Here is a 72,089-nt window from a genome sequence, read left to right as displayed (position 1 = left end):
TCCCCAGTCCACTGCCGGTTCCAGCGCAGAATACTGCTGTGACCCACAACACAGGAGTACTCAGAGTCAACCCTACAATGAGAAACACAGCTCAGAGTGGTACCATCTATTATTACACACACGCGCACACACACACACACACACACACACACACAAAGCAGTTAACCTTTTGCAAATCAGGCAACACACAGCAAAATCAAACCTCACTGTTGGCTTAGGTCTTTGATACTGAAACAGTCCAGTTTCTTCTTTTTTCATTTCTAGAGCGGCCGATAGAGTGGACAGAATGAGTCATTTCTATAGTTGTCTATAATCTATAGACAAATTTGAAATATTCTTTTTAAAAAGCACTGATATGATCCCAGGATCCTGGAAGCTTGAAAGAACAGCTAATTCAATCTCGTAAGTAGCTGCAGAAACAGCTGAGGGAAGCAGAGCTGGGCATCTGCCTGCTCCGAGGCTCGGGCCCTGTGTCCCAGCTCTCATGCTTACGCTTCTGGAGTTAACATTTAAAATATTTTCCTTTTTCTTGGATTTTCTCTCAACACTGTTTCCCATAAATCTGTGGGCAGATTTTATTTGGTTTCCAGTGAAAAATGAGAACTGCCAGGGTGAGTGCTAATGGGTACGTCTGATCTAGTCCCTCTGCTACCGTCAGGGAATCCAATTTGTAATCCTCCCCGGCAAGAGCAGAACCCCTGCTGCTTACAAGGGTGCCAGAGAAGGGCGTTTACAGCTTCCTTACACCCATCCAGGGTCTAACCACTCTGACCGCAGCACAGGATTCCTCCTGCTGACTGAATCCACCGACCTCGAGTGCTACATGTCTACCTCACTTGTCCCCCTCTCCGTGGAGAGCAAATGGCCCCCTTTTTTTTGTACACTAATCTTCATGTGTTTGAAGATTATTACCAATCCTCTCCTTGACTATTTCTCCCCAAAGTGAACTCATCCCAGTTTTTCCATCTTCATGCAAAAATAACATTTGTCAATCTATTCATCATCTTCACGGCTCACCTCTGAGTTCCCATGTTGTGTTTTCCTATTACTGTTAAGTTGCTGAGTCCAGCACAGAGCACAGAATTTCAAGAGTGTGTGCAGTCGGTGAAAAATTGCCCAACATCCCTGCTTCCTTGGAAGGCCCAAAGCTCCCAGAGCATGCCAGGTTCTCCTGGACTGCCCAAGCCCGAGCAAATCTGCTCTGAGGCCCTTGGAGCCCTGAACAAGCCTTTGATGCTTCAAGTTCCACCTGCACCATATGTTATGTCAGAGGTGGTAGAGGAAGGACCTCAGAGACATAGCCTCTAACTTCCTAAGTGGCAAGTCCCATTTAGTACCAGGCTCCCATGGAGGTCTAGAGGACTACTAAAAGCTTAGCCAGGTCCTGAAGCCCCAGAGAGGACCAAATTAATTATTAGGGGAAATCAGATACACAGCTCGTACTGGGACTGCTCCAGCTCTTACCAAAGTAGTCCAATTATCTGAGGCTGCTGTGTGGAATGACTTTAGGGACACTGAGAAATCACAGAGAGATGCCCCTCTGCCCAGCACCACAGAAGAAATTTTACATTGTGCCCTAAAATTTCAATTTACATAACACATCTGAGCTTCATTTAGCATTCTACGTGAGATTCCTGCATTGCCTAACTTGCAGTGGCGTGAGGATGAGTAACATAAGGTGACATTCTTTGAAAACTGGCAAGGCAGGGGGAGGACAGGGAAAGGGGGGGGTACAGGGTCCTAGAGCAAGTTTTTACACAGTGCTGTCTCTAATGTAGTTTCAAGACCGCCCCAGCCCTGGACTGTCACCAAGGCCAGTCACAATCTGAAAGTCCCAGCTGGGTTCAAAGAGTCAGATTCCCTCCGGGGCTGACAGTGAGGGTTTGTCAAATGTCTGCATATTGGACAATCTACGCAAATGTCAGGAAAATTATTCCCTCAGCAGAGTTGTATGATGATTGCTGGAAGCCAGTGATTCTAGAGTTCTCCCCTCATATGTGGGGAAACTGAGGCCCACAGTGGGTGGACAGACAAGTAGTGGCAGAACCAGAACTAAACCTGGCTTCTCTTTCCTTGGCCATTTTGGCCCCCCTTTGAAAATTCTAGCACATCAAACCACTAAGCAGAATTCCAGACAGTCCTCCATCGCTTGATCTGACATTGGTGACAGATGAGGGCATGTCAGTGGCTGTTTTCTGGTTCGGCTCAGATGGCGAGTGGGGCTTGGGTAAGTGGGAGGCAGGGTTGAACAGCGTGTGTGTATATTTCACTTCTTTCTTTGCATTTTAGTTACATTTAACAACGTGTTACCTCTTCACAGAGTAGTTTATATCATTTGCACGATGCCAAGAATGACATCAACATCTATTAAAACCTAACATTTCACATTCTCCACTGTAAACATTAACATTGCTTGGTTTCCAGATATAAACTCAAAGTCATTCTCAAGTTGGATGGTTTCTTTCCAAGAAAGTTGGTGTTACTGTAATGAAATTTACCTAATTAATCTCCTTAAGGAGAGAAGGAATCCAATGATGACTGTTCATAAAGACCTCAACGTTCGTCTTGTAATCAGAGCAAGGCAATCTGTGGATTGGTTTTGGAGAGACCATAACTTTCCAAATAAATCCTAGTAAAGCTTTGCAGACAGGGCACTTGAGTTGTTTCCCCGCTTGTCTGGCATGCTTTCAGCCTTAGCCAGCCCTGCACAAACTTCGCTAGAACCTCTGGGTGCATTTGTAGTCACCTGTGGCCTTGGCCCCTATGTCCAGGGTTACCATTCTTGATGCCATGAGCTCATGTACAAGAAACATGTGAATGAGTCTTTGATGGAAACTACTGGCCTGCCATATTTCAAAGCCAGCCCCTCCCTGGCCACCATCAGCACGCTGTGTGCACGGACCCACACCTCGACAGCTTCACACCAATTTGGTTGCACCCAGCAGAGAGTGCAGAGTGGAGCAGCAGTGGCCCTCTGCCAGGGGATTCCTTGAACACCAGGGGAGCCACCCATACATATGTAACCAAGAATTTCTCCTTGCAAAGGAGAAAAGGGTGTCACACCAGAATATAGGAAGCCATGCTGGGAAGTAAGGAGAACATTCCCCCCATCTCCTGGTCCAGAGTTCAAGACAGCCCCAGGAGAAGTGGCACCCACAGGAAGGGCCTTGCAGGAGGTCACCTTCTGTAAGACGGAGGGAGCGCGGGGGGTTATTAGCCCTGGAACTAGGGATCCAACAGGTATAAAGGGAATCACTGGGTAGAAGCCTTGGCTTCTCACGGGTCCTTGGGGTCAGAGCAGTATGGGCAGAGTTTGGAGGTTATCAAGAAAGCTTAGGAATACAGCAAGAACCCAGTTTTCAAGATGGGGGGAGCTGGTCACAGACAGACAAATGAATGCCCCAGGGCAACTTGATCCTCAGCCCCTGAGTAAGCACTGAATCTATTTAAGTCCTCACTGATTCAGGACACGAGCAGACTGGGAAGGGAAGTGGGTCTGGGTTTGCAGGTGGCAGGTGGGAGAGAGGATGTCAAGGCAGGTAACCTGCTAGGCCTAACATTGTTTCAGCGAAGGAGGCCATAAATAGCCCCAAGAAGCCAGTGGCCTGAGTAGAATTTTTAAGGACAGAATCCCCCCACCACCCCACCCCATCAGTGGGGAGAACCTTGTTCTGACCTTGATATGATCACATTCTGGAGCAATGCCTCCCTCCAAGTTCATGGTGGTCATTCTGTGCTGTTCCCTCCGCTGCCCTGGTAAGGGGTTGGGAGTCTGGCACTGGGCTCAGCCTTCAATGGAATCGCTGGTTCCATCATTTGTGTCCCACACTGGATTGTAAGTTCCCCAAGAGCAGGGGACAGATCTATTCCTATAGATCAATTTCTGACACAATGCTGGCACAGAGATGGCATCAACTCATATTTGATGAACGAATGACTAACGGTGGCAGACAGGATGACGGTGCTCAAATGTCTACCCCATTCTTCCCCATAGCACGTCCTACCCCCAGGGACTTTGGAGCTGGCCACGCGATTTGCTTCTGCCGATGGGAAACAAGTGGGCACGACAGGCTTGTGCAAGCAGCAGGCTGCAGTGAGATTGCACGGCTGGCCTCGGCCTCCCGTGTCTCTGCTTTCCGCCGTAGCTGCGTGCTGCAGGCAGGGCTGCTCCTGCAGCCTGAGTCCCGGAACAAGAAAATGCGAGAAGACATGAAAAGCAGACCGAGAGTTGGCCCGCAGCCTGGAGCGGCACTGTGGCTAGTCCACCGCTTTTACGTAGTCTGATGGAGAAATGAAGGTTACTGTTGTGAGCCAGTTGGATCTGGGAGTGTTTGTCACCAGGGCAAAAGCCCTGCCATTGAAGGAATGAGGTCTCCCCTGTTTGATGTTGCTCACATGCCGGCACAGTGCCTTCAGTTCCTCCATTTTGTCAAAGCTGAGAGCAGATGGCGAACCCGGTACCACCTAGAAAGTGACCTTTTCGCTGTCCTCTTCCGAAGAACACTCGGCTTCCTTTGCCCCAGAGAAACCTAATCCTTAACTATCAAAGGTGCTTAACGTGAAAAGTGGCCTGACAGCAAGTTTACATATCATCTTTTAAACATTTACACAGTTTTAAAATAAATACAAGGCTGAGGCCTTCCCTTTCTTCACCTGCCAGTGAAACATGTTCTCCTCAGTTCTTCAAACAGCCAGAGAGCCCCCCGGGGCTGGAGGCGGAATCTGGTCTAGAATCTGCCAATGCTCTGCCTCAAATCTCAAGGCCTTTGCCCTCCAGACCAGCCCCCGGTTTATCCTGGGAAGAACTCTGAGTATAAAACGTGTAATGGGACTTTGGGCACAAAAAAGGGCAGACCAAAAGAAATCCTGGCAATGCCGTATTCTACTATTACTCATGGAAGCCATCTGTGTGATATTAAAATTTTTTGATGACAAGTGAAAAGAAATGCAGTCAGACCTATGAGATACTAAATTGCCAAGTATTTAGAAACAACTCAATGGTTCACATTTTTATCAGCATCTGTGATGACATCCACCCCCACAGTCTGCACCAATATTCTGATAATTCTAAATTCTACATTTCCAATCTTGACTTTTCTCACAAGATATAGATCCTGGCTGGGTGCGGTGGCTCAGGCCTGTAATCCCAGCACTCTGGGAGGCCGAGGCTGGAGGATCACTGGAGCCCAGGAGTTTGAGGTTGCCGTAAGCTATAATGCCACCACACTCCGGCCTGGGTGACAGAGCAAGACCCTGTCTCAGGAAAAAAAAAAAAAAAAAGATTCATATCCTTATAGTCATTCCATTGTTCACAACAATTCAAACTTATGGTTTGAAATTAAACTTTGACTATCCCTTGAGCACTGGACCATTCTCCGTACGGATCAAGGGCACACCGTCTACCCGGTCGTCCCAGCCAGAGCCTGGCAGTCTGGCTGATGCTCTCTTCTCCCTCATCCCCTGTGTGCATCTCGTTAAGAAGTCTGTGGCTCTACCCAGATCCTTTGTGGGATGAAGCTGGCTAAAGTATTTCATACATATGTTTATAAATAAAGGTTCTGAAATTTCCCCAAAACTCCTTCCTGCCCTGCTCAGTGCCCTCCACCCTAATCATCTTAGTTTGTCTGCACTATTGCACAACCTCCTAACTGGACTCCGTGTCCAGTCTAGCCACTGCCCCCTGACCCAGAGTCTCCTTCAGACCAGAGTCCTTTTCCTAAAACACAGATCTAATGATAGTTCTCCCTTCTTGGAAAGCCTGGCATGGCTTTTTTTTTTTTTTTTTTTTTTTGAGACAGAGTCTCACTCTGTTGCCCAGGCTAGAGTGAGTGCCGTGGCGTCAGCCTAGCTCACAGCAACCTCAAACTCCTGAGCTCAAGCGATCCTCCTGTCTCAGCCTCCCGAGTAGCTGGGACTACAGGCATGCGCCACCATGCCCGGCTAATTTTTTCTATATATATTTTTAGCTGTCCATATAATTTCTTTCTATTTTTTTTAGTAGAGGTGGGGTCTCGCTCTTGCTCAGGCTGGTCTCGAACTCCTGAGCTCAAACAATCCGCCCACCTCGGCCTCCCAGAGTGCTAGGATTACAGGCGTGAGCCACCGCGCCCGGCCGGGCATGGCTTTCCATCAGCTACAGAATAAAGCTCAAAAAATGGAGCACTCTGTGACTGGCCTTTGTGGATTTTCCAGGGTCGTCTTCCACACTTCTCTCAGCCATTCCAAACTCCGACTATTTGACACCCTGTTCTTTTCGCCCGTGTGTACCTAGGGGACCCCTGCTTCTCCTTCATGTCTCAGCCCAAGGATCCTGTCTGCTGTGGAGGCCACCCTGACCCCCAGGCAGAGTCGGGCGGCCCCTCTCTGAGCTGCTCAAAGCTCTAGTACAGCCCCAGCAGTGCTGCTTGGAATGGTGTGTCGAGGCCTTTGCCTCCTCTTTCAGACTGTGAGTGGCGTGAAGGCGGCAAACCCACCGGAGCTGTCTCTCTCTCCTCTGGGCCACGCACATTGCGTGCGTCCTGAAAACATCACTGGACAAGTGGAATAAGTTCTGTAGCCATAGCCTGTGTATTCTTAAATAGATTAATGACTTAGCACATTAATTTTCCTATTTGGAAATGAAAATCAGAATGAGAATCAATAAGGCAGACTTTCGTTAATAAAATGTTCTTCTAAATAGAACAAAAAATTATACACTCTCAGTATTATATCTGTAGGGATGATGGTATTTGCTGTAGAACTTGCACATGAGGATTCTGTTAATGTTGACACACCACATTGATGTCCTAGTGCAGCAATATTAAGCGGGGGCTGGGGGGCGGGGCGCGGGGGTGGTGTAGGGATGAAGGAGCCTAGAACTTAAGCTTTTCCTTTGTCATGAGAAAGCATAAAAGCTCCCTTTGCACCCATGCAGAGTTCCCCACACTTCTATTTTAGCACAGTCATTCAGTGCATGGACTTTGGAGCCAAACTCTCTAGGTTTGAGTCTCAGCTCCATCACTTACCAGCTCTGTGACTTTGAGCAAGTAATCTAACTTCTCTATACCTCAATTTTCATATTTGTAAAACTCACATATTAATAGCACCTCCCTCAGAGGTTATTATAAGGGTTAAATGAATTCATGCAAAGCACAGGAAGACAGCACCTGGCAAAACGTCAGTGCTATTTAATTCACGTATTTTCTACCAAATACTAGGATACAGAGGTGGTTAGATCCACTTTAAATGGCATTGCTCCTACATCACCAAGGGTTATTTTTGCATTTCTGTGGTTTCTCATCATTAATTACTGTCCAGGGTTTTACAAAATCCACGCAATTTTTACAACACATATCTGGAGATTTGGAGATATGTGGTGGGATATAAAGCTTCAGTGAGTTTATCCTCCACCCGCTGCTTTCCCAGGGCCTCAGCTTTGTTCGGGGAAGATCAAGCCGGAGCAGCGGCTGCCGGAGCCGCGAGGCGCGCGGGGTGTGGGCCTGTGTCACTGCGCCATCTAGCGGCCGCAGAGCTCGGCCGCCGGTCTGCCCTCTCGGAGGAGCCGGAGGGAAGGGAGGATGCCTGAAGGTCGCGCCGGCCAGCCCCCAGATGGTCTCCTAAACCCGCCTCTTGATGTGCATCACCAGCACTAATCGTCTGGGACACCGGGAATCCCTCTGAAAAGCCGACGGCTCTGCTCATCTTCCAGCACAGCCGTCTTGGCAAAACCAGACAGAGGAGAAAGGGATGAAAACCGACAGGACCGCATTTATGCGAGCAAGAAAGAAGCGAGCCAACAGGCATCTAAATTTTAATAAGGGCATACAAACGAGCCGTGCAGCAAAACGGGCCAACCGCAGTAACTGATTGACCTCCGTTTCTGGCTTCGCTGCATCTTGGCACAAGGACGCCTGGGACCGACAGGGCCTGAGCCGACTGAGGGCTGAGTCTCACTTTATGGAAGCATTTTTAGAGAAGGCCAACTGCTCTTTGTGGGTGATTAAAAGCTTATCCCCGAAGGCCAGTGAGCACGCCCCTGCCAATAACTCAGCTCCGGCATGCGGGGCGAGGGGTACTGAACGGAGTAATGGGGAGAGAGAGTCCACATAAAAGCTCAATCAAAGGCAAGGTTTGCCTTTGAGGGGCGCTTGGAGGCCAATAATCCACCTTGTCTTTATTTTCTATTCAGAGTTCCTGGCCACAGTGACCAGGCGCACCAATATTAAACTTGAAAGACAATGAGTTTGAAATCAACAACTGCAATCACTTACTTGGGCCCCAGTCCAGCACGTACTAACCGATGAGAGGGCAGTGGGTGGGTTTAGCGGTGTCTTATCCGAGTGCAGGTTCTGGAGGTGATCCATGTATCTCGCTGTCCTTGGACAATTTGATACTATCATTAGAAAGAATAAAGTCTCCAGGACACTATTTGCCTTTGATGCTTTGATGAAAAGCAAATTCCTGATCTAGAAAAGGATTCAAGTAGGAAAGGTCTAAAATTATTTCAAAATGGAAGTTTAGGAAAAAGGAGTAAAAGTGAGAGTTACAGTTACAGGCATGTCTAGACATGAAGGCAGATTCTTACTTCTTTCCCATCTTGCCACTCCCCAAATCATAGACTTTAAGCCTTATTCTCTTTACAGGCCAGTTAGAGAAAATAAAACTGAATAAAGGCACCATTTCATGAAAACCTTAAAGGAGAAGCAGCTACTGAACAGTGCCATGGACACTGCAGAGATTTGCAGGAAGGAGGAAAATCTTGTCCCATCTCTTTGGTGACTTGCTGTCTTGAGACAGACAGGTCAGTTTAAGTCGTCTGAGGGGTGGCCCTACAAGGACACAGGTCCTGGCGAGCCTGGAGCTGAGAGAGCAGAACACCAGGCTGTCTCTCCTCCCAACAAACTGTGCAGGTCCTAAAGATGTTAAGGCTACTCAGCTGGTCAGTGGCAGAGCTGAGATTCAAAATTCTAAAGCTCATGTTCTTCACTTCATTTCATCGCTTCCATAATAGGAGCCCATTTGGGGGAAAATTCATTCATTCAAAAAAAGTCTGAGTTCCAACAAAATGTGACAATACCATAGTGAATAAAATACAGCTCCTGCCCCCAGTGGGTCTGCCATCCAGAGGAAATAAACATCAAGAGTTACAAAGCAGCGTGGCGAGTGCTGTGGGTGGGTCCACATCCCGTGGGGCATGACAAAAATCATGCAAGTCAGCTCTGGAGGGCAGGGGAAGGTTTTGTTAAAAGACTTGACACTAAATCTAGCCAGGTGTGATGTTTCACGCCTGTAGGCCCAGCAGTTTGGGAGGCAGAGGCAGGAGGATGCCTTGAGCCTACGAGTTCAAGGTTACAGTGAGCTATGATCATGCTACTGCACTCTAGCCTGGCAACAGAGCAAGACTCTGTTTCTAAAAACAAACAAACAAACAAAAAACCTTGACACTGAATCCCAAAGAGTAGATTGAAGTTAATCAGAAGAGAGAGGGGAAAGTATTCTAGAAAGGCCTTCAAACATGGGAGAAGAGGATAAATTCAGGGAACTGCAAAAAGTTGCACATGGTTAGAGCACAGGATATCTATATACACACTGTGTGTGTGTGTGTGTGTGTGTGTGTGTGTTAGTTGTATACTGTGTTGGGGAGGGAGGAGTGTGGGTGGAAGAGAAGGAGATGAAACCAACAAGACAGGCATCAGCTGGATTAGAAGAGTCTTAAATGTCACGCTAAGAAGTTCAGATTTTAGCCTGAAAGCAATGGGCCTTTTAGGGCAAGTGAGTAGCTTCTGCTCCTTGTAACCAAAGAAGAGTAATGAACACATACTGGTATGTAGGAAGCCAGACAAAGGTTGAGATTTGTTGATGCAAACTCAGACTTGTCAGTGGTTTACTGACTGTTACTTAATAGCCCACCATGCAATTTCCTCATCCTGTCTTGGGGAAGAGAGTTATGGGGTCCATAAGTCCTCATCCTGGAGTGATGAGTCTATGGAAGGCATCACAGATGCGCCCTGACCAGGGTCAAGAAAGCTCGAAGCCCGTTGCAAGAGCCTAGGAGACAAGTTGTAGGAACAAGGAAACAATAGGCTTCTACCCCAGGGGCCCTCCCAGGAGCTGTGAAGAGCCAGGCACATGGACAGTGACCTGTTTGGGGGCATCTCCTAGGTGCCAGCATCACCATTGTTCAGTTTCATCACACAAGCCCCACTAAGCACATGCTGGGTGCTAGGCTGTGGAAGATATAGGGAAAATGAGGGAATGTTCTTTAGGAGCTTGGGGGTCTCTGTGGAAATGATGTAGACTCAGGAGACAGTGCCAAAGTCTGAGGCACAAACAAATATTTATTTTTGTTGCATTAATACAATGATTTTACATTTGGCCAGGCACTGCTCCAGGCATTCGGGGACATTATCACTCGCTCTGACCACAGCCTTGCAAGGCTTGTATCAAACCATTTCACAGTCAGGCACAAGATTCAGAGAAGTTAATTTTTTCAGGACAGAAAACCAACAGGAAGCCACAACAGGTTTGCAGGAGAAGAGTGATTGAATGACAATGGCGCTTTGGAAAGTGTAATTGGGAGATGATATTAAGGATTATTCTAACGTAGGAGAAACTATACATTTTATACTAATCTGTGCAGAACACGAGGCAGGACTCTTGCTATGGGAATAAGAGAAAGAGGTTTGAAGAGAGAGACGTTCGATCACCAAGGAGCCAGAGAAAAGATCCCATAAGAGCTGACCCAGTTTAAGTCCAAAATAGTGTTCACTGACAACAAATTGTAGACACACATTCCCACATATATATGCCCTATTAAAAGTTCCACACCTTCTATTATATCAGAAATTTAAAAAAAAAAATAGCAAAATTAACAAATCCCATGAATCTGAACTAATCTTGGAGTTGATAATGTTCAGAGGGGCCAGGCTCCTTGTGAGGCAACTGTCACTGTCTGCCCCAGCCTGGCGCCCACTCTGTCCCTGTCCACAGCCTCTGCTGAAGAGACAAGCTCAGGTGGCCATGTTCCACCTGACCCCGTCTCCAAAATACACACCTGTTAGACGAGGAACTGGCGTCTGACCCACTGGCCAAAAACTAGTGAACTCTCTCTCAAGACTCCGAAGTTCAATATTAAGACTGTAATCAGAAATAGAGTGTCCCTGGCTCCTAATAGCGCCCCACTCCTGTTCCCACGTGGCCTGCTTATATGTTGGATTTTTGTTCAGGTAGTTGCCTGTTACACACCTATGGGCAACTGCCCTCTACTTGAGCCACCACGAGTGGAACTATGTTCTTCACAACCAGGTGACCCTTGGCGAGGCGAGGCGGGCAGGTAGGTGCACTCTAGGCCACAAGGTGCGACATGCAACCTGCAGGGGGGTCACAGACATGTTTAGTTCAACTTATGTGGGGCTGCTGTGGTTTTAATTTGAATGTGGCTGCCTTTGGACAGAGATACTCCCTACCACCTATCATGTTACCGTAATACCTGCAGCTCCTCTTTCCTTTGTCATTACCTGCTTCACCCCTGCAATTATTTGAGTTTGAAATCTTTGATGTAGACCTGGCATGTGGAGTGTGTATGTGTGTGTGTGTGTGTGTGTGAGCGTGCACGCATGCACGTGTGTTTAGGAGGCAAACTACCTGTGTGGTTGAGGGCTCCGATCACAGTAGTGGTAAAACGGAAAGAATCCCGCCTAGGAGCAGAGTTCCCTCTCACCTTTTCAGTTTCCAAAAGCAAACATATTTTGTGAGTAAAAACCTTTAGAAATGAGGGAAAATGACATGTGTAAACCAACAAAGGGTACAGCCAACCTTCCCTGTCACATTGCTCAGGGGCCATCGTATAACTTGGTGAACGGGTACAGTGGCTGCATTACTTGGGATGCTTTCGGTTGTAAGTGGCAGAAACCCAACTTGAACTAGGTTAATAAGTGGCGGGGGGGGGGGCGGGGAGTTGGATCCTACTCAGTATCAGAGGAAAAGCTTCTGTAGAAACCAGACTTCAGGGGACAGAGGACCTATAGCACCATCATCACACCTCTCTCTGCCTGTCCCTTCTTCTCTAGTTATATTCTTGGCTTTATTCTGCAGAAACCTCTCTCTGTCTCTCTCAGAAGGTGATTGCTGGCGTCCTCAGACCTATATAATCCAAATTCAGCTACCACCCTGAAAAAAGAACTTCTCTCTTCCACCACCTGGGAACATGCCCGATGCCCATAGGAGGGTTTTATTGGCCCTGGTTGGCTCAGGTTCCAGGAGAATGGGAGTCTCTCATGTGCCAGCCCAGGCCAGGCACCCACCTGTGCCTTTAAGACTAGGAATGGGAGTCCACTACCAACAGAAGGGAGGCAGCAGAAAATTTGCTAGAAACCAAAAAATAATAGCTATGCATAATCCACTAAAATTGGTTAAAATTTTTTTTAGTTAAATAACTTTATCTGATGTTACTTTGCCCAATAAAAGCAAGCATTTATGTGCTCGAATGTTTGGTTAAACAGCTCCTGAGGTCCCACTGGGTCCACCAGGCAAGATGTTCCCATTTCCCTGGCAAGGGTTTGCAGGTTTCTGAGTATTTCCAGAAAACAACTCTCTTCCCCTCCTTTCCCTATAGACTGTCCCAAATCACTGACCGAAGGGAATTATTCATGCCTGTGCATGAGTTAATCAACCAGAAAACTTCTGCTAGAGGTGGGAAGTTTCGTATTAGATAGAAAGAGAAAGGAAAGAGAGATGCTTTTGGAGTTTCCGGAGAAGGGAAGGAGAAGTCACAGGTGGGAGGTGAGAAGATGACAAAGGCAAACATCACCTATTTTTTAAAAATTTCCCTGAAAAGAAGGCCAAATGCTACTGGCTCAGGGTTTCCCTGGGCCTGTCGGTTGGGACAAACCGGGAAGGGACCAGCGAACTTCAACAGTACTCACCGCATGCAGAGTGGACTCCCCAGCAAGTTAGCAGAGATGCACTTGTCATCAGTACTTAGAAGGTGACAATGAAGACCATCCCTGAAAGCAGAAATCCGACTGCTCTGCGCACAGATGGGCTGGGGGGCAGAGAAGGGAAGGTTTAAAAACTCACAATGGCCCTGATTCGCCAGCTGAGAAAGCTGAGGGAAGTGCCTGCCTAAAGAAGGGCTCGGAGGTGACAGGAATATCTACGTGGAGTCGTCCATCCAGAGTGGAAGACGAACTCAAATTAATTGTGTTGTAACCAGTCTGAAGGCAGAATGTGACCACAGTGTATGAGAGGGAAAATAATTTTCTCCCCATCTTCCTGAGTTCTTGGCTGGGATGGACTCCTGTAACAAAAAACAAATTAACAAGAGAAAAACAAACAGAAATTTATTAACATGTATATTTTATATACATAGGAGATCCTGGGAAATGAGTCATTCTCAAATAAATGTCTTAGAATCCTGGCTTATGTAGCATCTTCAACAAAGAACAGTATATTTTTAGAGAAGTGACAAGACAAAGGAAAAGGACTTTGAGTCTCTAGGGGTGGCAAGTTGTGGGAAGGCAAATGAATGGGTGTTTGTCACGTAGATTCCTCTGGTGTCATCTCCAGGCTGATATGGATCTAAAGTTTTCTTCAGTGATTAACCTTTGTCCTTCCTGGCAGGGAGGTGAGGAGGGACACCTTGGCCTTTGTAAATTTATGTCCTGTTTCTAGGCAAATAGACATAAAGATCTTTTCTTGTATCCACTCCTTCTAAATTGTCTTTAGCGCAAAATAAGTTTTATGCCAAAGTGGCATATTTTAAGGTGGCATATTCTGGTCTCCTACAACAGACAGAGGATACAGAGGCCTGGCTGGAGCCCTGAGGAGGAAGCAAGAGAGTGAGAGTTGGTCTCCGGACTGATGGATCTGGGAGAGGGAGCCAGACACACAGTCACACTCAGGACACTCAATTGAGCTCATGTACCAGCATGTTTTCCTCTTGGCTCTGAAGCCCTAACTGCCTAAAGTATTTCATCATATGTGGGACATGCTATTATTTTATGTGTCACAAAGAAAAAATAATTATGACCATTACACTATAGCACAATGCTTTCTTATCACTTTGACTTTTAATCACTTAGACTCTTTAGACTTATTTAGATATAGTTGTTATCCTACATCAAGTCTCGTGCCTACATGAAAAGAAAAATGTAACTGAAATAAAATGGCTACAATAATTCCTAAAACAACTTTATATTCACTGTCTGATTCTTCCGAATCATTTTTGGACTCAGTCTTTGATGTCTCTTTTTTCCTATTCAATATCGTCATCAGTACCTTCAACAGTGCTAATAATGCAGCATTTCTTAAAAGAGAAATATATATGTGTGTATGTATACATTGTCCAGTAGAAGTTTGAAATTTGAGCTGTATATTAGATATTAGATAGTATATAGGATAAATGTCTTAGATGTGATAATGGTATGTCCTAGAAGAATGTCCTTGCTCTTCAAAGATACATACTGAAGTATTTGGAAGTGAAATTTTATGTTATTTGCATATCACTTTCATATAATTAAGCAAACAAATGAACAAAACACCCACCCTCCCAAAAAACAAACACAAAGAAAGAGTGGGAAGTAAAGCAAATGTCTCAAAATGATATCAACAGGAAAATCTAGGTAAAGAATATACAGGTATACATTGAACTATTTTTTTCACTTTTATGTAAGTTTACAAATAAAATTTTATGGGGGAGAAAAGAGTACTTCATTAAGAAATCCACTCAGATATTTTCTTCCGAGTTTCTCAAGCTGCCAGCACCAACTCAGAAAGTTTTGATTCCAGTGCTTTCTTGATCTTACCAGACAGATGTCAACAGAAGTGTTTAGACAAGAATGGTGACTTACATTCCTTTCCCCAAGTGATTCTCAGAGAGTTTGTTCACTAAGGCATCAGTGTTTGCAGTTTTCCAAGCACGACACAAGAAATAACAACCAGATCCATCTGTGTGTCGGCAACGGTAACTATTTCAGGGCTACTGTTTGTTTGTTTGTTTTGTTAACTTTTCTTTTTATGAAGCCAGTATCACCCTCATACCAAAGCAAGGAAAGGACACAACAAAAAAAGAAAACTATAGACCAATATTCTTTACGGTGGTCCCCAACCTTTTTGGCACCAGGGACCGGTTTCATGGAAGACAATTTTTCCATAGACAGGAGTGGGTGGTGGGGGGATGGTTACAAGATGATTCAAGCGCATTACATTTATTGTGCAGTCAAACCTCTCTGCTAATGATAATCTGTATTTGCAGCTGCTCCCCAGCACCAGCATCACCACCTCAGCTCCACCTCAGATCATCAGGCATTAGATTCTCATAAGGAGCACACAGCCTAGATCCCTCACATGTGCAGTTCACAGTAGGGTTTGTGCTCCCATGAGAATCTAATGCCACTGCTGATCTGACAGGAGTCAGAGCTTATGAGGTGATATGAACCATGGGGAGCAGCTGTAAATACAGATGAAGCTTCACTGGCCCCTGCCACTCACCTCCTGCTGTATGACCTGCTTCCTAACAGGCCAGTACTGGTCCATGGCCCAGGTTGGAGACCACAGCTTCATGAACGTAAACGCAAAAATCCTCAACAAAATACTAGCAAATTGAATGCAACAGCACATCAAAAAAAAAAATCCACCATGGCCAAGTGGGCTTCATCCCAGGGAGGCAAGGATGGTTTAACATATGAAATCAATAAACGTGACTCACCACATAAACAGAAACAAAACAAATATATTAATTTTTCTTTATACTTTATTTTCCAAAATGTATACAATTCATGTCAATTAGAATAATAATCATAAATATAATAAATATTAAATAATGATAAAAATACGAAGAAAAGACATTGTTCCATTGCAAGGTGAATGAAGAAGACTCTGTTCAAAAGAGTTACCAGATGTATAATTCTACAGAAGGAGGGGAGTCTGAATTTCTTGGCCATTTTCAGAAAAAAAATTTCACAAATTAATAAAGATGAATTGCCTAGAGATAGATTTTAATGCAAGTGAACATACCACAGCAGCATATTTATTACCTTGAATTAATGATTTAATAGAGGCACACCTGATAGCAGAATGCATGTTGTTTACACTATCCAAGCACATCTGGTCTTATCCTATCTTTTCTCAGGGCCTTTGTTTGGCTGAGAGTGGTTGTAAAGTGAATCTGTGTGTCTGAGGTGTTAAAACACAGTGGGTCAAGGGTAAGGTGCATCTTCAAATTGGACAGTTGACACACACGTCCATGCCACTCGGCAGTTGTGGAGCTCAACATGGACTGACCAGTTGGAAATCTGGTTTATATGAGTCTTTGTGAGACTGGCAAGCAGGAGTTCCTCCCCTTGGTGTGACCAGAGTTTCTGGAATTGCCAAGCTAGACCATCTCCAAGACCACGTGATTCTTTGCGCTGTACCTCCTATCTGTGAGACCCGCCTGAGGACCAGCAGCCTTTTCATCCCCGTGTCTGCTGTGTGTGAGGGCGGCGGGGACCAGCATTGTCTCGGCAGAGGTGGCAGGCTTGCTAAGAGGTTTTACACCACGTGCACCCCCTGCAAGGATGGTAGCAATGACAGCAACAAGGACTGGGAGCTTTCATCCCACCTGGTTACTCCATTGGCTCATCTGCTGTCTGAGAATAATAATGTCTGCGTTCCCTCCTCCTGTCGTCAACAGATATTAAGTTGCTGCTGCCTCATGGGCTTACTGTGAACAATCGGAGACCAAAAAAAAAAAGTATTAAGTAGTACTGTTATTATACAAACAAAGGTCTTTGAAAGGACAGATAGCAATAATGATCCCGAAACATAGTTGAGGACACTTTCTTCTTTAATGAAGTTATTTACTCTCATTCCTTTGGTTGCTGAAGGGAAGGTAATCTCAGTAGCTTGTTTTCCTAGCCTTTCCTTTTATTTGCCCCTTTGGATATAAAAAGCCTGTTCTGAATTACTCAAATATGCCTAGAACTCAAAAGCATGCTTGTGATTACGCCCCTTGACACATTTAATGTGGAAAAACCTTGCTAACAAGAAAAGAGGGAGGCTTGGAGATAATGAGCTCCCGTCCTCCTGCGGTCCCAAAGCCTCCACTTGTGGCTCCAGGCCCTGAAGCCCAGCTATGCCCCGGCCCCTTCGAGCTGCCCACACGTGAGGCCAGCGACAGCTTCCCCCACTGGCAGAGCACCCCTGAAATGCAAACCCTGCGTGGTTGACATTTGCTCCACAAAGGGAGGAGATTTAAGTAAATCAAGGCCAGCAGAAGTGACTCAACCAGCTCTAACGTCCTTCTGTTTCTTGACTTGGAATACACAAAGGTGAAGGCACGAGAGATGAAGTGCTGCACCCAAGGCCACCCGGCTCCTTGGGTGGGCAAGGCCCCAGCTGCCGACACAGCACGCCACCATTCTAATAGCCTCCTCTTTACACCGCTGGTGACAGAGGGGTCCCGCCCTGGGGTTCTGGGGATGGCTGAGCTCCTAACACCCGGCACTAGACAGGTGAGACCAACAGCAGCTTATTAGTCACAAACACTCACAGCCCAGGGAGGGAGAGCATCGCACGCCACGCAGAGCCCCAGAGCGGTTGCAGGTGGGAGCAGAGTGAACAAGCAGGGGCTGTGGGAGGCAGGCCCTGTAGTACCAGGAGGGTGGGGTGCCCCCAGCTCCCATGGAGGGGCGGGATTGGCTTGTTTGAGTGGCTCTGGGGGCTGGCAGGGAGATGATGCTGTTGGGGAGCAGAGTGGGGAAGGGAAGCTGTGGTCAGGCCATTCAAGGCCCTACTGGTTTCAGAGGTCAAAGCAGCATATAATGTTGGGGCTTACTTTTCAACCTCTAACACATGCCCTTCACCACATCTTCCTTTTTCATCTTCTGTTTTCAGGATATGGATTTTTCTTCAATCTCTTTCTAGATCCTGTTCTTTTTACTATATCATTCCTCATTGCTTATCCTGGCTACTTTTGTACAGTACTGTTTCCTGCCTAAGTAGCAGGCTTCTGGAGCCCCCAGTGCAGGGGTATTTTCTGGGGGAAACTGAGATGAATAGTATACCCAGAAAGAAATAAGCGCTATTAAGGCAGAATTCTATATAGGGGCTGCTTACAGGGGTTTTGACCATTTGGGACGACAGAATCCTTTCTCTAACATCAGATGAGGTCCTCTCAATCCTGAGATACATGTAGCGTCACGTGGAGGAATTGTAGAGACCTTACACAGATGCAAAACATTGGATGAGAATGACTCTCGCTCTGTAATTAGCTCTCATTCAATTTATCGTGCTTTGTTAATTACAACAAGTTATACAGACACACAGGTAACCAAAAGATATATGCTGTGATATTAATGGTGGTGATTTCTGTGGAGTAGAATTATGGGATTCCCCTTTCCTTTATTTTTTTTATTTTGAAATTATTATAGATTTAGAGAAGTTGCAAAAATGGCACAGAGAAACCCTCTGTGCCCTTCATCCACCTTCTCTCAATATAAACTCCCCCATGCTTTTCGCTTGCCTTCCTTTTCTTTCGTGCTTTCCTTCTTCTCTTCCTTTTCTTCCCTCTTTCCCTCTTTCTCAGCTTCACAATCAGTGCATATTACTTGGGTAACAAGGAAGAGAGGTGATTAAGAGGAATTTCTACGATGTGAGTTGGGAGCACGAGGCAGTTGTCCTCCCTCACGTGCAGTTGTCCTCCCTCACGTGCGTCACCATGGAGAGGGGAGCGTTATGGGCCAGCGGAGCCCTCACGGCCTCACCCCACCCTTGGGCGGGGCCATCTGCTACAACAGCAGGGCAGCGGCAGCATTCTTAGGCTCTGCTTGGGCTTGGTCACAGTTTCATAAATGCCAAGTCCAAGGTTGTCTTGCCCTTCAATGTGTTCTGCAGCTCTCTGGCTGCCTGGCTCCTCGGTAGGGGATGGCATCATGCTGCCGGTGGTGCCGCATGTCTTGGCCCATGTGTCAGGGTCCTTGCCCCTGCGGTGGCCAGTGTTCCGACTCCAGGGTGAGGAGGAGTCACCACCCCTCTCAGTGGGATCATTCACTTCCAGCCTGGGGTGCAAACTGAAAACGATGCTTTCCAGATATGTTCTGGGCAAGACGTTGGAGAGTCATCTCCTCTTGGTCTCCCAGGAGCGCAGGAGGAGATCGGTGGCATCCCATCAGAGTCACAGCAGGGATGGCAGGCGGAGAACACAGGAGAGACAGCAAGTGGCAATTCTTTTCCTCTCTACAGATGTCGAGGATACCATCACCAGTCCTGCCTGGAAGAAATTCAGGATGTTCTTCTTATTGTTAGGCCTCATATTTTTCTATTTTGCCTGACTTTGATAATTCTAAGGTTCTGGAATAACTTCTCAGGGAGTGTCCAAGCATCCTCTTTTCTAGAAGTCACTCAGAATAAGACTGATAATACCTCCCGAGAGGTCAGAGCAGGTGGCCGAGCAAGTGGCGGTCCTGGGGATGACACCTCAGCCTCATTGTTCCTCCACCGTGGATCAATGCCATATTCACGCTAATGTTGGCTCCAAGCTGTACCACAGAGGAATGGGGCAGGACTTTGTGCCATGAGACTCTTCAGGCCAGGGACTTAAGAAGCTGAGGTTCCCCAGGGCCTCCCTCTTGCATAGTAAAAACTGATTTGCAAAACGGAATTGAGAAAAAAGGGTTTTTAATTCTATTGCATAATGCTATCCAGTGACTACGTATGGAATGTGCTCAAACTGCTAGGATATTACGATGCTTACGACAGGCGAGCATTCGGCAGAGTATCCAACACAGGCTCAGAGATGGCCTGGCCTATGTGCTAAAAGTCAGTAGTTTGGAGTCAGATACTCTTGGATGCACATCCCAGTTTAGGATTAAACAGCTGCGTTGCCTTGAGAATAGTAGTTACACCTACAGTTCCTCATCTGTAAAATGAGGCTTAGCAGAATACCTAATAAGAGTGATTTGCAAAGATCAAGTGGGATGCAGCACATACAGTGCTTAATACAGGGTTCTGCCACATAGCAGGCACTCAAAAACATTAGCTGTTATCATCTGAATAAGTAAATGATAGTGATAAAGATAAAAACAAAGCGATAGCCAAAAAATCTTCTTTGCCCTAAATCACCCTCTAAGTAATTACTGTTCTTGGCCACTCCAGGCTTGGCCAGGAGTGAGGTATACTTAGCTGTGGGCAGGAGGCAGAACACACCCAGGCCACAAGCAAACTGCAGTCAGGCCTTCCAGCTGTCTGGGCTGCACGTTATGACCTGCTTGGGACAAGGCAAAATGTAGCTGCACCTCCCTTTTCCTTAGCAGTGTGCTCCTGAGAAATTACAGGTAAGTCAAACTTTCTACACCACCTTATTTGAATTTTCCTGTTTGAGGGACCCTTTGTAATTAGTGCTTTTATAATGTAAGTTCTCATAATTTTATTTGATGCATCTGATTGTTTACGCAGCTTCTTTAAAACGGCTTTCGGAAAGATTTTTAAACTGTCTGCATCTTCACAGGTGAAAAAGAGTGGGGAAAATGGTTGTTTTAACAGCTGGCCTCAGTACTCCTAGGGAAGAAACTTTGTTCAGGAAAACACCTTGATGAGCCACTTGGAAGAGAAAATGAGACCCTGAAGATTTAACCAAGTAAGAGAAGTCGCCAAGCTGCACAGCGTCAGAAGTAAGCAGGCCCTGGGGGTGAGAGGAGAGTGTGGAGACTGGGCTTGTTGAGCAGCTGGGTGCAGTAGGGAAGGACTTCTGAAACCGGGGGATGGTTACTTTTATATGTCAACTTGCCTGGGCCTCGGTGCCCAGATATGTGTTCTAACGTTACTCTGAATGTTTCTGTGAGCATGTCTTTGTATAAGATTAACATTTTTTTTTTTTTTTTTTTTTTTTTTTTTTTTTGAGACAGAGTCTCACTTTGTTGCCCAGGCTAGAGTGAGTGCCGTGGCGTCAGCTTAGCTCACAGCAACCTCAGACTCCTGGGCTTAAGCGATCCTACTGCCTCAGCCTCCCGAGTAGCTGGGACTACAGGCATGCGCCACTATGCCCGGCTAATTTTTCTATATATAGTTTTAGTTGTCCATATAATTTCTTTCTATTTTTAGTAGAGACGGGGTCTCGCTCTTTGCTCAGGCTGGTCTCGAACTCCTGACCTTGAGCGATCCACCCGCCTCGGCCTCCCAGAGTGTTAGGATTACAGGCGTGAGCCACCGCGCCCGACCAAGATTAACATTTTCACCACTGGACTCTGAGCAAAGCTGCCTGCTCTCCATGATGTGGGTGGGCCTCATCCAATCAGTTGGAGGCCTGCATAGAACAAAAGACCAACCTCCCTCCCCATCCCCAGCAGAGAGGATTTGCTAGCAGACAGCCTTCGCCTTCGGACGGGAACTGCAACGTCCACTCTTCCCTCGGGCTCCAGCCTCACAGCCTTCAGACTTGAACTGTAGATTTTGGACTCGCCAGCCTCCATAAGCATGTGAGCCAGTTCCTTGAAATGAAATCTCTATATAGGCACACCTCATATTAGTTCTGTTTTTCTGGAGAATTCTAATATAACCAGGATGCCTAATATTAAATATGAAATTGTTCTGCTAGGCAGTGTATTAACATTTCCACTCCATTTTCTCAAACACATTCAGTCTGCAGCCCAGCCACATGCCGTGTGCAAGTGGTTGTATGTGTATTAATATTTGTGCATGCATGTGTGTGAACCAAAAGGAGGGGCTAAGTTCCAAGTCTGGGTTGTCATGGCACAAAACAAAAATAGCACCTAACAGATGGCAAGACGATCCCCAACATGCACGCAGGCAGGAGAAGCAGGAGGATGGAGCTAGACGCCACCATGAGAAAGAGCCTTTCTCCTGCCTCCCCGAGAACTTGCACAGCTTGGGCAAGCAACAGGTCTCCCCAACATTCAGGCCAAACTCAAGGGGCGCTTAAGAGACAGCAGAGGGACCCATCTCTGAACATCTGAGTTCCATAAAGACCAAAACATTTTTTTGTTTTAAATTCACAGACTATATTAAGCATCATCAGTTAACATACTTAGAAGCAGAGTCAGGTAATAAACTTTGCTAGTGATCACAGCTTGCTTCCAATTATTTGTACTCCTGTCTGAGATTAAGAACAACACCACCAAATAAACCAAAACAAACAAAATAAACACTAAGAGAGGCAATGTGCAAAGAGAATGCGTGATGCAGCTGGACTCCCTGGAGGGGCAGAAACAGAGAATGCCTCCCCGTGCGGTCCCAGGTCCTCCTTGGCCGATGAGGTTCCCCATCTGGACAGGGAAGGAAGGATGGAGGGAGGTGAGAAAGGGCCACCTCCGGACACTGCAGGTGTGGGGGCCACCCACGATGGGGCTGTCGTGGTAGTCTACTCCTGGTTAGTAGAGATTCTTAAGATGGCACAAAATGACAAAAATGGTTGAACTAACTGAAAATAATTACCTGAATCTGAACAACATTCTTGGTGTCAAGGAGAGGTTTTTTTTTTTTTTTTTTTTTGAGACAGAGTCTCACTCTGTTGCCCAGGCTAAAGTGAGTGCCGTGGCATCAGCCTAGCTCACAGCAACCTCAAACTCCTGAGCTCAAGCGATCCTCCTGTCTCAGCCTCCCGAGTAGGTGGGACTACAGGCATGCACCACCATGCCCGGCTAATTTTTTCTATATATATATTTAGCTGTCCATATCATTTCTATCTATTTTTAGTAGAGATGGGGTCTCGCTCTTGCTCAGGCTGGTCTCAAACTCCTGAGCTCAAAGGATCCGCCCACCTCGGCCTCCCAGAGTGCTAGGATTACAGGCGTGAGCCACCGCGCCTGGCCCCAAGGAGAGGTTTAAAGATCAAGATAGACTTCAAATTTATGTGTCTTACCGGAGGAAAAAATCAACAATTTGGGAATTGAGCAATGCCCTGCAGTCCAACGGAACTCATTTCTAGAGACTTTCTCGATAGATGCTTGGATCAGGAAGTCAGGTGTACATTGAAACTGGTGGCCTTTTGTAGTTGCCGGGAAACAGAAGTAGAACTGAGGGTGTTTGGTGCTCTCCGTCTAAAACTCCCCCTCCTCCTTCCTGCTGGTCTCATAATTCGCTCAGTCAGAATGTCTGAGAGGGGCATAATATCATTCTTCACTGCCTGAAAAATAAATCTAAACACACTAATATTTTTTCTTTCTAAATCCAGTTACATCGGATACGTCTATATGTGATTCAGAGGCCAAATGGAAGAAATGTGAGTTTTATGATTTATCTTTAAAACCAAAAACAACACATTCCCAGAATTAAATAGAAAGGTCACAACCAATAAAACCATCTAATCAGCCTCATTAGTATGTTCCTTTAGCCACATTTCTCTTACTCAATGGAGCGTATCTCCTCTGAAGAACCAGCGGATTTCACAATAACACACAGACAGACGAAGGAATCTGTGCGATGCGGCCAGTCCCCGCCTGACCAGGGGGCGTTTGCCTCAGAGGGAGAAGGGGACACGAATATCTGAAGAGCAGCATCAACTTTCTGACACATTTTGACAGATGCACATGGCTGTAAAGCTCACCGAAATTTCAGTAAGCCATCCCTGCACGCGACTGCAGGAAATCTTGTGACTGGGCTCCCAAGGAAGGGCTCCTACAGACCCTGTGGGATTTGCAGCAGGATTTCTTTCTAGAGCCCATGTAACTTTTTCTGAGGTTGTTCTTGTGAAGAGAGAGGTTCTAGCCCCGGCTTCGGCAGTAGCTGTCCCTGCTTGGCACCAGTGAAAGATCTTGGGCCCAAGACTCCATAAGCACTTGGAAGTCTTACTCAGTAATCAGAAGAGTTAATAGATTTTTACTATCTCAAGTTTCTCTTGAATGAAATACAGTATTCTGGTGATTAAAATCTTCCTTCAAGGGATCCTTAAAGTCTTTCCTCTGTGTCTTTGGCCGCTGCTTCTCTTTCTCCCTGATGCTCCTTCTCCATCTTGCATCGAGTGTTGGAATGTCCTGGGCTCAGTCACAGGCAGCCTCTTCTGTCCACATCCTTCCCCCAGGATCCCACCCAGGCCCAGGCTGTAAACATCTCTCCACTGCTGACTCTCACACCTGCCGGCTTGGTACCTCCGCTTGATCTACGACTTCACATGTTCAACCCAGAACTCTCCACCAGGCCTGTTTTCCTTCTAGTATGCGGCATTGACATTTATTCCACGGCGCAACTAGGCCTAGGAGTCAACCTTAGTTCCCCCCTTTCCCTCATTCCCGTTGTTCAGTCCATCATCGAGTCCTCTTAGTTTACTTCTAAAATATGTTCTAAATCCCTCCTTCTCCTCTGGCACTGCCCTAGTGCAGACCACCATCCTCTCGTGACCAAACCACCTCGCAAGCCTCCCCAACGGTCTCCCCCTTCCCCACTTCCCACCCCAACTCGTGCGTTCTCCACAAAGCAGCCAGAGGGAGTTCAACAATGCGGATCAGATACCATCACGCTGTTGCTGAAAACCCTCCAGGAAGCTTCTGCTTCCACTTAGGAGGCAGGAAGCCATCCGAGAGCATGGCTCCCGCAGCAATGAGACAATGGCAGAGATATACAAAATCATAGCTTTTCTTTGACCCCATCAAAGAGCTGAGGTCAGAAGGCAACCAAGTTAACTAAATTCCAAGGAGTGACCAGCCCTGTGAGGAGAGATGGGATGCAAATATTTTTCCACCTTTGGCAGAGCAAGGAAGGAAGAGGTGGCTGCCAGATAGGCGGAGAAATAGAAATTATCTAACATTTTAACATATTCTTGCAAACTGGCGTGGGCTAGCATGTCAGTGTGGGATAGGCAGGATCACCAGACAAGGGGCGTTTGTGCTCACTTGCAAGCTCCATCACTGGCCTCTGGCAGGGGAGGGGCGACAGGCTGGAGAGGCCCTCTGAGCAGTGCGGTGTAGCTGAAGCTCAATCAGAAGGCCAAGATTCTCAGATTGGACTGAAAAAACAAGACCCCAATGCATGTTGTACATAACAAATCCACTTCAAAAATAGAAACACAAACAGGTTAAAAGTAAAAGAATGAGAAAAAAGACATACCATGAAATTCCTAATCAAAATAAAATTGAAGTGGTTACCTTGCTATCAGACAAAGTAGAGGGCAGAGGAAAGGAATATTGCCAGGACAAAGAGAAAGACATTACACAATGACAAAGTGGTTACTTCATCAAAAAGACATAACACTCCTCTGTGTACATGTACTTAACAGAACTTCAAAATATAGGAAGCATAAACTGAACAAAAAAAGAGAAATCAACAAATACCCAATTCTAATTGGAGATTTTAACACTCCTCTCTCAATACATTTTCTATATTTTTATCATACTATATATTTAAGGTATATAACATGATGTTTTGATATATTCATACATACTGAAATGGTTACTACAGTCCAGCATATTAACATAGTCATCATCTCACATATTTACCCCTTTGTGTGTGTGTGTCTGTGTGTGTGTGTATGTGTGGTAAGAGCACCTAAAATCTCTCTTAGCAAACTTCCAGCATATAATACAATGTGACTAACTATGGTCCTCCTGCCTTATTCATCCTACATAACTGCAACTTTGTACCCTTTGACCTACTTCTCCCCATTTCCTCCCCTACCTGGCCCTGATAACTATTCTTCTGCTCAGTTTCTGTGTATTTGACTTTTTTTAGATTCCACATATACAGGAGATCGTGCAGTGTTTTTCTTTCTGTGTTGGGCTTATTTCACGTAGCAAAATGTCCTTCAGGCTCATTCATGTTGTCACAAATGGCACAATCTCATTTTTTAAGGCTGAATGATATTCCATTATATGTATATAACACAATTTCTTTATTTAATTAACTATCGATGGATACTTGGGTTGTTTCCACATCTTGGCTACTGTGAATAGTGCCACAATGAACATGGAAGTGTGGCTTTCTCATTGAGGTACTGATTTCATTTCCTTTGGATATATGCCCAGTAGTGAGATTGCTGGATCATATGACCACTCTAACTTTAATCTTTTGAGGAAGATCCATACTGTTTTCCATGATGACTGTATTGATTTACATTCCCACCAACAGTGTACAAGGGTTCCCTTTCCTCCACATTCTCTCCAACACTTGTTATCTCTTGTATTTTTGAGATTAGACATTCTGATAGCTGTGAAGTGATATCTCATTGTGATTTTGTTTGCATTTCCCTCATGATGAGTGATATTGAGCACCTTTTTATATACTGTTGGCCTCTCTCAATAACTGATAGAAGAAGTAGACAGAAAATCAGTATGACTTTAGTGACGAGCACTATTACACAAATTGACTGAATTGACATTTAGAGAACACTCTAACCAACAACAGCTGAATACACACTCCCTGGACATGCTTATGAAAGTTCACCAAGATTGACCGTATTCTGGGCCATAAAACAAATAAGCCTCAACAATTTTTAAAAAAAAAATTAAAGTAAAAAATCTGTTCTCTGACCACAACAGATTAAAACTAAAAATCAATAACAGAAGAGTATCTAGAAAAATCTCTAAATATTTTATATTAAACAACACCCTTCTAAATAATCGTTAGTTCAAAGAGGCACTCACAAGAGGTGTTAAAAATATTTTTAAGAAGATGGAAAAGAAAATATATTAAAATTTGAGAGATGTGGCTAAAGCAGTTCTTAGAGGGAAATTTATAACATTAAATGCTTATGTTAGAAAACAAGAATGATCTCAAATCAATATTCAACCTTAGGAAATGAGAGAAAGTGGAACAAATCAAACCCAAGCAAGCAGAAGGAAGCAAATAATAAGGATAAAACCATAAATCAAGTAAACTGAAAACCAGTAAAGATAATCAATGAAACCAACAGCTGGCTTTTTGAGATGATCAATAAAAGCTATAAACTTTGAGCCCATCTGATCAGGAAAAAAATAGAGACAACACAAGCTACCAATACCGAGAAGAGAAGAGGGATGAATCACTGTAGATCTCACAGACATCAAAATATTAAAATTGAGTATTATGAATGAACTTTATACCAAACAGTCTCATAACTTAAATAAAATAGGTAAAGTTCTTGAAAGACACAAACTACAAAGCTCACTCAAGAAGAAATAGATAACAAGAATAGTCCTATATTTATAAAAGAATTGTAATCTGTAAGTAAAAATCTGCTTACAAAAGAAGCTTAGTAATGCCTCACTGGTGAATTCTACCAAACATTAAAGAAAGAAATTGTACCAACAGTACAGAAACTCCTGCAGAAAATGTAGTAGAAGGAATATTTCCCACACCATTTGATGAAGTCAGCATTACCCTGATACCAATTTAGGCAAAGGCATTAAGAAAAGAAAAGAAAAGAAAAGAAAACTGTGACCAACAACTGAAAACAATCCAAATGTCCATCAGCTGGTGAATGAATAAACAAACTGTGCCATAGCCATACATTGGAATATCACTCAGCAATCAAAAGGAGCAAACATGCAATGACACAAATGAAAAGAATTATACTAAGTGTCAGAAGTCGGGCACTGTTGAGGGTTAGGGTTGAGACATGAGAACCCCAGGAGTGGGACAGGACTTCACCAAAGAGCAACCTGTGGACATGTCAGTTCACTGAGCAAAAGCCGATCAACCTTGAGGGGGACATTCCACCGATCAGGAATGTCTGCAAATGGACCCGGCTTGAAGCCTGAGGGCGACATCCTGGATGTCTGCAAATGGGCCAGGGCTTGTAATCCGAAGGTGGAGAGAATGATCAAAGGATGTCAGCCCAACAGATAAGAGCAGTTTGCTATTCTAAACCTGAGGCAATGTTCCTATCTCTCGCCTGAGTTCTTGTTTCAGTAAATGAGGAACTAGATGAAGTAGAAAGAAGTATGTGGTTCTTTTGTTCCCATTTAGATTATATGCTTTACTGCTAATCCACGAGCTTTTCACTTAAAATCTTTGTAATCTACAACATGAAAAGAAAATAAAAACGGGTACTAGTCTTCAGTCAGTACCACCTGGCTCATGGGAATGCTGGTGGTCCCCTGACCTCCCCCACACCCTTTCACCTTACTTTTTGTGTCCCTGCCTTTGACTCTCCCATCTCGTACCACGCATACTGCCCAGGGATCCGGTTATATTGGGGGCATCGAGAAACCCCGATAAGACACAAAGGGCAACACACTGTATGATTCCATTTACATGACTTTCTGGAAAACACAAAGCTAAGAAATCAGATTACAGTGGTTGTTAGAGTTGGGTTGGGAAAGGGGGATTGACTACAAAGGGTCAGTCACAAAGGGATTTTTAGTGGTGATTAAAATATTATATATCTTGCTTGTGGTGATATTACATATGTACATTTGTCAAAGGCATCAGACCATACACCTCAGTAAAAGGATTACTTTTACTGTATTGTATGTGAATCATTCCTCAATTAATCTGATTAAAAAAACACTCTTCTGGGAATTCCCACTGTTCTTAGGAAAAATCTAAACTCACTGTGGTCTATTAGGATCTATTCTCTGCATGTTTCTCCAAATTTATGCTTTTGAAGAACATTTAATGAGATGACGAGAAAGCTCATAATAAAATATTAAGTGAAAATCTATGTATATAAATCAGTTTTCATGGTGGCGATCAAATTTGCATTTGATATATACATGTATGTACCTAGAAAATACTACAGGCAGGCAATATACCAAAATATTAACAGTGTTCTTTGGGAAGTAGACTTGGAGATTTTTATTATCCTCTTACACTTTTGCTTTTGTGTATTTTCCAAATTCCACAGTGAATTAAATATTAACATATTAATTTTGTTTATTCATTTATTATTGTTATTACTGCTGCTACTGTTGACATTATTATCATCTTTTGCTCATGGCCTTGACTTGCAGTGGAAAAGCCCATGATCTTTGGCTCTTTCTCTCCCAGGGTTCCTCTTCCTTCTCCTTCCCTCTGATCCTTCCTGCAGTCCCCAGACCCTCCCTTCCTTCACCAGCCAAAGGCTTCTGGAGCTCCAGGGCAAACCTTGAAGATATCTTTGTGTTCGAATAGATAAAAGTTAAGGTTGAGATTTTAAGGAGCTCCATGGGGTAGGGGGGCAGGCAAAGAATGAGGGTAGATGTGGGCTCTGGCCTGATAGAGGTAGTTGTAACCTGCCATATTTAGGGTCTTTGTAGGTAACAGGTTGGGGAATAAATAGGGTAAAGATAGAGCCTGACCAAGACTATGAAGTTACTTTGTGTCTTTTGCATTAGTTTTTATATCAATTTTTTAAAAAATAATAGTTTTGGAAGTGGTGACTTTGCAAGAGAAATTGCAGTGGAATTCACTGCTCTCTTTCAACACCTAGAACAGTGCCTTGCACCTAATAGGCATTCAATAAATATTTGTTGAATGAATGAAAAAAAAGAATGAGTGATGAATGAATGAACAAATAATGAGTGGGAGCAGAGGTAGCACACAGAAACCAGACTCAGGGAGGTTGAGGAGTGCACAGGAGTTGAGGAAGTTGATATAGTAAATGAGGAACATTTTTCAGAAAATTTTTCAAAGGAGAAGAGAGATTGGATAGTAGCTAAAAAAGAACAGAGAACCGAGAGGAGTTTGGGCTTGTTTTTGGCTGATTTGTTTGAAATGGGAGGGTCTCCATCATGTTCGTAATCAGAGGAGAAAGAGCCAAAAGAGAAAGGGAGACAAGAGGGTATGAGAGAGGCGATCATTGATGGAGCAGGGTCCCAGAGGAGCTGGGAGAAAATGGGGTGGACAGCCTGGCAGAAGTGTTGGAAGCAGGAGGATTCACAAGAGATTACAGGGTGTGGGAGGGGCATTTGAGAAATTGTTTAGGTGATGGATGAGGTTAGAGCATCTGCTAAGGGGACTGACTGGAAGACTAATGAAGAAAGAGCTGATAAGACCAAGGAGAGAGTTCAACAAAGTGAAGCAAAAGGATTGAGTGGCAGTGTCAGGTTTCAGTCTGAAACTGTCGGTTCTTGGCACACTCATGGCCTAAGAATGACCAGACACGCCAAAGTTAGGCAAGCATGAAAATGAGGTTTATTGAGGAGAGAAAGATAGGATTATAGAGCAAGAGCAAGTTATAGGTTTACCGAGCATGGTACATATGTCATGGATGACAACCAGACCCATTGTTGCAGCAGGGCAGGCAAAAGGAAAGGCAAAGACAGAGTGCCTGGCTAGGGTCTGCATCCTATTTTATAGTGTCTGGATAGGGGATCTCCCTTGTGGTTCAGAGGTCACCATGGAACCACTTTGATTAGACATTTGGGAGTCACATTACCTGAGTCTTATCTACGCATGTGGGTTCTAGGTCACTTTCCAGGTCACTTTCCGGACTTTATGGTACCCATGTGACTTAGCCCTTGGGCTAGAGAGTCCTCTGCATTCTTTTGCAGCTAGAGCACCAAGTTCTGATTGGCAGATTCATAGAGTATTCCCTCCTCCCCCCCCCAGGTATGGAGAATCAGGGTTGGGCTGGACCAAGATGGGGGCAACAGCACCCACTTTTGTCCCTAGGAAACCGAGAATCCTTCACTATCTGCCTAACAGCAGCACTGAGGGCTCAACTGAGCCCAGAAATGTGAATCTGTGGCCACCTCACTTGCCACAGCTGTGTGGGCCTCTCCAATTCACTACCACCCAAAGGTAGATGGATTAGGGTGGGATCGATCCCAGGCTGGGATTTTTCAAGAGGCGTAGGGTCAAGAGGCTGGGGAGCTGCAGAAGGGGAAATGCAAGCCGTGCTTCTGAGAACCCAGTTCACAGGCTGGTTCCCAGGCCACCAAGGTCCTTACCATAGTGGTGTCTGGGAAACTGATCTTGGGTAACTCAAACCAAGGGAGACTATCCAGTGATATTGAGAATCTGTTACTTTACCCTTGGGCATTGATTCATCAGAGTTACACTTAATCCTAATTCTTCAATAATAATGGTTACCAATTTGCCGATGCCCTAATATAAAATATGAATAGGACTTATCTGAACGTTAGTTACACTTCTTGCTATATGGACTGATCACGACAATGGGGCAACAGCAAGTCAACTTTATTTCTAATAAGCATTTCTGAGCTTAACTAGTAGAAAGAACCAGATGGTTTAAAAAAGAAGACCTCATCATATCTGGTGAAGTTATTAATGTCTAAAAGACTACTCTTTAAATTAATAATCTCTGAGAGATAGTTTGATGGAGTAAATTTTAAAAAAGCATTAGGAATCAGAGAACTTGGATTTTAGATTCAATTCTATAATTATCAGGCTGCATGACCTTGGGAAAGTCATTCACTGAACTAGTTTCCTGATACACAAAGCAAAAGAATCAAGTAAGAGATTGGTTAAAATTCCTTCCAATTTTGCATGTTTATATTTTTTAGTATCTCTATCAAATTTGGGGCCCATCTCAGTACACAATGTATAACACATACTTCATAAACAGTTTTGAACCAAGTTGAGGTGAACATCAGGAAACCAAATGGAAAACACATAGTTATCCTTGGATAAAGTTATGGGCCACACGTGTGCACACATGTAATGCTGGAAACAATTTCAGAGAGTGATAATCACTGATAGATGATATTAATAGATAGATAATAGAAAGAGAGATCTCATATATATGTTAAAATTTAAAAAATATTTTTTTGTTTCTCTCAGTTGTAACTTGATGCACACTCATGGTAGAAAATTTGAGACTCAAATGTAGAGTAATTTTCCCAGAAGCTCAATTAACTGAGGACTTTGCCCCCAAAAGCCCTGAATACTGGAGAGTGGACCTAATTCTCCCTATAATTGAAAGAAGTAATATAAGGGCAAATAAAGAGGAATTCATTAAGCAGAATTTTTGCAATAGCCATGCTTATGAACAGGTTCAAAATAGGGTGAATCAGTCAGAGTTTGATCAAAGAAGCAGAAAAAAGGAATCAACTTACACAATTGTGGGACTTGTGTCTTAGCCCACCTGGGCTGCTATAACAAGATACCATAGCCTGGCTAGCTTATAAACAACAGAAATTTATTTCTCACAGTTCTGGAGACTGGAAAGTCCAAGATCAAGATACTGGTAGATTTGATGTCTAGTGAAGGTTTGCTTCCTGGTTCATAGATAGCATAGACAGTACCTCCTTGCTGTGGTTCTCATATGGCAGAAGGGATAAGCTAACTTTCTGGGGTCCCTTTTATAAGGGCACTAATCCCATTCATGAGGGCTCCACCCTCATAACATAATCACCTCCAAAGACCTCACCTCCTAATACCATCAACTGGGGGGTTAGGATTTCAACATGAATTTGGGGGAGGCACAAACTTTCAGACCATAGTCACTGTCTAAGCAAGTCCAAAGTCCATAGGGAAGGCCATCAGGAAGAGAAGATTAAGAGGAGTCTGAAACCCCATGGACATGAGCTGGAACAACTGGAAATAAATTCTCTCCTCCCTCTCATTCCATGGAAGGCCTGAACTGTCTTTTAAGACCTTCCAACTGATGAGGCTAGGCCCACCCAGGACACTCTCCTAACTTAAACTCTCTAAGTTAAGTACTATTTTATCACCTTCATTTTACTGAGAAAGAAACTGAGAGAAAAAAAGGGTAAGGTGAAGATTAAATTGTGTGTCTGGTACAGAATAAGCATTCATTATTAGTATGTGCTAAATATTTTACATATTTTTCTTCACTTAATTAAATAGCTTGCTCCCTCATTTGACAAATATTAATCAAACATCTACTGTGTAGCCATTGGAAATAGAAGAAAGGACAACAGCCGTGGTCCCTTTCCTCATGGAGCTTACAGTGAACAAGCAAGTGGAGAACAAATAAGAAGTCATTCTAACACAATGCAATAATTACTATTCAATTCACTGTAATCCAACAAGGTAATAGTATCATTCTTCTATAGATGAGTAAACCAAAACTTACTAAGACTGAGGAACTAGTTCATAATTATATAGTATATTAGTTTTCTAGGGCTGCAATAACCAAATGCCATAAACTGAGTGGCTTAACAGAAATTTCTTCTTTAACAGTTCTGCAGGCTAGAAGTTGTAGATCAAGGTGTCAGCAGGGTTGTCTCCTTCTGAGCTCAGTGAAAGATAATCTGTTCCATACCTCTTACATAGCTTCTGATGGCTTGCTGGCAATCGTTGGTGGTCCTTAACTTGTAGAAGCATCTCTGCAATCTCTGTCTTCATCTTCACATCACCTTTTCCCTGTGTGTGTGTCTGTACCCAAATTTTCTCCTGGTATAAGGCCACCAGTCAGGTTGGATGAGGGGCCCACTCTACCCCAATATGACCTCATCTTAACTGATCACATCTGCAATGACACTATTTCCAAATAAGGTCATATTCTGAGGCACTGAGGGTTAGGACTTCAACATATGAATTTAGAGAGACAAAATTCAACCCATAACATACAGCTTCCAGGTGGCAAAGTTTGGAGCCAATCTAAGTCTGTTTGATTCAGAGCCCATACATTATACCTCTTCACTCTAGATAACAGATGTATAAGGGATTAATGAAAGAAAGCTGCTCGCTTTTGTTGCAACATGAAAATATTGCAACTTCAGAGATCTATCCTTGGCCATGAGGAAGCCTTGTGAACAGCAGCCTCTTAAGCTCCAGATCAACATGATTTGTTGCATGTGCACCAGAATGAATGGCCCACTGGTGTTTTTCTTCTGTACTTTGAAAAGTGAAATGTCATTCCACATTTGGTGAAACCCAAAAACCATAACCACCAGAAACTCAAAATATCTATAAACATAGCAAAGTCATGCAAACATCCTGAATTTAAAGCATCAGGCTAGTTAATTTGACAAATTTTTACCCAGATAAAACGAACCTGCCCCTTTGCAAGAAAGGTTAACTTAGTATTAGTTGATTAAGATGTGAAGAAAATGTGATTTCAATTTAGGCAAAGCCAGAGGTGTTAGCTGAAGATATTCTGATTAAATTTCAAGTCTACTATTCATGTTTAAACTGTACCACTGCTTCCGTCTTGTAGTGCTTTAGGAATTTATTGTTATTCCTTTATTGCTTGTGCCAAATACTGTTGTGATAGTGCCTATATGACTTGTAATATTCATAACCATCATTTTCAAAATTCAACTCCAGACTCATGACATATACATACATTTACCTGCCTTGCAGCCCTGTGAGTCTCTAATGAAAAATGCCTTCAACAGCCATCTAGGAGAATGGCATATAAAGGCCATCAATAAATACATGGAGAATTTAACTGAATTTCTAACATCTTTATGTATGGAATGTTTCTAAAGACCAAAGAACAAAGTAAAATCAATTAAAAATCATTTATTAGGAATCAATGTCTGAAACATTTTTAGAAAGAACTTAAGTGTACATTTTTAAAAACAAATGTTATTTGCACTTCTACTTTCAACATTAATCAACATTTTCTTTTTTTTTTTTTTTTTTTTTTTTTTTTTTTTTTTTTTGAGACAGAGTCTCACTCTGTTGCCCAGGCTAGAGTGAGTGCCGTGGCGTCAGCCTAGCTCACAGCAACCTCAAACTCCTGAGCTCAAGCGATCCCCTGTCTCAGCCTCCCGAGTAGCTGGGACTACAGGCATGTGCCACCATGCCCGGCTAATTTTTTCTCTATATATTTTTAGCTGTCCATATAATTTCTTTCTATTTTTAGTAGAGGTGGGGTCTCGCTCTTGCTCAGGCTGGTCTCGAACTCCTGAGCTCAAAGGATCCGCCCACCTCGGCCTCCCAGAGTGCTAGGATTACAGGCGTGAGCCACCGCGCCCGTAATCAACATTTTCACATTGCAACAAAAGTAAGCAGGATCTGGGGTTTTGTTTCACACGGGAATATCCTTCACTATATCAGCTAAACCAAAATCTGACTCATGAATTTGGTAGCAAATCGTTCCTGTTACAGATATTACCTTTTGTCTGGACTAATCATTCATTTGAAATTGCCTACAAGAGCTGGACAAGCGTTTGCTGAATGACTGCACAGAGACCAGGCTCTGTGGGGTATAGAAATGGACAGGGAATATCCACCCACTCAGACACTTGGGGGACCCTGTTACCGTATCATAAATACAGAACATCATGGTGGTGAAGAGCCTGGCTTTTAAATCAGGAGGATTTCAGTTTGAATTTCCCAGTTCTGCCACCCACATGCTGTGTCAACTGAGGCAAGTTACTTAACCTCTCTGGATCCCATCTGCAATACCACTATCTTATTTACACTTACCTCATAGGGCTGGTGAAAAATTAAATAAGATGATAGATACAAAGCATTTAGCATCCTACTAAAATAAGGATTTAATAAAAGATAGCTATTATGAAATACTTAACGAAGGGAAAAGTCTGAATTATAAAATTTTCATGGTAGATTTATTACTTTAATATACGTTTAATAACTGAAGCACACATGATGACTAATTATCATAATTTGCAGTGTAATTATCAACAGATGTTTCTGAGAACCTACTTAATTTAGGGCACTCAGTGTCATAGGCTGGAGAAAAAAAGAAGTAAGTATTTAGCTGAAGAATCGGGTCTTAATATAGCCAAGTAAAGGATTTGAAAGGATCTTCATAAATGATTAGATAAAAAGATTTGAATTCGCGTACTGGTTGTTTCTATGTTAGCTAGAGCTTATAAGTACTTGAAAAAAATATTTTCCTGAGTATTTTATTTAAAATCTCCTTTATGCTATTAAAGTTTTATGAAAATTCATTTTATTAATATTACAAATGGTACAAAGTTAAATGCTAACCAGGACCAGTGTGAATGGCACAAGATTTAGAATTAGAATCTGAATTGATGTGGTTTTTCTCCTTCTGCATAATTTGTATGTGTGTAGCATGACATATATATACAGTACACCCAGAGACAGAAACAGAGTACTCACAGGAGATCCAAGCATCTTGGAGTCAGTCAGTCATTTTAAACCAAATATAAACTTAGCACAAGAACATCTTCTCTACTAGGTAAAGGCATGTGCTAAAGCCTGTTGGGCCTGCAAACTCCTTAGATTAGAAACGTCCTTCATCCATTGTACAATTGTCAACTTCTAAATCCTCTGTGATTTAGTGCTTTAGAAATATAGAACTATGTTTTTGTTCCCCTCCTGACAATTCTGGTTGTATCTTAAGGTGCTTATTCACACTCTGGAGAAAATGACTCTTATTTAGGGTTCAGGAAATAGATCTTTTTCAAAATTCTGGGTTATCATTCACCATGGACTGCTGGAGAGGAATGACACAATCCTAGGCCCCATGTGGTTTACTTGGTCAATCCCTGGCTGTGGTATCTCCTTTTGATGGAGTCAGTAACCAGACATCCAAATCAGCGCAGGATTCAGTATTCATGAATATCTGAGCAAGCAGCAGCTCTGGGATTCCGAAGCGTTCTCATGACTGAGACACTTTGAGGGAGCCTGGCAGGCTAACAGAGAACAGCCTTGACCTTTCAACCCTGTGAATTCAAATGCAATTTGTCATCCGATGTAAAATGAACTTGGTCATGTGTAATCCTGCATGGTGGAGGGGTCTTGCCCCAGAAAAACTCGAGAACATGAAAGAGGGGCATTGAAAAGTAAAACCCACAAAATGGCTGAGAACACACATCGATATGCTAGTAACAAATTCCTTTTCCAAAGGAATGAACAGCCCTGTGACTCCCAGGGCAGTGTGGACCCTGTTAACACACACAGGGGGCCAAGAGGGGAGTTGCTGCTATTTTTCTTCCTCTCCTTGGAATTTGAAATACATTTTTATATTTGCTTTTCACTGTCTCCTTTTATCATTCAAAATGAGGCCATTCTGTGATGGTTATTGTGCTCTCTCTGTGACCACCAAAGAAAGGTTGGATTGCTACAGTTTCTCATTTCTGAAACTGTCTCTTTCTCTGGGGACCTTTCTGAATGGATGGGGATCTGAATCAGGGCTGGACAGAACACACCCTCTGGGAGAGGCTCAGAGAACCAAACCTGTCATAGCTCCCAAATCTCTTAAACTCTGAGGAAGTATCCTCGTGGTTCTAGGACCTGCTCTTTTTTTCCCACCTAGCAAGTTTTCAACTGCCTTAGCATGGTTTCAAAGAGCATTTTCAAAGCAAATCTCTTTTCTTCAATTGTTTCCAACTTGCTTAAGCATCACCATTAATTGGGTAGCTGTTATAAAGACTAGAATCGGCTGGAAGCCCCCTGAATTATGACATGCATTGTTCTTTTGACATTTGAAGTTCATCATTAATGTCCATTTGAAAGCTTATAATTATGAAATAGTGCAATCTCATGAACAGCTACAAATATTTCACTCGTGTGAAAGCCAAGCACACACTTGGATGATAAGAGTAAAGAAACGAAGACTTCTATGTATTTACCCTTTTTCACCTGTTTTCTCCTGAAGTGTTTTTGAATTTCTTTCCTTGCGAGATGGAGAAAATATTCAAAGGTCTTACCCTAATCTGTCAGAGACACTTCTTAAGCCACAGGAAGTTATCATCAGTCTTGTCCTTTGCAATTGTAAAAGAAGCATCTCCACTTTCTGGACTTCTACTCCAATTGGAACTCAGTGGCCAAAAATCAGCCATGACTCAAAGGAATTTTTATACTCTTGAATATTTGGCAAGGGGAATCTTTACTTAAAAAGGGTGATCTAACATTCATTGGGTGTCGGGCATATGGGAGTGGCGAGGAGGGGATGGGTGTAGACACACATAATGAGAGCGATGCCCACCATCTGGGGCATGGACACGCTTGAAGCTCTGACTCGGGTGGGGCAAGGGCAATATACGTAATCTAAACATTTGTACCCCCCTAATATGCTGAAATAAAAAAGAAAAAAAGGGTGATCATGAAAATTATATTGCATTGTTTTCTTTCCCACTTTTGTTGTGACAATAATAAATAAATGTTATTTTATTATTGTTAAAATATAACAGGAAGAGATTTGCTGCGTATCTTTGTCATAAACCATCTTTGCCCCTCCTTCCCCATACATAGCTCATACCCCAGCCACTGCTTCCTCACTATCCTGCATTAACAACGTACATGTTATACCTTCAAGCCAACCAATGTACTATGCTTCCTTGTTGAAATGACTTTCTTTACTTTTCTCTGCCCAGCAAAGCCTCCTCCAAAGGTGAAGACTCTCCCGTAACTCTCACAAACAGAGTGAAGCCCTCTGCCTTCCACACTCACACAACTTCACATGTGCTTCCTGCATCCAGCTCGGGATTAGACCTGGTTGCTTACGGATCCGTCTTCCCTTTAATAAAAAGCCAAAAGGACTATTCATCTCAACATTCCTATTTTTTTGTAATTGTATTTTTTAATGTATATAATTTTAATTGACAAATCATAATGGTATTGTATTTATAGAGTACATAAGCGGAAATAACAAACAGAGAGGGAGACTTCCTAAAAGAAAATGGTGTTTATTCAGAAATAGGCGTTGCAATGGGAATACCGATGCCATAGTAAACTATCTGCATGTTCAGGGAGGTAAAGAAAGACAAAGGTTTTTAAAGGAAAAATGAGGAAGATTACGTAATTGTTTTGAGATAATTATCCTTGGGTACAAGGATCAGTAACAAAGGTGCCAGTTCAAGGTCGTACAGGCAGTTGCTGGACCTCCCAGCAGTAATTTTTTTTTGTGATGGCCTTTGTGCAACGTTGTAGTTTTTGTAGAGTTTTGTGAGAGTTCTTGTTATTGGGCATTTATGCATGAGAACTCTCCCTTCATGGCCTGCCCTGGCTCTGTTTGTCAGGGCTTTTAACACAAGCAACTCCATTTTGATTATTACAACAAGTACAGTGTGATGTTTTGATAAATGTACACAATGTGAAGTGATTAAATCAAGCTAATTAACATATCCATTCCCTCACTTGACTTTTTTTGGTGATTCATTTGAAATTTACTTTTAGTTATTTTGAAATATACATGATTACTGACTATGGTCACTCTACTACACAAGAGATCTCAAAACTTATTCCTCCTGCCTCACTGAAACCTTTGCCAAGCAACTCTCCATTCCCCCCTCCCCTCCACCCCCACTGCCATCATTCTATTCTCCACTTCTATGAATTCAGCTTTTTTTAGATTCTGCATATCAATGAGATCATCTACATTCCTGATTTCTATCACAATGCCTATCCTATCCTATGTTACCTTCCATAAAGCAGCTGGTGGTAAATCATTCTCTGATGGAATAAATCAGGGGAACCCATCCCCCTGCCACACTATAGGGCCCACAATTTTGCCACCCCTGGAGGAAACTGAACTCTGCATTCAATAAAAATACGACACATAACAATGTTTCAGTCAACAATACACCACTGTCATATAGATGGTCCATAAGATTATAGAGGAGCTGAAAAATTCTCATCACCTAGTATTTTCTGTACTATATATTTTATCATTATTCTAGATTGTATTCCTTCTACTTATAAAAAACAATCAATTGTCAAAGAGTATCAGGCAGGCCCTTCAGGCAGCATTCCAGAAGAAGGCATTGTTGTCAGAGGAGACGACAGCTCCTGGTGTGTTATTGCCCCTGAAGACCTTCCAGTGGGACAAGACGCGGAGGTGGAAGACAGTGACATTGATCATCCTGACCCTGTGTAGGGCTGGGCTAATGTGTATGTTTATGTCTTAGTTTTTAACAAAAAAAGTTTAAAAAGTAAAAATAAAAAATTTTAAAAATAGAAAAAGCTTATAGAATAAGGACATAAAGAAAGAAAATATTTTTGTACAAGCATGCCATGATGTGTTTGTGTTTTAAGCTACATGTTATTGCAAAAGAGTCAAAAGTCAGAAAAAACTTAAAAGTTTATATAGAAAAAGGTTGCAGTAAGCTAAGGTTAATTTGTTATCGAAAAGAAAAATATCTTTTTATAAATTTAGTGTAGCTTGAATGTGTATAAAGTCTACAGTAGTGGACAGTAATGTCCTAGGCCTTCACGTTCACTCACCACTCACTCGCTGACTCACCCAGAGCAACTTCCAGCACTGTAAGCTCCATTCATGGTAAGTGCCCCAGGTATACCACATTTTTATCTTTTATACTATATTTTTACTGTACTTTTTCTACGTTCACACACACAAATGCTTATCATTGTGATAAAACTGCCTACAGTATTCAGCACAATAACATGCTGTGCTGCTTTGTAGCCTGGGAGCAACAGGCTGTACCGTGTAGCCGAGGTGTGTAGTGGACTATACCATCTCGGTTAATATAGGTGCCCTCTATGATGTTCTCATAACAATGAAATCCCTTAACAACGCATTTCTCAGAACATATCCCCCTTGTTAAGCAACTCACAGGCACAGTCAATCCCTCATGCCCAGCCCAGCCCTGTCCCAAGGCTACCTCACCTGGGGGAACACAAAACGGGCTATGGCATAAGACAGACATGGTTGAAATCTCAGTTCTGGCCAGGCTTGGTGGCTCATTCCTATAATCCCAGCGCTTTGGGAGGTCAAGGCAGGAGGATTGCTTGAGCCCAGGAGTTTGAGGTTACAATGAGCTATGATCAGGCCACTGCATTCTAGCCTGGGTGACAGAATGAGACTTGTCTCTAAAAATAATAAAATAAAAACAAATCTCAGTTCTGCCATTAATTAGCTATGAGACTTCAGGAGTGTTACTTAACTGCTCAAAACCTCATCAAAAATGGGGTGAACAGTGACAACAATCATAGCTGTCTCGTTGGGCTTGTTGTGAAGAATGAGTGAAATAATGCTTGTTAGTGCTTATTAGTACAGTACCTGACATAGATTGAGCAAGCGACAGCGGGAGTTGCTAATCTGCACATCCACTGAATAGTCACTGCTTTGGACCTATCTTCATCTCACGGGTCTCCACGGAGATGTCACACTCCTTAGCAATCTAGCAATTCCACGGCTCGCTGTTTGCGGACTCCTGGTACCGTACTGCTTCCCGGACACCTGGGGGCGGGGCGGGGCGGGGTCAGTGACAGGTGCTGTTCTCAAGATGCCGGCGGAATACAGTAAGCACTCCCTGATAGTGCGTTACATTCATGTATGTCTTCCTGCATCCGTGTTAACCACTGGGGAATAGGGCTGTGAATAAAGAAAAACCACTGGAAGGGAGGAGGAAGCCACTCCGGGACTGGCAGGAGGAGGGTGTGGGGTGGGGGAGGGAATCCTAGATTCAGTGCTGTTTTCTTGAGCCAAAATAGCGTAAGTACAAAAGTTAGGTATTGGTGTTTTCTTGGAACATAAAGGGGAAAAGAAGGTGCCAATGTAAAATAAAAATGTATTTAAGAGAATATGTATGGACATTTTAATTACACTCCGATATGAACATTTACTTAATCTTTTGCAAAAACAGAGCTAGGGACATATGGTTTGTCCCTAGGTCAAAAGTATAAGCTCTGATCAGGCAGTTTAAGAAATCAGAGCCGCCACCCTACAGAATGGAGCCCAGGAATGCTCATGAAGTCCGTCTGAAACACACTTGCACCACCACCCCTGTTTTAACAGCAGCAATTATGAAAGAGGACTCGAGCTGGGTTCTTCTCCCGCCTCTTTCCCCCCTCCCCACTGGGGGGAAAAGGAGACCTCATGGGCACGGATGTGTCCCTTTACTGCAAATTCCTTGATCCAGATTCCTCACGATGATCAGGGCAGCTGCAGGCACACAAGGCTGGCCTGTGATCGTCTTTGTCCTCGGGAACCTGCAAACTTCCTTTCATCTTATTAAAATTATACCCTGTCTGCTAAGATTGAAAAGAAAACCAAGAATTGGTAATTGTACCCCACTCAACCCCTTCCAAAGAGGGGAAGTAGCCCCTCAACCCTTCTGAAGTTACAGGACTATTCATGGTGTATTTCCATTTCCCACACCACCCTGACACGCCAAGGGTCTTACTCAATCACTGACTGGTGGGAACCATTCCGAAGGGTTATAATAACATAATTAAGCACCACGTGGCAGATGTTAGTGAAGAGCTTTATGTACGTTCTGTTACTTAAGTCTCCCAATGCCCCCAAGAAGTAGGCGTTGTTAAATTTGGGTTTTTTTACATCTCCATTTTGATACTTGGTGAGCTAAAGAAACTTGACCACAGTTAAACAACTGGCAACTTCTACAGTGGGGATTTGACCCCAGGTAGCCTGGCATCAGAGCCTACATGGTTAACCTGTATTCTAACATGAATTTCAAAAACTTCAGCCTGCTGTGCTATAGAATGAATGTTTTTGAACTTCACAAATTCATAAGATGAAGCCTACTCCTCAATGTGATGGTGTCAGAATGAGGGGCTTTGGGAAGTAATTAGGTCATGAGGGTGGAGCCTTCATGAATGGGATTAAGGAGGAGGAGACCTGGGATCTTTCTCACTCTCCACCATGTGAGGACACAGTAAGAAGGACACCTACAAACCGGAGAGCAGGCTCTCACCAGACACCAGACCTGCCAGCATCTTGATCTTGGACTTCCCAGCCTCCAGAACCGTGGGAAGTAACCATGTGTTGTTTCAGCACCCAGTCTACAGGAATTGTTATACCAACCAGAAGTGACTAAGACATGCTGGGTTAGATGCCCACCAGGTTGCTAGAAGATCCATGATACTCCCAACTGCTCTGAAACCAACAGATGTGGCACTCAGCAGCCAGCCAGCCATGTGAGGTTCCAGACTGACCCCTTGATTGGATCTCAAGAGGGACTGGAAATCACTTCGGGCCGTAGCCACACCCTATAGGCTTTCCCAGGGCATGGGCAAGCTGCAGTGAGCCTGCGGAGACATAGGATGGGGCAGAGGAGTTCAGCTGCAGGGTTGGCAAATGTTCTCAGGCCACTTGGAAAGTTGCAGCTTTAACCATGCTGTCTTAGAGAAGTTTAGCCATGGCAGAGTGGTCATTTTGGGTGACATGTGCAGACCATGGGCGGGGGTCATCTTCCTCCTGCCCTTTCTCATACTTCCCTTCCTCTTCCCCTTCCTCCACCTTCCTTTCCTGCCTGCCCAAGTGTGGCAGGGTTGTGCCTGTCACTCCTTCAATGACTTCATTGACCAGGATGCTCCGATATCCAAGTGGTCCTGGGAATTCTACCCAAGAAGAGGGCGCAGAGACATGGCGGGCTGATGTCTCTCCTAATAATGCGCCACCAATGGCTGTCTGTCTCCCCTTCCTCTGTGTCAGGTCTGCAAGGACAGGGATCGTGCTTATTTTTCTTTGGATTTCCAGTGGCTGACTTAGTGCCTGGTATATTCGAGATCAATGTATATTGCAATAAATTGATTATCAGTAATTTTCCTAATAGATTTCTTCATAATTGTATTTCATTTACTGACTTAATATACCCTCTATGCCAGAAATGAAGTTTCAAAGAAAGTCAGTGCTGTGTGTTTGCATTAGTTTACAACATTCATGCCATCCCATCGCATGCTATCCTTGTTCACCCATCCACACTAGCATGTAAAATCCCTGAAGGCAAGAACCGTAGGTAGCCTACTTACCCTTAAATATCCACTGCAGTGTCTTCACATCGCAGGCTTGGTGGTTGCTGAGTTGATGCGAATAATCTCACTACAAGCAGAAACTGTATGCTCACCTAAAGCCATCTACAGCTTCCACTAAAGAATTCAAGAGTACACGTCTCTCTAATCTTGACAAATCATAAGAAAGATTTTTTGAGCTACTGTGACTTTCACAAGTACTCACAGGTTTGAATTGCAGTGTAACAAGGCTGTCTAATCCATTTTGTCCCCCGGCTTGGGGGCTCCCCCTAAGGCGGAATCCTGCCAAATCTTGTCACTGTGTGTTGAGTTTTCATCTCAGTGTAAGACTAGAACTTTCTTTGCCTTCAGTCCTATCCAGTCTCTATAAGCAACACCAGAGTCCCTACATTTCCTGGCAGCTTGCAACCCCCTTCCTACGACCAGTGTCCAGCAATGTTGAAGTTGTGACAACTCTTTCCTGAAGCCGTGGGGTTGAGGTGGACAGATCCTCTGATCCAGCCGCTCCTCTCGGGTACCAGCTTCAACAGCCCCAAACATCTTGGGCCCTGTGCCAGTTCCCAGACCTGTGTCACGTTGGGGCTCGAGAGCATCTGATCACCAGAATACAGAAACCTTCTTCTCTCCCCTCTGATCTGTTTTGGACTAGAGTCCTCCAGCACAAAAGAGCTCATTCCTCTCCTCCTCCATAGAACCTGAGGGTCCATCAGTTAGAGTTTGGCAATGAAAGGGTCCCAAGGCATAAAAAGATTTGTTTAGCCTCCATAGGGTTGAGGAAGACCTGACCTTAGAAACAGAAAAAGCTGATTCTCTACAAAGTTCACAGAACAAAAAAGAAAAGAAAAGAAACAGAAAAAGCTTCAACTTCTTTCTGAGAAGTTAATACCTTCCCTCCTCCTCACTACTACCCAGCCATCCAGCCACACTGCAGCCCAGGAGAGGGACCCTTTGGCTACCGCAGTGTAAGACAAAGCACAAGTAAAGGCTTCAGAAGCTCACTCCACTAATTTGGATTTTTTGGGGGGGAGACAAGGTCTTGCTCTGTGGCCCAGGCTGGAGTGCAATGATGTTATCATGGCCCACAGCAACCTCAAACTGCTGAGTCAAGCAATCCTCCTGCCTCAGCCTCCAGAGCAGCTGGGACTACAGGCCCGTGGTGGTGCATGCCTGGCTAATGCTTTTAAAAATTTTTGTACAGGGATCTCTCTATGTTGCCCAGACTGATCTTTAACTCCTGGCCTCAAGCCATCCTCCTGCTTCCACCTCCCAAAATCCCGGGATTACAGGCGTGGCTTCCACTAATCAAGTTTTTGATGGGATATTTTTCCACAGGTGCTATGTAGATCATTCTTTTTTCCTTTTTGTACAAAGCTTCAGAATTTTCTGCATATATGTTGGAATGGCAGGAGTGAAGCCAAGGGGGGAAAAAATAAAGTGAGAGAAGAATGGAAGTCAGTCCTAAACAAAACACCAACAGTACTCGAGATTATGCAGGTGAGTGTACTTAATGCTATTGAATTGTACACCTGAAAAATAGTTCAGATGGTAAGGTTTATGCTTTTTATCTTTTATCACAATTAAAAAAATGATTGTAGAAGCACAGCCTGTAGTTGGAGGGGAGGGCACAGTTGTCAGAAATTCTTTCAAATACATTTGCCAAATATTCTAAAGTCTAAATCAATTTGTGAAGACATTTAATCTGCTAAAATACATTTACATTAAATAGAATTGGCTTGCATGAGCCAAAGGTGTCTTCTTTTCTTCCATCTTTTGTGTTGTTGTCACAAATTACCACTCTATAACCTAGACTTTAAGTTTGTCAGCTGCCTCAGAAATAATCCATTATAGGATAAGATTCCTGGTGGTTTTATTGCACGAGACCAAGTTTTTGGTCTCTTTTCATGCACACATGATCTCAGACTATATCCAGGCTTCTAGAGTTGTAGAAAAGTTACAGACCGATGTCTCTCTAGTCTCAGATAAAAAACATGACACAAGCAAAACACTCTCAATGAATCAAAAAGCATTCCTCTCTTCACATATCCATCTTGTGCAGATAACAACTTGTATGCCAAGGACTGTAAATTGTGCCTGTAACGGTGAACACACACATTTTCTGTGTTTAGCTTAATACTCCGTGGGAGCACCAGGTACTGATGGCAATTTCCATACTTCTTTAAACATAAGCATCAATCAGGCTCCAAACTGTAAGCATGTTGAAAACACCATACATTAAGAGCCAAGAACTGTTGGAGGAATCACAAATATTTATTCTAAAGCAGGTCTTAATTCAGCTTTCTTCTGACTTGGGCTGTCTGCTGACATCAGTCCTTTATTCAACACCCCAAACTCTTTCAAATAATAGCCAGCTCTTGATAATTCCATGTGGCAGTTCTCCTGATTTTCAAATGCAGAAAAATTCAGATGGAACAACCAAAGATATGTTAAACACTTCAAATTGTATGGCTGACTGTATGAGTCTACGATGGACCTAACGACAGAGTGGTGTGGGGAGCTGCCTCCTAGAAACTGTGTGACACCAAGGGACCACTTGATGTGGGAACCCTCTGTTGTCCTCATCCACAAAATCGTCTGTATATTACATCCATATGTGACTTCATCTTCAAAGGCTCAAATGAAATCATATGAGTGCTAGGATTTGAACGTGTCCTCTCCAAAATTCAGGTGTTGCCAGTGCGATAGTATTAAGAGGTAGCCTAAAGGTGAGGTGATGAGGCCATGAGGAATGAGAGTAGGTACCTTTATAAAAAGACTGACAGAGGGAGTCCATCCCTTTTGCCCTTCTGCCTTTGGCCACGCGAGAACACAGCATTTCTCCCCTCCAGAGGATGCAGCAACAAAGTGTCATCTTGGAAGGAAAAGGATGGGGGCTCTTAACAGACACAGAACCTGCTGGTGCCTTGATCTTGGACTGCCCGGCCCCCAGAATTGTGAGAAATAAATCTCTATTGTTTATCAATTAACCAGTCTCAGGTACTTGTTGTTCCCTCCGTTTGTCCCTTTAGCCTTAAGGGTGGTAACAGCTTTGCCACAGTGTTAGTCTCTGGGTACGTCACAATCTTGTCTGCTTCCTTAGCCCTGTCCATAAGGCTTTGTTTGAGCCATTTCCTAACAGGACTGTTACCCATACATGGTCAAGCCATCTTCTTGCACTCGTGGTCTTGTCTTCATTCCCTACTTAATACTGTACTTCGGTTTCTCTAGAGAGAGGTGTAGTGGATACTGTAGTGTGCTACCCAGATCTCCCCTTTAGGGCTGCAGTACTTGTTCCCCAGGTGTTGACAGTGATCACACCAGAGTCCCTCTTCAGCAATTTCCCTCCGCAGGAGAGAGCCACCTTGCCAGGGTCATACCCCATGATCCATAACCCCATGATCCAATGACTGATCAGTGCAGGGAGGCCTGGAGTTTATTAAAGGTGAAATCACTTTGCTTCCAGGTGGGACAACCCTGAAGGGCTTTTCCAGTTCCACAGGTCTACATGGGATTGGCAGGAGCTTTCACTGAGACTGTGTTGCTGTTCAAATGCCCTGCCTGGTCATTCTGCCTGCTCTCCCTCCTCGGTGCTGTTACTGACAGCAGCACTCCTGGGAGAATTCCTGCACACGGATCTTCAGCTTGGAGTCTGCTTCCCAGGGAACCTGCCCTGAGACAGTGGGTTCCTGACTAAAGACCAGGAAATGGTCTCCCAACTACATGCTGTTAACTGTCTCAAAGACAGTGCTGCCAGTCTAGACTCAATTTCCTCCTTCTGTCAGGTCTTCACCTAAGTTTGCCACTTGCCTGTCTGGGTCTCCTACCTGTTCCCTACTGCTTGGAAATTCCATTAGTTGGTCCTGTCTCCCTCATGTTGCCTAAAGAGTCCAGTGTCTCTGGATTGAACTGTCTTATCACCAGCTGACCTTCAGCTCTGACATCCTTCTTGCAAAATAATACGTTCTTCTCGGTTCACACTTTGTGCTGGGCACAGCACTGGTACCAGAGATGTGGACACGAAGAAGTAGTCTCTGCCTTTGAGGCGCTCCAGTCCCACATTTGCCACTTTGCTAGCTGTAGACTTTGTTAAGGAAACTGAGAAGAAGTGGCTTGAAAGGCAGGAAGAGAATGGAAAGAGAGGAAAGCTCTGGAAGCCTCCTCAAGGAAGAGAGAGATCGATCAACTATGTCAAAAGCTGCTTGAGAGATCAAACAAGGACCAAGAATTATCATTGGTCTTGGTTACATGGAGGTTACCAGAAACCTTGACAAGCACTGTTTTAGTGGAGGGGAGAGGCCAATGGCCTGCCTGGAATGGGCTCAAGAGGGAAAGGGGGCTGAGGAAAAGAGATTGGGCACAGAGTCCTCTGGAGTTTTGCTGTAAAGGGAAAGGAAGAAATGGAGCAGCAGATCACAAGACGTGTGCTCACATGTTCGTTTAACTCAGATTCTGTAGCGAGTTTTTGCACTAGTGGAAATGATGGGATTAAGAGGGAGAGTTGTGATGATTTGGGGATACGATTGCTGGAGTGAGAGGAGAAAGAGATGCATCTGATGCGGGAGTGAAGGGGTTGCCCGTGGGAACACAGGCACAGACACGTATGAGCACAGAGGCAGGCACGTTCATAGATTGGGGTTTGGAGTAAACGAAGTTCTCTTCTGACTGCTTCTATTTTCTCAGCGAAATAAGGAGAAGGCTCATGAGCTCAGAGGAAGGGGTTGAGGGAAGACACTGGCGATCTGAAGAGGACAGAGGTGCATAATCGTCCCACAGGGAATGGAATGAGAATGAGTCAACTGGGCATAGTAAGGCTGTGTTGTTGGGAAGATTCAACAAGATAGTAGATGAAAAGCATTTAGAACTATGCCCTGCTCATAAGGAACATGCAAAAATAATTAGTTATTATTAAATCAACCTGGTGATGATCATGCTGCTTATAAACAAAGCGTTTTGAGAACAAAGAAGCAGCACCCACTCCTCGGAGAATTAGGAAACTAACCCCAGAGGCAATGAATTAAGGGCTTATTTTAGTGCCAACTTTATGGTGAGTACACGTGGTGTTTGTTTTTCCATTCTGGTGACACTTTACTTCGAAGAATGGGCTCCAGCTCCATCCAGGATAATACAAGGGATGTTAGTTCACCATTGTTTTTTTGTGGCTGATTAGTATTCCATGGTATACATATACCATGCTTTATTATTACACTCATGTATTGGACACTTGAAATAAAAAAACTTATCTTAAGAAGGGGGAGGAGGAACATTTTAACAGTTACTTAAACACTGGGTGCTAAACATATTACCACTACTGAGAATGACGTAGCCAGTGGCTTGCTTTTTGTAAATAAAATTTTACTGAAACACAGTCATGCTCATTAATTACAGATTGTCTGTAACTGTTTTCATGCTACAATGTCAGAGTTAAGTAGTTGCAATGATACTGTATGGTCTGCAAAGCCTAAAATATTTACTATGTAGCCTTTTGCCAAAAAAAAAAAAAAAAAGTTTGCCAATTGCTGAACATAGAATTAGATAAAAAGTGATAGTGGACCTAAGAAAATAGATTGGATACACAAATAATATCATTACAGAATTAATAAATTAGAAACAGCAAGAAAGAAAAGGGACAGCTATTATAGAAACTGAATTGCCAACTTAGGAGAAATGCTAAAATAAACAGCAGCAACTGAACAGATTTAAGCAATCAGAAAGAAAATAGAAAATATTGACAAATTCTTATTCTCCAACTCTCCAAATATTTAGAACAGATGAAGGTGATCCCAATATTTGGTGTCCCTAAAGTAGAGAACTCAAAAATATGGAACAGAAAGAGTAAGTATTCAAAGATTTAATAAAAGAAAACTTTCCCAAAATGCAGAAAGAATTGAATCAGCAGCCTTAAAAGAACACACCATGTTCCAGGACATTTTGAATTGGTACAACCTACAGTGAATCATATTCTGATTCAGTTTCAAGAATCAACAAAATCTTCAGACATCCAGGAAGGAATGGCAAATAATCTAAGGGATAAAACATTGTGAGGAATCAGATTTCTGCATGGTAACAACTAATACCAGAAGACAATGAAATAACCTCTATAAAGCTCTGAAGGGAAGAAAAATGGCCATTTCAATCTCTGAATATTTTTCTTTTTTTTTCTTTTTGTTTTTGTCTTTTTCTCCTAAAGCTTTCTATAGACATCTAAATATTTTTCATAATTTCTCAACCTTACAACAGTTCTCAGACATAGCTGCACATTAGGCTCCCTGGGGACCTTTAAAAAATTGTCCATGTTTTCACCACAAGAGCAACTGGAGGTAAAAAAAAAAAAAAAAAAAAAAAAAAAAAAATTGTCCATGTTTGAGAGGTCACCCCAAACCAATTAGATCAGAATCTCTAGGGGTAGAGCCTGGACAATGGGAGTTTGCAAAGTTCACCAGGTGACTCCGGGTGCGGATGATTCTAAGGCAGGTCTACTGAGAGTGTGGTCACCTGGGAGCTTGTCAGAAATGCAGGTTCTGACACCTCACTCCAGACCTACAGGAATCAGGATCTTAACAAGTTCCCTAGGAGATCTGGATGCATGCTTCAGATTGAAAAGTCTTGTGGAGGAATCTTTTAAGAAAGAAGATCTAGATCTAGATCTAGAGATTTATCTAAAATGGATTTAAATATAGATTTAGGATATATAATTTTTAAATTAATAATATTTGAATTTAAGCAACATCCTCAGTTTCACTTAAGTTTTTCTTGTATCAGTAAAAATTAAGTTGAATAATTTTATTTTAATGTAGCATGCATAGAATCATCACATTTTAATAAAAGTGTTTCTCCTCAGTCTGCAAAGATGCAGAAAAAGAAAGATGTTCACCTGATATTATTTATGAGTAGTGAGATTTGAGGTGATTTTAGACTTTCTTTTAGTATTATGCTACATTGCTGAAATTTCTAAAATTGTATACTATTTTTCAAAATTACTAAAGTGATTTTTCTAATTAAAAAAAGCCCTCATGCCTGTAATCCTAGCATTCTGGGAGGCCGAGGCAGGACGATCGCATGAGCTCAGGAATTAAACCAGCCTGAGCAAGAGTGAGACCCTGTCTCTACTAAAAATAGTAAAAATTAGCCGGGCATGGTGGCACATGCCTGTAGTCCCAGCTATTTGGGAGGCTGAGGCAGGAGGATCACTTGAGCCCAGGAGTCTGAGGTTGCTGTGAGCTAGGCTGACCCCACGGCACTGTAGCCCAGGCGACAGCATGAGTCTCTGTCTCAAAAATAAAATAAAATAAAATAAAATTTAAAAAGCCGTCAATTCATTAGTTTGATGATCAGAATATGTGTACCAATTCACACCAACCAAATTCACAGGTACCAAGAATCAGAATAGCAACACATTAATTAACGTAGCCCATCCCAGATCTAAGACATGCCATCCAAAGAAGGCATCTGCTTTTTAGTGGATATATTTACTCAGGGGTCTAAATCACATAATAGAAGCCTGCTCAGTGAACAGAGAAGTAGAAAAAAGGAAGTGGGTCTTAGAAAATTTCTTTGAAATTATCATTGAGTAATGATAGTTTGATAGTTAGTCGAGTAATGATAATTGCTTCACTGAAGCAATTATTCTTTGTAAAGAACTGTTTTCTCAGTGTAAAATCAGGACTCTGTCTTCTTATCCTAAATATTTATCATAAGGTACAGTTTCCCAAGGTTATGATTGATATTGCTTATACTGGAGGAACTTCCAAATCACAACCGCAAAAGAGTCATTTCTGGAAAGGTTGTATTCAGTACCAAACATAAGTTTAACATCCATGGTAGTGGCAATATCAGAAGTTGGCATCTCATCCTTATCTCTGAATATTGGGTTTATCTTACTTGGGGGTGATTTGAGCCTTCTGTGTATTAATACATGCTGGTTTTTCTAAAAACTTCATAAGGAACAAAAAAAGTAAATGTAATTTAAGGAAGTCGAGCCTGTGTTTTTTTATGAAAAAAGATTTAATGAAAAACATAAGTTAAATTAAATTCAATCCCAAGGCTAAAAAGGTGATTCATTATTGTCAGCACATCTCATTTATTAAAAAGAAATAAACATTCCACTCCTTTCTTGAATTGGCTTGAGTTGAACTCTTTTATAGGAAGATGGGGGACAGACATAATTATCTATGTACATGATCCCAGCTTTCCACTCTACCAGTATAAATGCTCCAACATGTGTTAGTATCCTAACTCAGGAGCTCAACTCAATATTAAGGGATACTTTTGTCTGTGGAAATACTATCTTGCCCTAAATTTTAAGTGATTAAACCATAATTACATGTATCAGCTAAGTTTAAGGCTTTTTAAATTACTATTTCATGGAGTTTATGATTATGAACTTTGAATTCTAATAGGTTAGAATCCTCCCACTTGCTGGATAGAGACCTAGTGTAAAACAAAGACCCTAAATTTATTTCTTTTATAAATCAGGACTAATATCACCTACCTATTTTTAGGGTTTTCATAAGGTTTATAAATAATATTAAATGTGTAGAGTACACGGTAGTTCAATAAAGGAAATTCATCTGATAATCAAAGGTACTTAGAAGCGCTCATCCAAAAAAGAGTTCATCAGGTTTTTGTTTGAGAATCACTTTCTGCTTGCTTGCTATTGCTTCAATCACTGACCACACTAGGAGGAGGTGATCAGAAAAGATACAGGCAATATCTAAACCATTCTCAATCAAAATTCAGATGTAAGCACAAATATACCCACTTAAGTTCATGCATTAATAGTTATCCCCCTAGGGAATAATGCTTCACAATAATGTGAACAAGCACTTAAAATATTAATAGTATATTTGTATAAATTAATATAAAGCATGCCAGAACATGGAATATGCTCATTCTCCTATATCTGTGATAGTTCCTCCTCCTTCTTCTTTTGTTTTCTTCCTGTTTCCTCCCATCCCTTCTGAATTTGGGCCCTCTTCTCTCTCTGCTGCTTTATCAGGTAAAACAGTCTTTGCTATGCAAAAGTTTCTTAAAGTTCCAACTCTAGTCAGTATCTTTTTCCATAATGACAGACTTACTTTTCAAATACCAGTTTGGCATCTCTATGTGGACGTCCTGATGGCACCTTAAATTGAATAACACCCTACGTTCCATTTGTCCTCTTCTTCCCCCAAAACTAGCACCTCCTCCTGAGATTCTTATTTCTGAGACTGGAAATCTGAGCTGGTTTTGAGTCTTTCTTTCCTGATATTCTACATCCAAACGGTTGAGTTTAGGGCTTCTGCCATCCTAATTAAGAAGGTCCTTCATTCCCATTCCTGCTTCTATCCTTCTACTCACAGATTCTTACCTTCATTTCTGTAATAACCTCCTACCTGGTCTCCCAACCTTCAGTGTCCTCCCCTTTACAATCTAACTTACAAATTATACTTGGATGAATCTTCCCAAATCACAGAAGCAGTTATTTACTTTCATTCTCAAATCTCCCATTGGGAAACAGATTAAATAAAAACACACACTTGGCATCGGAGATTTTCTATCATCTGTCATCAAGTTATCTTTTAAGCCCCATTGTCCTCTATTCCTTTGTCCCTGGAGCTGCAAATGAATGGCCCCAGAAAGCCAGATCTGGCTTGCACGTGCAATTTTTTGTAATTCTTTGGCCCATGCAATGGATTCATAAGTTCTGAATTAGTTGCTTATTCAAATTAGTTGCTTATTTCAAATTAGTTGCTAGCATTATACATTCATTGAGAGGTTTCACATAAAAATCCAGATTCTGGCTTCTCATGAAAAGCTGGACTATCTGGCACTTTGGACCTGCATGGCACAAAGCTGGGCAGCCAGTGCCCTTTCACATGGAGAACCAGGTGCCAGTTCACCACAGCCTGCACCTGACTGGTGTCTCTCAATCTGCATGTGCCTGCAGATATCTGAATTTATGATGCTTGTTCTATACTACGTAGTGCTCTGGTCAAGTGTATCATTCCCAAATGCATAATATGTCTTCTCTTATGGTTTTCCCCTCTTTCTAAAAATGCCTTCTCCTTCCATCTCTCCTATCTTTAAGGCCCATTTCAAACATCACACCTTCCAAGAAGCTTTCTCTGAGCATGCTACGGGATGTTACTGCCCTGTTTCTGAACTTCTGTAATACCCTGTGGTCTCTTCTGGCCTGGAGCCCATGCTCCTTGGGATCACAGTCACTGGTATCCTTGATTTGTCCCCTTTTCTCAGGGAGGTGTACAGACGCACACTTCTCCCCACTCCTCGGGCTTTCTCGAGGAGGGGTTTGGAGTCTCTCCCCAGCCGCCCTTCCCCTGTGGGATCTGCCTGTCTACACAGTGGAGAGCCTGTCCTGCTTGCAGTAAAGGCCCTGATGCAGCAGGCAAGCCCAAGGCTGCCAGCACTGCCTGGGTGTGCGCATCTGCCCCATTCTGAAGCTCAGGATTGGGAGGCCTATTGTTGCCACACACTCAAGACAGGGCTTCCCATTCCCAAGACAGCTGGTCAGCAAACTAAGCTAATGTTTTGACCTTCGCTGCCTAAATACTTACCTCACACTGTTTCTAAACCCAAACAGGGAAAACGAGGGGTTCCCATTGACCCTCTTCTAACCTCAACAATCAGGACTCGCTCTTCCTCAAACCTTCTGCCACAGCTTGTAAAATTCATCACACAGGACAGGCACCCAAAAAGTATTTATCAAATTGAATCAAAAGACATAATCAATATGCATAAAATTCATGGAACGTAATTTCTCTTATGCTTATATTCCCATAACCCATAATTTAAATGTCTCTGAAATGTTAACAAAATACAAATTATTCCATCTGTAACACAAAATATTTATTTCCTATATACATTTCCATTTTTATGTAAATCATTATGCATCATATCACATACTTTAAAAAAAAAAGAAAAAGAAAATATAAATCTTAAAAGTCAGTGAAAAAAGCATCACACTGTGTGGTCTTTATCAGCAGTCTCGTAGCTCTCCTTTCTTGTCTTTTTTTGATTTTCTGGTTGTTTCCTGACGAATGGTTTCATGCTCCAATATGGCCATTCTAGAAAGCCTCTGTAGGTACTGAGATGGTGCTCCAGTGAGAGGGTCACTGAAGCTAGCACCTGAGGGGGGGGGGGAGGGGGTGCGTAATAAGCTATTACAATTCAATTGAGCACACATGAATGATATTCTATAAAGTGCAGTGTGAGTGAATGACTATTAAACACTACTAGTTCTTCAGATAATGTATACTTTGAATTGGAAATGCCAATGCTTACTTTCTAAAGTGACTGTGACTGTGACAGCCAGTCCCCTAAAAACATATTTAACTGAAAAAAACCCTTAAATGCTTGTATTTAATTATATAAAATTAAATCTGAGTCTGTAAGGTACTTCTTAAAACATGGGATGGCTGTGGAATTTATTCCAAAGTGAAAGGCACCATCTCCATAAATAACTCATTTCATATTTTACATGCTTATCAATTTATTTTCTTCAAGTAAAATCATTTCCCATAAATGCTAAGTAAAACAGTAAAACTGTAAAGTAAAATAAATCATTCACTTAACTGAAACAGCGTTAATCAAGCTTCTCTTACAGAGTGGTAGTAATAATGATAGATGGCATTTATTGAATGATCTTTGTCAAATACTTTACGTCTGTTTTATATAAAAAGTGACAAGTACTATCTTAAATTGCAGATTTTAAAAAGACAATTTAGGTAGGCTAAGGAACTTGCCCATGACCACATAACCAGCAACTGTCAGAGGCAGGATTGGAACCCAGATCTCAAACTCAAAAGTTCCCATGTAATCACTACACATTGCCTCTAAATAAATAAATATGTAAAAACATTTCTATTTGGAAACATATAAGGCATTGAAAATAATATACTGACCCATATTGCTTTAAAATATTATTTAACTTCAAGCAGTTTCAAGTGTCAAAAAAAAAAAAAAACCTGTCTTAAATTCTCCTATGTGGTTGTTATTTTTTGTTTGTTTTGTTTTATTTGCAGGTGTAATATGAGTGAGAAGTTCAGAGAGAGAGAGTTGAGAATTAAGAGTATGATCAGGACTCCTGTTTTTAGCTGTACAATGGACCTGACACTTTAAAAGACCCTCCAGCAACAAAATAACTAGATTCTAGGCATTAAGCAAACCCGACAAAAAACTTCGAAGAGTCAGTATCATACAGACAAATGCAATTAAGTTAGAAGTTGTTAACAATAAATTTAAAATTCTCAAAATATTTAGAAATTTATACATTCTAAATTATCCATCAGTCAAAAAGGAAATCATAATGAACATAAAAAATACTTATAGCTAAATTATAACTATCATGAAACTTGTGTGATGCAGAAAAAGTTGTACATAGAGAGGTTTATACCTTAAAATTCCTATGTTAGAAAAGAAGGTTGAAAACTTATAGGCTAGGTATAAGATACACATTAGGAAAACAGTAAACCCAAAGAACATGGAAGAAGAAATATAGGAAAGAAGAGAAATCAATGAAGTAGAAAAAAAGTTATAATAAAAGAGATTTTTTAAAAAGACAAAAGTTCTTCATTGGAAAGACTAATAAAAAGGTAAGCCTCTGGTGAGGTTAATCAAGTAAAAAAAAGAAGGCACAAATACATGATATTAGGAAAAGATGGATAGAATTACAGATAAAGCAAAGACTAAACTTTATATCAATAAATTTTAAAATTTAGACAAAAGGCAAAATTTTCTAGAAAATATAACTTACCAAAACCGATTGAAGGATTAGAATGCCTTAAGAGTCCTAAAATTAAAATGATTGAATCCATATTAAAAGATTACCCCAAAGAAAATAAGTAACCCAAATAATTTTACAAATAAATTTTATCAGACTTTCAAGAAAGAATGGTAATTCCAATTTTAGGTCCTTTTCTTCACAAAATAGAAAGAGAGGAAATAGTCCCCAATTTATTCCATGAGGCCATTATAATCTTGACACTGAATCCAGAAAAGGATAGGACAAAAAGTGGACGGTTATAAGATCAAATTGCAAAAATTAACTACATTTCCAAATATCTATAATAGAAACTTAGAAATTTTAATTTAAAAGGAATTGTAGCAGATTATTAGCCTAACTCCCAAAACTTTTTACTCCTTCTTCTGTAACAGAATTTTAACTGGGCACATGGTCATCCAGGTATAGATTACATTTCTCAGCTTGATTAAGAGCTAACCATAGCCTTGTTGCTAAGATACTAACTAAAATAAATTTCTGTTGTTTATACGCCACCCAGTTTATAGTATTTTGTTATAGAAGCCCAAACAGACTATAAGATATTTGGATCATTTGTAGGTCTGCTTCTGTCTTCTGTTTCTTCTCTTGTTATTTGTCATTATTTTTCACCCCCCTATGCCTGGTAAATCTTGATTGAGTGCTAGACATTGTATATGAAAACCTATAAAGCTCTGGTCCATCATGTAGTCCTCAGAGAAAATTTGATTTTCTTCTGGCAGGAAGATCACTTTAATCCAACACAGACTAGTTTTAGTAATTTTTTTGTTTTTTTAATTTAAAAAAAATTTTTTTAGAGCCAGGGTCTTGCTCTGTCATCCAGGCTGGAGTGCACTGGCCCAATCATAACTCACTGTAACCTCAAACTTCTGGGCTTAAGCAATCTTGCCACTTCAGCCTTCCCTACTGGCCTAAAGTGATCCTTCTGCCTTGACCTCCCAAAGCACTAGGATTACAGTTGTGAGCCACCGTGTCTGGCCTGGGTTTTAGGGCTTTTTTTTTTTTTTTTTTTTTTAAGCTAGACTAGTCATGGTATGCCTTTATTTATAGTGTGTAGCCCTACAGGAGTTTCAGCTGAAAGCCTGGTGTGTTTCCCAAGGGCCCTTCATCTTAGCAGTCCTAAACTCCCACCTCTATCTCCACGGCAGGTGCTATGATACTGAAATCTCTGCTCAGTTCTTAAACCTCGTGGAAGCTATTTTCTGCTTGATTTCCTGAAATACTGACTAGCATACAACCATTTGGGAATGGACAAACATCTGGAGGGGAAATTGCTCCCAGAATTTTGGGCTCCTTCTCTTTGGTTATTCCTCCAGGATTTTGGCTTCTCCAGACTTTGTCTACCGTAAAGATGGTCTGATAAAAGTTGGTCCATTATAGCCAGAGGAGAAAGTTCTCAGGGTCGTTTTTTAAGAGGTATAACTATTGAAATAGATGACAGTTGCCATAGTAGTCCTTGAAAAATTTAGATCACATTAAAATTATCCTTTTTTAACATTATTCAATGGCTCCTCATTCTGATCAGAGTTAAATAAGACATCCTTTCTAAGGCCCTATATGATTATCAGTTACTCCATTATTTCTCTTACCTTAAGTTTCCACTACTTAGCCATACTGGGCTCCTGTTCTTACAGCCGGCCAGGCACCATTCTGTCTTGGGCCTTTGGTGGCCCCAAAAGAATAACTTAACTCCCTCACCTCTTTCAAGTCTTTGCTCAAATATTACTCTCAGGTAAATCTATTCTGACCATCCTATTTAAAGTTGTAAACTACCCTTCTCTACCCAGATCTCCTGACTTTCCTTACCCTATTTTTGGTGGTTGTTTCCCTTGTACTTACATTCTAATATACTATACAATAGACTCACTTACTATATTTTGTGAACGTTGGCTATATTCTCTCAACAGACTGTAAGCTACAGCAGGATGGTGATCTTTGTTCTATTTAGGGATGTACACTAAGCCCAAGCACCTAGAACAATGCCTGGCACACTGAGATACTTAATTCATATTTGGCGAACGCATAAATGAACTGCCTTCTTGTATGACTCTGAAGAAAATAATTTTCAACAAGTAAACAAGAAAATACTTCAGTAAATACTGAAGACTCAATTTGTTGTAGAAATTAGCATTGGCACTGCAGGGACACAAAGGTGAGTAAGACGCAGAAGCCATAAAGTTGGCCTGTTGGAAAACGGCAAGTAAATATTTGGGCAAGATGCAAAACAAACGTCTCTTGTTCTAATGAACATTTATATTTTTATTTTATGCTGTCTGTTGATTACAGAAGTTGTTTATAGTATATGGAAATTCAGAGGGGGAAAAAATACAAGGAAAAATTCGTGAACACTTAACCTTATGAACTTCACAGTCTGAACTTGCCAAGCTACAGACAACTCAATTCTGACTGCTACCAACAATGTCAATGGATGCCTTACTTGGTAATTTTAGTTTTTGTTGTTTGTTCTATTAACTCCATTATTCCATAATCGCAAAATTATGAAAGTGATGAATACACTTGCAACAGTCCCCAACCTTTTTGGTACCAGGGACCAGTTTCGTGGAAGACAGTTTTTCCATAGACCAGGGATAGGGGGTGGAGTGTCATTGGGGTGGTGTGGGGGTGTCGGGGGCTCAGATGGTGATGTGTGGCCTGTTTCCATGGATGGTACCAGGCTGCGGCCCGGGGGTTGGGGACTGCAGCACTAGAGGAAGACAACAATGATTATGATAAAAATTTAAAATAAGTAAGATTATAAAAATCTTAAGTTTTTAAGGGAATAATTATTGCACATAGGTAAAGGATGAATCATTTGATAGTCTGAAGGACAGTGTCAAATAACATATAATGTTAAAGGTGTTATGCTTAAACCAGTGGTTCTCAGCTAGGAGTGATTTTGCTGCCCTGGGGACATTTGGCAATATCTAGAGATATTTTTGATTTTCACAACTTGGGGAGTGCTAGTGTTATCTAGTGAGGCCTGGATGCTCCTAAACATCCTACAATGCACAGGACAGGCTCTCACCACAAAGAATTGTTTGGTTCAAAATGTTAATACTGTCACCATTGAAAAACCCTGGCTTGGACAATAATCAACAAAAAATAAGAAAACATACTTAACAAAATGGAAAAGTTTTGATTACACAGTTCAAGAATCTTTACCATTAACTTTGGGTAAAATTACTTCAGGAAATGGCTAAGAGTTTATAGTAGAATTTAAACATTAGACATATGCATTATGTCACATGCCATATAGGGCTCCCTTGGTATAATGCCCCATGAATCCGTAACATACAGAAGGACCATGGCAATAAGGATAGATGCCAGAACGCTAGGGAACTCTCTGCCATCTCATAGACAGCATTAAAAGTGTAATTACCTGCCTCAACAAATTTTTCTAGGTCTGTGTTTGAAAAACAAAGCTCTGATCAAACATATCAGAAATGCGGAGGTGAGAAGGCCTGATTTTAAAGTTTTGAAGGACAAATTCATACTTTGAATGTGGTAAAAACATACCTTGGTGCTATAAACCCTCTTAGTCACCATGGACATAAGAATAACTTGATTTAAGAGTAGTTTTGGGGGACTCACACTGTTAGTATACAGATAAGTTTCTATAGTTGGATGTCATAGATATAGAGGATTCATGAAAATGCTATTCTAATTAGAAGGTAAAGCTAGAAAGGAGGGTTGGGGGAAGATGGTAAAGGGTTCACCACGGCAAGGCTAAAGAGTTCACACTTTAGTCTATGGGTGAGGAGAGAGTCATTGTTTTTCAAGAGAGTAATGTGATTAGGGGTCAAGGCTTTAGGCTTTTGTTGAAGGATTTCAAAGGTCAGAGACTCAGACAAAAAGACCAGTTTGCAGGTGACTAAATGGCCCAAGTGTGACATGAGGAGGGCCTATCCCAAGGTCCCAAGATTATAAAGTTCTACTGATAATGAACCTAACGTGCTAAGTTTATAAAAGAAACAAAGCTTAAAAGAAGTAGTAACAAAACAAAGACAATTACATCAAAGAAAAGAAAGGAAATTTAAAAAATAAAAAACATAAATATGTGGCACCCCAAGACATGTAGTGGGAAAAAGAATGAGCCTGCTTACCTTTTGATTTCTCCTGAAGTGGTGCCATGGCACATGTCTCCTCAACCTTCTTTATCCTGAAGATTGTATATTATCATAAAATCACTTGTATGTAAATATGGGTTACATTAACTTTAAAAGATGTAATAAGAGACAAGCAGCATAGTTTCACTTGTTGAATGACATCATATGGAAATTAAACAAATGTTAAATAAAGGAAATTCCATTATAACTAATCCAATCGGAATCAGATACGAACTGACCCGACATCTTGGTTTTTGCTAGTAAATTTTAGCAGTGGATGAGTGCTATGTCTGACTTCTCCCATAGATCTTTTTTTTTTTTTTTTTTGAGACAGAGTCTCACTCTGTTGCCCGGGCTAGAGTGCCGCGGTGTCAGCCTCGCTCACAACAACCTCAAACTCCTGGGCTAAAGCGATCCTTCTGCCTCAGCCTCCCAAGTAGCCGGGACTACAGGCATGCACCACCATGCCTGGCTAATTTTTTTCTATATATATTTTTAGCTGTCCATATAATTTCTTTCTTTTTTTAGTAGAGACAGGGTCTGGCTCTTGCTCAGGCTGGTCTCGAACTCCTGAGCTCAAACGATCCACCTGTCTCGGCCTCCCAGAGTGCTAGGGTTACAGGCATGAGCCACCTCGCCCAGCCTTCCCATAGATCTTTATCATAACTCTCACTAGTCATGACTCAGGCAATGCTAAGAGGAAGGGAACCAAGATTAATGGCATCTGGATGTGTTGGATACCAACTATCACTTATTTGTGACCTATCAATCACCCCAATCTAAATTTTGTCATAATTAACTTTTGTTCCTACTGGAATAGATCTAAATAATATGTCGATTATCAGGGGAAATACATAATGATTGAATCTGCTGTGGGTGAGGTAATCAATCATAAGAATTCCAAACTTCTTGTAACTATTTTAAAGCTTAAAAGTCAGCAAACAGCTTTTAACCTCTCATGCTTCCGTTAAAACAAAAAAAATAAAAGTCAGCAGCAACTTTTTAATACTCTTCACTTCTAAGATTACTGTTATTAGTTATATCACCAGAGTGTGCTTTGAGCTTCACTGTACCTATTTGATTATCAACAAAGAAATCTGAAAAATATTAGACTTTAATCAGAACTTTACAATAAAATAGCCACATATGGAGAAAAAAAGAGGGTAAGAGGTTGTACACAAACCAAACAAATATGAGTACTTCCCTGCTTTGCCAATGCTGTTCTTTTATAGGGCACTGTGCAATATGCAGAGGAGAATAAAACACTTGCAGGCAACTTGACATGTTCTCACTAGAATGGCCAAAACGAAGACACTTGTGTCAAAGGCAGAGGAAAGAACTAACATTTATGCTTGCCAAACACTTTATATAAATTATATCACTTAGCTACCACTATTTCACTTTATATGTGAAGAGCACTTGTCATAACATGAATAAAGTGTATTCAATCATCCTTATTTGACTTAAGTAAATTCACACTCAGGGCAATGTAAAATGTTTAGAAATAATTTCACAGTCAAATCACAAGTGAAGATCCTAAACAAACCAAAAAAACAAATTGAAATAGGGTAGAAATAATAGCAAACAAAATGAAGACCCCAAATTAAGAGGTAAAATGGGCCAATTTAGGGATGCTTTCTAAGGTTCCAGTTTCTTTAAGACAATCACATGTATTGAAGGAAGGGTAACAAGACTGGTCCACACTGATACAAAGTCCATTGCCACAGACAGCCCTACACGTGCCTACCCCCTCCCCAAAGGGCACTGTGACCCCCAATGAAAATGACAAGAGTAAGCTGAGTGTCAGGGATACAGATGTCTTGGTAATGATGTAAACTGACTGTCCTTAGTAGGTTTCATATTCATGTTTCAAATGGTCCCTCTGCTTTCTGTATCCTGCCATCCCTCCTCTTCGACTTAAGTTGCCATCTACTCTACTAGCAACTCACTCTCTTCCACCATCTCTGATCCTGCCTTATTTTATTGTAACCTTGCTTCAGAAAGAGTAATTTTGCTTTTTATATTTTATAGCTTTAAAATATGTCTTCAGATAATATTAAAAATTATGAGAAAGGCTATATGTATGATATTGTCCATTGTGGTGTTATTTACAAAACCAAAAAAGTCAAAGCAACTTAAAATTCAGCAATAGGAAAGGGTTAAATAAACTGTGGACCCATCGATGAAATATAATGTGCGCAGTAAGACTGTCGAATATGTAATGACATGACAAAATGCATATATGTAATATTAACACGTTGACTGCCACACTAGAAAAAAGAAGTTTTCCTTGGAGCCACGGTGTTTTATTATGAAAATAGAATAAAAATTTCAAAAACAAAATGATCCTTTCTAATTTAATAAAAAATTTGTTATTTTTTATTGTTATCTGTGCGTGAGTTATATGCAACTTGATAAATAGTTGAAGCAGCTCCCAAGGTAAAGAGACATATGAGTTACATGTGCTTCATGAGGCCCCGGGCTCAAAACTAGCATGAGTTAAATACAACTCACAAGGCTGTTAATGTGTTAAGTAAAAAAAAAAAAAAGAGGAGCCAGGATAAAAAATTTCAAGTACACTAAAATCACAACTAAAATAAAATCCAACAAAAAAAAGAAAGATAGATGAGAACACCCAACAATGAAGATGGATATGTTAGGATGGGTAGATTATCAAATAATTGTTTTTCTTTTTTCCCCAAATTTTTTGCAAAGTTCTTATTCATTTTCATAATTTAAATAAAAATTTTCTACAACTTTTTAATATTTTCTAGTTTTCTATTTACATTACCAGAATTCATTTCAAGAGTACTTAGCAAGAACAACAGTACTAGTTGGAAAACTCAAGAAATATATCTTGAAACTCCAATCTTGTGTGCTATATATAACTGGATGACTTGAAAGTTCATTATGATGGGAAAATAATATGAAAATATAAATCTTCCCCTAAAAAAAGTTGCAACTCAGAATGCTATAGTGCTTCATATATTTTAGGCTGGCAAAGTGAATACGTATTAGATATTCAATAAATATCTGAAGAATAAATGAACAAACCAAAGCAGAAACTGAATAGAATGTGAGACTATCTCACTAACTTATAGGTCCCTTTGGAGAAAAGGGTTTTCTTTTAATGAACCCTTTTCTCTTTTAATGATATGTTAGTCAGTCTGATTTATAGCAGGAAAAGGATGTAAAATAACGTTTGCGAATGTCAGTATTCAAAGTCTGAGAGACTTTCCTGGCTGAAAAATTCATTCCTGATAGTCAATGCAGAGTCTTAACTAGGCCAACACCTCATTCAGAATCTCCCCTCACATGACTTTAATCATACTAGAAATGAAATACAAGTTCTATATTCAGGATACAGAAACCTGTCAATATTACTGAGAGTTAATTTTTTATCGCTAAAAATTCCAATGCTTTCATGGGTATGATCCAGGCTAGGGCAATCCAGATTTTTAAAAGGAAATCCTTGAATCCTTTCTGGCAATGTCACTTGAAAACAGAGAAAAGTGTCTACTTGTCAAACTGCATAAAATGGCTAACGTGGAGTAAAGAAATTAAATTCTTTATGAAAAAAACCAGTAGGCAAAAAAGAATTAGATTCACTAAGTCAGAAAAAACTCTACATTCAGCAACATTACTACAAATAAATATTCAACAAAAGGGGCTTGGGTAGCAATGACCTACCTGACTGTGGGCATCTCAGCATCACCACGCAGCAGTCTTTTATGAACATCTAGTGGAGTTGAACTTACATTTTTGCAGTAACTTTGCAATCCTGGTAAATACGGCATTTTGACACATTCTTTGACATCTTCTAGACCAAATGCTGTGGTGTATTCTAATTTAAAATATTATCATAATCATCTTGATTAAACGTATACTTCTTTTACTACATATTAAAATGCATAATAAAATATGTTAATACAAAATCAGCCATTAAGTAAAGAAAATTAAGCAACTATAATTTATCTAGCATCTTTCTCAGGAGAATGTCTTTCAATTCCTACTATAGGGATTACAAGAAGGAATAGATTAAGGGACTGATTAAGAGTTAGAATAAGAAAAAGAACAACTTTGCAGACCTTCCACAGTCCTTACTGTCCTCCGCAGTCATTATTTTATTTAACCAAAATTCCCAGAATACTACATGCATTCACATTGAAATAAAAGGCACTTTCAAGAATCTTATCCACTACTTTGAATCTGTCCACCTTCCTACTTTTATGGAAATAATCAAGAGTTATAAGGGCTGGGCACAGTGACTTACGCCTGTAATCCTAGCACTTTGGGAGTCTGAGGTGGGAGGATCAACTGCTAGAGGCCAGAAGTTCAAGATCAGCCTGGGCAACACCGCAAGAGCCCATCTGTTAAAAAAAAAAGCTACTCAGGAGGCTGAGGCAGAAGGATAGCTTGAGCCCAGTAATTCAAGGTTACAGTGAGCTATGATCATGCCACTGAACTCCAGCCTGAGCAATAGCAGGCTCTCTAAAAAATAAAAAAATTTAAAAACAAGAGTTATAAATTCATGATCGGTTGAGCTAGCAATGAGAGGTAAAAGAATTCTAATTCAGCCATTGACTTTAATTTCCTCTCCACAAAATTCCATAACAACTATTAATATAAAAAGCAACATTGAAGAGTCAAGACTGTTTATTCTACTGATCTCACATATCAATGGTCCAAGCGATTGTCAAACTATATTTTTAAAAAATCAATATGAAGGCATTTAGGGGAAAAAGTAGATTAAGAGGGTAAAGGTTTGGCTGTTCTTTAAACATGGAAAAAAAATTTTAAGCATCCTCTACAAAGCGAGTCTAGCACAGCAACAAAAATGGTAATTTAATAGGACTGGAGTTATCACATTAAATGTTCAAAATGCTATTTTACAAGCTTTGATTTTTGCTGTTTTAGAAAAAAATTGTTTTTCTTCATCAAAAACATATAGATTCTCTTTTCAACCATTTGATTTGGGGGATAGGAGGATTGATAAATTGGAGTCTTCTGAGAAACTTTAATGGGAACCTGGTGAAAAAGTTGAAAAAAATGTATAGCAGACACTCAAAACCAGAACGGATGAAATAGTTGAGTAGTTTGAATGTTGCTATTTCAAGAATTATACCTCCACTAATAAAGCTGAAAGCAGAATTCAGAATAAACAAGAAATGCAATTATAACTTGAAAGTAAGGGGGAAGCTATTAATATATTCATATACATGTCAAAAGTTCTCAAACTTTTTAAGACTTTATCGAGCAATTATAGGACACAAGATACTCTAAGCTGCTCAAAAATAAAGTTTTGGTTGAAATTATTAATATATAAAGGCATTTTAAAGATTTAGGTGTCTTAAAATATAAAAATCAACTTGAGTTACTTAAAAGAAAAGACTATTTATAAAAAGTGTGATCAGAGATAGTACTCTACTGAATATTGAGTAGTTCTTTAAAGTGTGTTTCTATCATGAGTCGCAGAATTACATTAATAAAATGATTTTAATTTGCTTCTATTTTTCCATAAACTTAAGATATAATCCTTACACAAATATTATAGAAATTATAAAATATCTCTTGACTGCTTGAAAAATGCATGTATTCTAAGAAAATTTATACAAAAAAATAAATTTCTATGTGTTCTTAAGTAAAACATTAATAATAATGAAGTTACCTTTCCTTATCTTTTGTGTTTCCAAAACTGCTTTCTTCCAGCTACTCTCAAAATGAAAACAACTTTCAAGGGAACTTCTGGTGATATGAGAAGTATCAAATTTGATTTCAGGAGATAGCACTGACATTTTTTCTTCTTCTTTCAACAGTGCTGATGAAAATGAGATGCTACTCCAGATACAGGACACACAAGACAAAGAAAACAAGGTATTCCAGAGGTTAATGTTTTTTCTAATTTATTTTCCATCATGCAGATTAAATACTAACATAGATTTAAATGAAAGCTTACTTATAACATGTAAATACATATTCTTGGGATTTTAAAGCAAAAGCTCTTTAAGAATGAAGCAAAAATAAATAGTCCAGAATGTTTTTATATTTTAAACTTTAAATATTTTAACAAATTCTTTCAAATTCCAGGTCACAGATATTTGGCAATTTAAAAAAAAAGGTAAAAGCCCAACAGCAAATTATCATCTACAAGAAAATAGAATGGTTGGATTTTCTCAAAAATATTACCATTATAGAACGCATTTATTTGTGCCTGGAAAAAAAAGACAAATTCTGTGCTTTGTGGAAAATAAGTCCTCAAGATAGCCATTACTTTTATTCTAAACACGGACCCAGAAGAATGTTCAATCATGTATTCTGCTTGTTTAATATATTAAACATATATGAATTTCAATCACATATTTTAAGTGCAAGACATTGCTAAACTCTGAAGAGAGTGCAACGTGAGCAAGACGTAGCTCCTACTCTCAGGAGTCCAGTGGCAATGGCAAAGAATGGCAACCACCACTACAGTTACAGTTTATTGAACACCTATTATTCCAGGCTCCTAGCTGGGCATCTGACACCCATTTTTTCCAGCCATCACAACAAAAGAGTCAGAGATAGCCAGATTCAGCTATGCTCGTTCGTTCATAAAAAATAAATTATTTGCTGGGGGTTGATTCTAATGTCAGGAACCACACAAGGCATTGGAGAAACATGCTAAACAGAACAGTTCCTGCCCTTGAGAAGCTTAGGATCCAGGAAAAGAAACACAGAAAAGAAAAAGGATAATACCGTTTTAGTAAGCTATGCTATGATGGGCAAATGAGACAGGATGTGGCAGAGCACACAGGAGGGAATCCTACTCCAGTCTTAGGCATTAGGGAAGCCCTTCTGGAGGAAGCTAACAAAGCGAGCGCATGGGGAGGTGGAGGGGGAGGAGGAGGAGGGGGACGAGGAGGAGGAGGAGGAGGGGGACGAGGAGGAGGAGGAGGAGATGATGATATGGCTCCTAGTAGAGGAAAAGCACAGAAAAAAAGCATCTCTCTCCAGGTGAGAGACAACATGGCTCAAGAATGTCGTTTAGCATAGCTGGAGCAGGCACACACCAGCAGGGACGGAGAGAAAAACAAGGATGTGGGAGGATGGTGGGGAGGTGAGGGCCGAGGGAAGAGCAGAGCAGGGCAGGAGGGGAAGACACGAAGGCAGCCTGGGAGATGGGGCGGCTGGGAGAGGTGAGCCATCTCCAGCGAAGGCTGCTCCTGAGGAGCCAGCGGTGTGCAGTGCTGGAGAAGCCGTGCACCGCAACGTGAGAACATGAGCTAAAAAGAAAGCGGAAGGACTTTGGATTTGGTGATGAGGTCTTGGGTCTGCTTGAAATGGCAGTGTTGGGAGTTAAAGGGTAGGGAGGAGACCGGGCAGGAAAGGGCCAGTCAGGGGAGCAAGCGAAGGGAAGGGGACAATCCCAACTCAGCGCTGGTGCCAAGAGCCCGCCTGGGCTGCTTCAGCCTGACCTGGGAAGTCCTCTGGCCCTGGCCTGCGCCTCCTTCCCCAGCAAGGCTCAGAGGCCTGTTCCCTAATGCTGCCGCCACCCTGTCTATTCTTGGGTTTGATCCTCCTTTCCAAGCGACAAAGAGAGTGGCTCATTCTTCCTTTGATGCTCTTGACCACAAGCTCTTTCGATTTCATAGGATTTGTTGCTAAAAATCTGAGAAAACAAACAAGACAATCATAAGGGCAACAAAAATAATGAAAATGACAACAAAACTAAACTAAAATGTGGAGTACATTATAATTTCCAAAGTCTTAAAAGACTCTTAAAATCACGATCCAGACTCCATTCTTAAGAACTTCTTTCTCCTTTTGTTTGTAAGGGTGAAGATGACCAGACAACTTTCTTTCAGCTCCTTTCCCTCTTAGAAGCCTCTCTTCCAGGACAGAAGAGGCAACCAGCGACCTCATACCCTCCAGTGGACACTTGCATTTCTGAACATTCTAGACTGGGTGGCACCAAACAATAGCCCTCATGGGGTATTTTATCCCACCAGATCAAGAGAAAACTTTCTTAAAACTGGCTTCTTTTAAAAAGAAGTACACATGATAAATATGTGAAGATTCATTATACTATTACCTGTACGTTTTTGTGTACATTTGAAATTTTTCGTAATAAAAAGTCTTTTTTTAAAAAAGCTCATAGCTACAAGAATATATAACTTAAGGAATGTGCTGAAATAGTGAAAAACCAAATGTTTTTGATCTGATGTTTTCTGTAAACATAGTCACAACCGAATTCTAGTGGAAAGAGAAAAATTAAGAATGCTTTTTAGGACTAATAAAAGGACCGTTAAAAAAAAACACATGTAGGAAGAGATAATAAAAAGAACAGAAGACATGTGTTCTAGGGCAGGCAATGAAACAAATCACTCAAAACAAACGTCTTCTCAAATTAACAGTAGGGAGAATCAGGGCTGAAATAAGCTAATTGTTTAAAACTGATGGGTATAAAATAATTGCTATATTTTTAATAATTACAAAATATGGATGTATTTGAACACTTTTAATATTCCAAATACTTTTAAATTATTTTATCACCTCACCTAGAAATAAAAGGAAATGTAAAATAAATGCTTGTTCACTTATTCATTCTTTATACATCCATTTATTCATTTAACAAAAAAGTACTGAATGCCTATCATGTCAGGCACTGAGGATATAATAGTGAAAATAACCAAATAAGGCCCTGTTCTCCTGAGACAGACAATGGTAAGGAAATAAATGAACCAAGTTTATCTGAGATCAAGTACAATGAAAGCAAAGTTCTATATTGGCAATAGGTGAATTCTATAGTCACTATGAACGCTGAATTAGCCAATACTGAACCATCGTTCCTAGGGTAAACACAGGGTTGGGTTCCTGTGAGCCTTTGGTCACATCTTCATCAACCAGTCAATACACCACCATGTTTTATGTGTGTTTCTATTTAAATACATCTTATTTAATACATATATATTACTGATTCATTAACATTGAGCTCAAAGCCAACGGTGCTATGGCTCATGCCTGAATGAAGCTTATCTAACGTGTATATTTTCCCCACAGACATATCACAGCCTTCTTGCACTTAGGAACACTAGACAGCACTTCAACGCTACACTTGGGGGGCTTTTTAAATAGCAAAATCATCAACAAAAAGCACAAAAAATGCAAAAAGTGTGGCACTAAATAGTGAAAAGCACACTCGCTTACAGAATGAGAGCCGACCCAAGAAGGCAGAGTGGCCACGTTCAAACTCAGCTGGGAAAATGTACATCTGGCAACTCAAATTTTTCACTGCTCTGCACATGTCCACAAGTGACCAGGACAGCCCTTCAAGTATTGATTTCGGGGTTACAAATAAATTTTAGTGAGTAGGTCACTCTGTGAATAATGAGGATTGATTCATCATGGCAATATGCTTAGGGGCAGGAAGTACTTCAGACTGCATGGCTAAGGAAGGCCTCATGGATGATCGTGAGCTGAGATCTGAATGCCCCAGAGTTAGCCACAGATATCTGGGGAAGATCTAAAGTGAAGAGCACTTTTCTCGAAGAAAATAGTGAGTGCAAAGGCCCCAAAGCCAGAATGAGGTTGGCATGTTCTAAAGGCAGAAATGATCCGTGTGTCAATAGCTATGGTGTCCAACATGGCAGCCACCAACCACATGTGGCTACCGAGCACTTGAGATGTGCTAGTCAGCTCTGAGATGTGCTGTAAGTGTATGATACACAGCAAACTTCAAAGACGTCTTGTGGAAAAGAAGAATCTGAAATAGCTCATTACCAATTTATGTATTGTACTGAGATAATTTAGGGTTTTATAAGTGATAATAAAGAGTTTGGACTTTATTCTATATGCATCAAAAATCTATCAGAAAGTCTGTGGTTGGAAGAAACATCAGAGTTGGGTTAAAAGCAAATCTCAAGTTAAAAAGTGCATAGAGGACACGGTGGAACACAAAGAAGGGAGTTCTTAATAATCAGGAAAGGCTTCAAGGAGATGACCATTAAGCTAAGTTTGGGTCAGGGGAGTGGGTCAGCCACTCTACAGAGTGTCGTTGCTGGGCGATGACATCAGCATCAACAGGACTGCTCTGTTCAAGGAACACAAGCAGTTAAATATGGCTATCATGACGATCTCTTCCATGCCATTCTTCAAAGAATCCAAAATCTTTATCTTCGGGCCTCTCTTCTGAGCAATAGGTACCTATAAATAACTGCTTTTAGATATCTTTACTTGCACATCTCAAATTCAGTGTGCTCCAAACTGACCTCATGTTTGCCTATCAAAGTCTGTTTCCTTCAGTTTTCCCTAACACAGCACCTGACAGCGCCATCCTCTGGCCACAACTAGGTAGAAACCTGGCACCAACACGGACACCCCTCTTTCCTCCTAAATCTAGTAATGCAATGAGTCCTGTTGGTTTTACCTCCTGTGCATCTCTTAATCCGTCCACTTCTCTCCCTCTCCCTGCTCCTCCCTGCCCTCATTGCTTGCCTGGATTACTGCCTTAGGTTTTCACTGATCTCACATCCACTCAAATTCCCACTCTAAAACTTGAATTTCAAAACCCTAACCAAGGTAACTTAACTTTTTAAAAATGCTCATTACCTTTTCTTGTATCTCTGTTTACCTGGAAAACAGCAAAATAGAGGAAGAGAGAAACAAGAGCCAAAACCTGGCCGGGCTCGGCGGCTCACACCTGTAACCCTAGCACTCTGGGAGGCTGAGGCGGGAGGATGGCTTTAGGTCAGGAGTTCAAGGCCAGCCTGAGCAAGATCGAGACCCCGTCTCTATCAAACATAGAAAAAATTAGATGGGTGAGGTGGCGCACAGCTGGCATCCCAGCTCCTCAAGAGGCTGAGGCAGGAGGATTCCTTGAGCCCAGGAGACTGAGGTTGCAGTGAGCTATGATGCCACTGCACTCTAGTCCCGGTGACAGAGCCAAAATCTTTCAGCCAGCTCTTGGCTCAGTTAGTAGCCTTCTGGGCCTTTCAGCAGATGAACAGACCAGCCAGGTGGTTCCTCACAGAAGGGCTCTTCTTCCTTGGGGGAGATTGCTCAAAGTTTCTATCCACTCAATTGGGGTGTCACCACGACACAGAAAATGATGGCTGGAATCCTAGAGCTTTTATTCCAGCTGCTGGGCCTTCGCCCAGGGTGGGGAGTCTCTCTTCCCTGTGGCTCCTCATCCCGGTGACTCTGTCTGCTGTGAGACCCCCAGATATGTACTCTGGGACCTGGACGTGTTCTTACTTACATGGTAATTTTCCTCTACACACTATTCACTATGCTTAGAAATGTATGCTAAACGTTTTAATCTTATGTCATTTTTGGCAAGCATCTTAGGTGGTTTAAAGACAGGAATTTATGAGCATTATCTATTATATATGGTTCTAAGGAATACAGATAACATCTAACTTTAAGATGTTTCCATATGACAAAATATGCCTATACAGGAAATTTCTCCAGCACTCCTGAACCACTGTTTGGAAGTCATTGGAGTACACCCTGGTACTCTATCTGATGCTTCTAATTAATCCACTCTCTACTCTGTAGTTATAGTGATCTTTCAACCAAGCAAATCATGTCACTCAGCTACTCTGAACCCCTCAGTGACTTCCACTGTTCTTGGGTTAAAGACCAAAACCCCAACACGGCATAGAAGACACAACCTGCCTTGCTTCTGCCCTGCTCTCCGTCTGCTCATCTGGTCTCCATGATCTGTATCAGCCCCCCCCCCACACACACACACACAAACACACACACACACACACACTCACACACACACGTCTTCTCCAACTTCATATGGGAGGTTGGGG

The 72,089-nt window shown here is 41.7% G+C and overlaps 1 protein-coding gene across 1 annotated transcript; it reads right to left on the bottom strand.

Annotated features, from left to right (window-relative positions):
• Positions 1–54,385: 54,385 nt before the first annotated feature.
• Positions 54,386–66,086, bottom strand: C3H8orf89 (chromosome 3 C8orf89 homolog). The gene is made up of 4 exons (XM_069465612.1): positions 65,960–66,086; positions 63,982–64,135; positions 60,289–60,344; positions 54,386–54,534 (listed from the first exon to the last, which is right to left on the bottom strand). Exons 1-4 carry the CDS (start codon positions 66,084–66,086, stop codon positions 54,386–54,388), a joined length of 486 nt encoding a protein of 161 aa, XP_069321713.1.
• Positions 66,087–72,089: the final 6,003 nt, after the last annotated feature.

The sequence above is a fragment of the Eulemur rufifrons genome, chromosome 3, assembly GCF_041146395.1.
Source record: "Eulemur rufifrons isolate Redbay chromosome 3, OSU_ERuf_1, whole genome shotgun sequence".
Classification (NCBI taxonomy): domain Eukaryota; kingdom Metazoa; phylum Chordata; class Mammalia; order Primates; family Lemuridae; genus Eulemur; species Eulemur rufifrons.
Note: the sequence above shows the minus strand (reverse complement) of the source record. Positions and strands in the feature narration are given on the sequence as shown.

Bases quoted from the DNA above. Each gene is read 5' to 3' on its own strand.
- C3H8orf89 (XM_069465612.1), bottom strand. From the start codon at position 66,086: ATGTCAGTGCTATCTCCTGAAATCAAATTTGATACTTCTCATATCACC. The intron at 64,136-65,959 runs GTAACTTCATTA...ATTTTAAATTAG, and splicing joins AACACAAAAGATAAGGAAAG to AATACACCACAGCATTTGGT. The intron at 60,345-63,981 runs GTAGGTCATTGC...TACAATCTTCAG, and splicing joins GCTGAGATGCCCACAGTCAG to GATAAAGAAGGTTGAGGAGA.